General features: G+C 31.4%; 3 protein-coding genes across 3 annotated transcripts in view; 1 reads left to right on the top strand and 2 right to left on the bottom strand.

Annotated features, from left to right (window-relative positions):
• Nucleotides 1-10,245, top strand: part of LOC129226645 (protein FAM133-like) — a 20,993-nt gene extending 10,748 nt beyond the window's left edge. Inside the window, exons 5-8 of the mRNA XM_054861279.1 lie at nt 558-590; nt 2,141-2,194; nt 6,490-6,570; nt 9,556-10,245. Coding sequence (XP_054717254.1) covers nt 558-590; nt 2,141-2,194; nt 6,490-6,570; nt 9,556-9,609 — 222 coding nt within the window. The 3' untranslated portion in view covers nt 9,610-10,245. The remainder of the gene's footprint in view (nt 1-557; nt 591-2,140; nt 2,195-6,489; nt 6,571-9,555) is intronic.
• Nucleotides 10,246-13,729: 3,484 nt separating this feature from the next.
• LOC129226638 (40S ribosomal protein S10b-like) lies at nt 13,730-30,543 on the bottom strand. The gene is made up of 5 exons (XM_054861271.1): nt 30,399-30,543; nt 27,285-27,610; nt 21,824-21,880; nt 16,195-16,253; nt 13,730-13,797 (listed from the first exon to the last, which is right to left on the bottom strand). Exons 2-5 carry the CDS (start codon nt 27,601-27,603, stop codon nt 13,759-13,761), a joined length of 474 nt encoding a protein of 157 aa, XP_054717246.1. The 5' UTR covers nt 27,604-27,610; nt 30,399-30,543; the 3' UTR covers nt 13,730-13,758.
• A 6,560-nt stretch (nt 30,544-37,103) lies between these two features.
• LOC129226626 (cell division cycle protein 27 homolog) lies at nt 37,104-65,662 on the bottom strand. The gene is made up of 17 exons (XM_054861260.1): nt 65,507-65,662; nt 63,812-63,887; nt 63,085-63,232; nt 61,231-61,395; nt 61,075-61,133; nt 60,824-60,987; nt 59,305-59,540; nt 58,928-59,009; nt 57,056-57,168; nt 51,247-51,536; nt 48,639-48,811; nt 48,353-48,505; nt 48,025-48,233; nt 45,055-45,172; nt 44,769-44,972; nt 40,923-41,064; nt 37,104-37,710 (listed from the first exon to the last, which is right to left on the bottom strand). The coding sequence occupies exons 1-17, from the start codon at nt 65,528-65,530 to the stop codon at nt 37,601-37,603; spliced, it is 2,466 nt and encodes an 821-aa protein (XP_054717235.1). The 5' UTR covers nt 65,531-65,662; the 3' UTR covers nt 37,104-37,600.
• Nucleotides 65,663-72,089: the final 6,427 nt, after the last annotated feature.

Below are 72,089 nucleotides of genomic sequence, written 5' to 3'. Positions count from 1 at the left end.
TACGAACAAATTAAGAAAATTAAATGAAAATGACGGACACACTTTGAATCCTCAAGTTGTAATATTTTGCAATTACACAAACATCTTAATACAGCAATTCACAATGAATAAAAATAAACTTACCTCTCTAAATGGCATTTAAAAATAATTTATGAAGAAAGTTATTAATGAATCAAAATTGCCATAATTGTTCATTGGCACATAACAGAATCCATAATTAATGACCTGCATTGAGAACAAACACATATTTATTTTATCTCGTTTCTTGTTCAATTTTTTTTTTTTTTTTATTCTTTCCAAAAAAGAAAAAAAAGTTTCTTCAGTTGATTTTTTTTTTTTTTTTTTTTTTTTTTTGTGCAAAATGAGCCACAAATTACTCGGCATGCCAGAAAATTCAAGTTGATGGGGGGGGGGACTTCCCTGGACTAGTGATCTTTTGGTTATTATAAGCAATGTGTTGTGACAAGCAGTATCATTGTAAATCAACCCCATTGTGTATTTTATTAATTACTGTTTTATGTTTTAATTAAAAATTTTTTTTTATCTGCATTCTTTAGAGGAAGAAGCATAAGAAAAGGAAAAAGAAGAGGGTGAGTTATGGTTTTTTTTTTTCGTATTCATTTTAAAGACTTCCAAACTTTTCCAATTCATGACACCCTTTGAAGTTTTATAATTTTATCATGATACCCTAACCTGTATCAATTACATGTAGAGTAGATCTCGAATAAAAAGTAGAATCTTAATTACAAAAACTTTATAATTTCATAACAACAAAAATTATTTTTGATAAACCACAAAATTATCCAATGTGTATCATATTTTGAAAATTACTTACATTATTATTTTCCTTGATGTTTAGAGCTGTTTATTTTCTGACTGGAGTGAACTACAGTCAATTCGCAATAACTCGAATTTTTTATCAAGTCCCCGACCCCTTTGTCTTTAATTCCATGCCATTATTCTCAATATCTCAAAGTTAACTTCCTTTAACTCAAAGTTTTTTCAAAGATGACCCTAAATTTATTTCGAAGGAATGAAAAAAAAAGAAAGAAGTGACTATAGGAGAAAAATTAATTCACCTTCACTTGCAATTCCTGCACAATAGACCTATAGAGCAGGAAGAGCACCTGTTGAGCCAATGAGCGATAAAGGAGTTACACATGCGGAAATGAATTAGCTTGTTTTCTTTTGTTGTACTGTACTGTTTACACTTTGAAATATTGCTGGAGTAGGAATTTGCTTTTAAGCTGTCAAGTTATCAAGTCAACTCAACTGGTTGTACCTTTATGTAAAGGTTGACCTAAGTTAAGATGCATTCCCCATCATTCTTTAGTTCGATCATTTGCTGATAAGTTCCTGAGAGACAGAGTGAGTTTTCTTTACTATTAAAGATGTCTAAGCAAATACAGTCTATCAATGATATTAAAGAAAAAGAGAAACTTCTAAAGTGGTAGAACCATGAATCGAAATTTGAAACGAATGAAGACCTGCTCCTTTCCTGAAGTAGAATCAGCTCCATTCGGGTGGATCCAGCAATATCAAAATCAAAACCATGCTTTTGATTTTTTTTCTCTCAATATTTTTAATTAAACTGTGCATATTTTACTTAAAAACGTTTTAGTTCTGTAATTTTCTCTGTTATATGTACATATTAATTAAAATATTCAATGAGTTTAATATTAAAATGTCAAATGCCGAAACTAGCAGTAAGTCGAACTTCCGATAAGTCGAAAATTTTCCTAGTCCCTTTAGATTCAAGTTATTGCAAATTGACTGTATATGTTTAAGAATTTAGTTAAAAAATTGTTAAGTGATAAGTGGCATTTTACTATTTTTAACCGCTATTTAATTTTGCCCCAACATTAGAATTTTCTGTTTCTGAGCTACGAAATTTTTTGAAAAATGTCTAAAAATATATTGGTAGTTTGTTAGTGGTTTTCACTTAAGAGGGGGGGGGGGAATATACTCTGTTGTAGATTTCTGAATCTCCATTTTCTATTTAATTGGTAAATGCATTATATATATATATATATATATATATATATATATATATATATATATATATATAAAACTTTAAAGACTATCTATTCCTGCATAAATCTTTTCAGTATCAGTTAGTAACACATTTATTTCTTTTAAGTCTTCAAGCTCATCTTCATCTTCATCTAGGTTACCTGATTCTTCAAATTCTGAGGTAGGTTTAAATCTTACTTATTAATGTTTTTTTTTTCTTATGTCTTTCTGTACATCGCATTTGCACAATATTTTCTCTCTTGTAATCTATTTGACTTGGAAGTTTTACTTATTGAAAGGTGGTGGGGGGCGGGTTGCATTTTATGTGCTTATAATAAAATCCAAAACCCCTTTTCTGGGTCTCAAACTCTGACTCAGGCCTCAGTGTAGCTTTAACTGAAGTCATGAAGACTAACCAGTTTAAAAAAACTTATTTGCAATGTGTGATTTGAAAATTGCTTATCTGTGAGCAGAGTCTGTTGTAAAAAATATTATACAGTTGACTCTCTGTTTAACCATTTTCAAGGGACCACAAAAAATCGTCCTTAACTAGAAATCGTCCTTAAATAGAATGCTTTTAACACTATAGTGTACGATCTGGGACTGTGGAAAGCCGTCATTAAATAGAGGAAGTCGTTAAATAGAGCAACGTTAAACAGAGAGCCAATTGTATTTTTAGTACCATAACTGCTAAAAAGCCATTTTGTTCCATATAATGGCTTTTGTAGAGTATAGAGCTCTTAAAATAATGCATAAATGGCAGCGAATCATAAATGATTTCAACTATTTAAATAGCTTAAGTAAATGTTCTTTTTTTCTTTTTTTTGTGAAATTTGATATTCTTGATGTTAAAAAAATGTTTAACAAACTGGTAAACTTTATTTTGGAACAAAGTTTACTTTAAAAATTGCTTTATTTTCCGTGAAGCACTATTCTTTAATTTAAGAATTTTGTAATCATAAATTTTCCCTCAGAACTAATCAAGTATCTTATGATATTGACTGAACATGTGATCTTACTTATTTTACCAATTATGTAAAGTTATGTATATGTAAAATTGGTAAAGTTACATAATCAATCACTCTCAATTCTGCAGGTAAAATAATTGATTTTATTTCAAAAGAGAAAACTCAAAACATGCATTTATAGGAAGTAGTGTAGTCCGTTTTGTTGAGTGTTTTGAAAATCTTGTCCACCAAGTCCTTTTCTTTTTTTCCTTGGTCCATTAGTTTACTATGTCTGAATTCTTTTCTAAGCTTTCTTTCAATTTTCAAACATTTTTGACTATGCTTTTGAATTCTTCTGTTACATTAAAACATCTAAAATTAAGATGTTGTTTTATGATTATTATGTAAATTGAGGAAAGCCAATGTAAAACAGAAGATTTGCAATCAAAATTGCATGTGCATATTTTGAAATTACATGACATCTTTAAGTGAAAAAATACATTGACATATATAGACAAACTCCAGAAAGGTGCAAATTCTTGCTTCAAAATAGTAGCAACCATAAAAAGCATTTTCTAATCAGTCTTGATCAGTATTTGTAAGTTTTCAGAATTTAGTCAGTAAAGCCAATATTTTTCTGCAAATTTAGATAATAATTGACTTAAAATGAAAATAAAAAAAAGAATCAGCATCAGTATTTTCCCCTTTCTTTATAAGCTGTGGAAAATACCAAAAAATAAATAAAGAGAGAAATCGCCAATCTTGCGGCTTAATTTTGCCATCCCGGTAAAGTTTCCATTATTTGATAAGGGTCATTTCCTGCCATTTTATTAAATGGGAAAAAAAATCTGTTCTGTAGCAAAGTTAGATTCTTTTTACTCTATTTCCACACTAGTTTTTGAAAGAAAGGAGTAAATATATGCTTAGTATATTGTAAAAATCCTTTTGAAAAAAAAAAGCAAATAATTAAGTAATTAGTAAGTAAATACAGAAAAATAAAATTTTTGAAACTAAGCTAAGATGGAGAAATGTGGCTGTCAGGTGCAGTTTTTCGTCTCAGGCTCATAGAAACCTTAGAAAATCATTTATCCATTTCTTTTTATTATTATTATTTATTTGTCACCACCAAATTTAAAAAATAAATAATAATAATAATAAAAACAAGCATTTAACAGTACTAAATAATACTTACAGTGAAGCACCGTTTATAAGTTTCTCTTTTATACGTTTTTATCAATTATTCCTTTTTTTAAATTGGTCCCTTCAAAGTCTGATACACATTAAGCTATACCTATTATACTTTTTTTCATTTGTATACTTTTTTCATACAGTCCCTTCAAAAACGTATAAACGGTGCTTCACTGCATTTATATGGAGGCGAAATACGAGTAAATCAAGTCATATTACATTGTCCCTAGTAGTCTGAATTTGGCTTTAATGGTGTTGCAAGACAGCGAAGAAATAAACAACGAAAAAACAACAACATATCTTTTAATTATATTTGTCATCCAAAGTTAAAAATATAACCTAAAAAAAGTCATGCATCTAAAATATTAGAAATAATGCACTTAGGTAGTTATCATTTTATCTGCAGTCGATCATTACCAACCTCACTTTTTTCACTTTTGAGCTGGACAGTAATGACAATTTTGCATATTTCACTTGAAAAGACATAAAATATGGCTACCTTCGTTAAACTTTAACATGTTTCGTACAAAGACTCAATGTAAACATAAAGTTTAAAATTGCACAAAAATGTTGGAAGTAATTCATTAGGTGTAAGGATGGTAATTACATTTTTTTTTTTTTTCAATTTATACATTAGACATTATTAGGTGTAAAACATGAAAATAACCTTATAAATACACAAAAATTTCAATTCACAAAATTCATATTTTGTTAACAAAATGATGATGGCTGCTATGAAACTGAAAGTTTTTTGAGCTGCCAGTTGCACCTAAGGGTCATGAAAACCTGTTAAAAAAAGTAGATGGTAATGTTGCAAAATGCTGGAGACAAGTTTTAACTATATGCAAGAAACATGATATTGATCTGTGCAATAAAGCAAAAAAGAAACTTGATTTCAAATCTGAAAGGTGGCTACCAAGAAATCTTATTCAGCCAGTGGCGAACGAGGGGCGGGGGGTACCCCCTCATGAGGCATTGGTTTTAACATAAATGCAAATTCTAATAGTATATGCATATGAAAGGGCTGTTTTGATTTTTTTTAACCTTTCAGAAGGTAATTTTGAGAAAAAAAAAAAAAAAAAAACCCTCCGGATGGTATTTTAGATTAAAACATTTCCTCCAGGAGTTATTATTACGCAAAAAACCTCTACAGGTATTTTAGATCAAAAAGACTATTAAAGGAGGTATCTTTGATCAAAAACCCAATCCAGAAGGTATTTCTGGCTGCAGTAGTGCTTTCAGCAGCTTCTGTTCACCTCCACTGGTTTTCATAACATTTTTTCGACCACACATGCTATCAAATGAACCAATCATACGTTATGTTAGTTATTTTGCTAGATATTAATGCATTTAAAATGGAGGGGGTAGAAGTTCATCATGAAAGTGACAGAAATTCGGAAGTGCATACAACATAGCTGCCGCCAACTCTTCCAATTTGTTCGAGAGACTCCCAAATTTTGATTCTTCTGTGGAACTTCTCAATAAGGAAAATATCTCTTGAATTTTCACCAAAACAGCAGGATTCCCTGGAGAGGGATTTTTTAATTATTAAAATTTTGAAAAAAATCCCCACAGTAAAATGGTCTCACTTTGCAGAAGTAATTGTAAGGGATTTCAATATGTCTTAACATTATTGAAATATTTTCCTTCTTTTTAAAACTTTTATTTCCAAAACATTGTGGTAAAAACGTCTTCGATTTTCCCCCCAAACTTCTCAAATGTTTACCTGCTACACAGAATGTTCATTATCATGTTTAAGAGAAAACAAACTGGTGCTTGAAGAACATTTTTTTATCTATAAGTTGTTGATTTCAAGTGCTGTACCAGGTTAATATTAATGAAATCTCTACTTAAATTTTTAAAACTTGTGTCGGGAATTTTATTCATGTGAAATCTCCAGTATGTTATACATCAGTTTCCTTAATTTTCATCTTTCAGTGTTGGCAGCTATAATATAATCTTGTTTTACTTAATCTGATAAATTTATTTCTTCATTTTTCTTTGAGGATTCTCATGCTTATGCACACAGGGGATCACCACTGGTTAAGAAGTTTGATAAAAACTGTCAAACTTATGTTATTATTTAAAGTATAGTAAAAGAAATGGAAAATTGCCTTGTATTAAAGTAGGGGATTATATACTTGAAAAATTGCTTTCATTTGACAACATTTGAGAAGTATTGATTGAGTAAACACTTTATTTGAAACTTGTTACTGCATAAAAAAAAACCTGTTGTCAATATTTAAAATTTTTCCCATTCTATAAATACCTGATTGCCTTTTATTTACTCTTCCATGCAAACATTACATGGCCATTGCAATTTATCTGCAATTGCAATTAGGATGAAGCTGGCTCAAAGCATAAGCACAAGAAATCTAAGAAAAGGAAGCATATCAAGCATGTGGACCATAGAACATCTGATGTAAGTTATATTTTTAGAATATAATTGCTTTGTTTCAGTAGAAGATTAAAGTGGGCAATTATTTTGGCTATCATAACAAGTTATTTACATTGATGGCAGTTTAAAAACTAAAGCTAAAAATGGTAAAATTGCAAGTATTATATTACTTCCTTTTACAAAAAAGGAAGTATTGTATTCGCAAAAAAAATTTCACTCAAAAATCGGCCTTAATTTACATTTTGCTCACCCCTGAAGTTTTCTTGTGACGTCCGTATGTATGTAATTTGTCAAACACTTGACGATAAGCTTTTAATAATTTGGCGATTTTTTTTAAATTTTTAAGTCTGGTTTTCATTTGGCCAATGTTAGTGATATTTAAACAGTTCACCACTGACTTACATTAAGATTGCCAGTAATGGGGAAATAAATCTGTGTAAAACGTTTCTTTGCTTCGGTTTGCAAGAAACTAGAGGTTAAAATATTTAGTGTTTCCTTGCTTACTCCAAGGCACTATTTTCATTAAATTGGCGTAAAAGGAAGTCATATGATGCACACATCAGCTCATTTTTTATGCCATTTTAGCTACTTGATTACACTAGGTATACTGCAATTCAAATTATTACAGGAACCCTCGTTTATCCGAACTAACTGGCAATCCGAATAAACGAAAATCTTGGTAATGAGTAAAACAAATTCATATATGAGCCGACTTTTTACTACAGCAAAAAACAATGTTCTGTACCAAAATAAAAAAAGGATTGTTTTCCACAAACACTTTTATCATTTATAATGCAGCTGCAGTTGTGTCAAATTGATGCTCCAAGTATGCCATGGTGTTTGTTATATTACTATAGGGTCATTCTGCAGTGTTTGGCTGTGAAATGTCCCATATATGTAACCCTCAACACCGAAATATTTATCAGGGGTGATTGTGGTCCGGTATTTTACCGAACTTCCGGACGTATTTCCGGTATGTTCATGTCTGAAAATACCGGAATTATGTTCTTTTTTTCGTGATGCTTTTATCTCCCTACCTCCGCAATTTATTTTAAATTATATAATACTCATCAAATATACCTGCAAGAGCCTTAAGATGGACAATTATCCCTTAAGATGGACAAATGTCAAGATAATTTGTATAACACCAGCTCAAAATTAACTTTGTAATTCATTAAAAATTTAATTAAATGTGCACGCAATATTTTGACTCAGAACTATTTAAAACTATGGCAAAATTTCACTTAAGTAATAGGGGCCAAAGATTGCCCCCCCCCCCCCCGTTCTCGCTTTGAAACTTTCAGGTATTTTTTGATGAACTCACAATAACCCCTGATTTATGTTTGTCTTTTAAAAATAAAAATAAGTCTTTAAAAATGGAAAACTTTGGTATTTGTATTACGATGAAAAAATAGTGATATTTTGAGATTTAATGTTCCACGCGAGACATTTCACAGCCAAATAATGTGGAATGACCCTATAATTAATTGCACAATCTGTACAGGAGTTATACATACCCAAAATGAAAAGTGAATGTTTGGTGTACTTATAGTTGTATATGAATTTGTTGAAAGGATACCCCGCTTAAAAAGTCTCTTTTACTAAGTCTCAAAGAGTGACCTTATAACAAGGTCCGACTGTATACCTGTATATGTATGTGTTAATAAGTGAAACTCTAACCACCATCAAAAATATGCTTTGCACCACTGGCGTGAAGTGGTGCTATATAGTCAAACATGTGTGGGAAAAAGGCCATATAAAGGCCCTATTTTTTAATCTATTGGAAGAGTGGAAACCTTGTTGCATATAATGTATGCTGCATTGCCAAGATTGGAGCCAAAACTTTCATTTCAGCGTGTACAGGGCCAGATTTAGGGGAGGACAGGCAGGGCTACTGCCCCGAAGCCTCCACAATAAAATTTTTGCAAAATATCCTAACTTTCACGGGCCAAAAATATCAGGCTTCACTCACTCTCTCTACGTTTTATCTTTCTCAATTGACATAACACAGTGGGAAATTTCATTACAAAAAGCAGAGCTGGCTTTCTGATTGTCCTTTGGCAATGGGTTAAATATTTATTTCAGTTCTCGCTCAACAGTAGGTTAAAATAAATATTAATCATTTGGGAGATGTAACCATCCAATGTTTAAATTAATTAATTAACAAAAACGTTTCCGATTCGATCCATCGCGCTTCGAAACCATGCTTGCTACAACTTAATTTCACAAAAAATTTGATCAAAATCGGTCTAGCCGTTTAAAAGCCTTATGGTGATGAACGTACGCAGATTTTTATATATTAAGATTTATATGTGTAAATGTATGTGTATATAATGTAATATGTATAATACAAGTTTAAATTTCAAGTTATATGTAAACTTATATTAAAAACTTAGCGTATCTATCTGTGTCAAGGACGAGGTGATAGCCGAATCCGGCTAGTATTTAGATTTGTAGTTAGATTTTTTTGTCGGGATTCTGGCTTGTCGAGATTTTGACTATGTCGGGATTCTGGCTTATCGGGAATTGGACCATGTCAGGATTCTGGACATTCGGGCTTTCGGCCCTGACGTGATATCGGGCAGTTGGGATACCGTCTGTCAGAATTTCAACCCAGACAATGCATAACCACCATAGTTTATTGAATAGCATATGTTTTACCCAGGTCTAGTTAGTTCGGATTGTTGATATCTTACTATATATTTTTTGCATCCAAAAATTATATTTTCGTAAAAAATATTTCCCTAAAGTCATGGCGATATCAAGTGTTTTGATTTTTAAAATTGTTCATTTTATTCTTAAGGTTTGTATGGTATTTCAAATAATTTCACTTTCAGAAAGGTAAATTTGTTTTGAGAAGGAAATTTCTTAGCAAAACAGCATAGAACTGAAAATTGTAACATGTCTCAACTACTTTTTTAAGTGGCATGTGTACACTGATTGTCATTCTGTAATTTTTTTTTTCAATAAATATTTTGTTTTATGTTGATGATTTTTTTTTCTCCATAGAGTGAATCTGGCAGTCATGTAAAGAAGAAAAAGAAGCACGTGAAGGATAAATAGTGCATTATCATGTTCTGACAATATATTATATCACTATCATGTATAGAGAATGTGTTTGATTTGTACAAAAATAAAGCTTTAGAAAACTTTATGCCACACTTATATCCAATAGGAAAGACCTTATTGAGAATTCTTATATCAAAAAATTGTTTTCAAGTGTTAGAGAAACTTGTTTGGATGTATTGAGGTTGAATAATAAGTGTATGAATTCCTTTTTTTAAAAACTATTTTGTGCACTTCCTTGTGCAATTTGTATAAAAGTTATATTTATGACAATCAATTCTGTTTGTGATCATATATTATCTTAGTTATGTACTAAAATGCTTGCTATATTGCATTCTTTAATAATAATTTGAAAATAAAAATAAAACATTATGAAGAAATTAAAAAGTTGAATAAAAAGTTACCATAAAAAATCCTTTCAATGTCAATAATTTTTGTCTATAAAATTTTCTTTAGAAGGAAATTTCCTTATTTTGCAGCTCCCGACACAATAAGGAAGGTGCTCGCCTCAAAGCAACAAAGATATCCTACTGTTGCTCTGAAGCGACGATATATGCAAGTCAGCAGTGTAGTATATTCAAAAATGTATGTTATAGTTTAACTACAAATAAAAATGTTTCCATTTTAAAGTCATCTGCCATCTCTCTGTGGTCTAGCTTTAACAATTTTATTGTTAAATGAGAGAGCTTAGGGATTGAAAATATGTTTCTATTGCCATTTTGTACTTGTTAACAAATACCTAGCTGCCAACTAAATAATCTTACAATGTATGCAGTGGCTATTTCTATTCTTTTTTGACCATTATAAAGAAAATTATTAAAATTTAAAGTATTATACCATTTTTAAATCTTTACCTTTACTTGATCTGTGCTTTTATAAGCAAAAAGTAAAAAAAAAAATTAAAAATAAGTAAATAAATAAACTTTTATTTCTTTGAACTTAAACTTTTAAAAGTTGATGACTTTGCGGCTTTCAAAAATTGTCAATCAACACACAACTTGTTTGAAACAATAGTTTTTCTGTAAGTTCCTACAGATTAAAATCTGCACTGTTGAAACAAAATAAAAGTTTTGCAGTAATCTGTGAAATGTAGGAAATTCCACACAAATAGCCTTTTATTTAATTTTTTAATGTAGAATCATGCTGTTATCTCCATGCTGTTATCCGATAAAAAAAAGCGCGCAGTTCTCGTACAAATTGGCCTTATGACCGTACAAAACATCCGAAAATCTTACAATGTACGGCTAAATCGTACAAGTTGGAAACTATGCAAATAAAACAGTCATTTGCAAATTATAAAACTAGCTGTGATTACCTTTCCTTTTCTGTGATTTCCCATGCTGACTAGAAAAAAATTAATGTATGGAAAATTATCTTCAATCCCGCAAGGTTTAATTTTAACCTAGAAGAGGCAGTCGAGGTGGGGGCTATTTTTAATTTAACATCAACGTAATGTCCTTGCCTAACATTCAATCAGGACTACTTGTTATTTTGCAGCAGCCATTTCATCAAATATCATTAAACTAAGATTACTTTGCAATCTTATACACTGCTCAAAAAGCAATGAATTATCAATTAAATATCTTGCTATCAGATGCCACTTTCAACTATCACACCTGACCAGGGTGATTGTTTTTAGAACCGTTACTTTGATCTTCTAGCTTTGTAATAAATAATGAGTGACAATTTTCAGGTGAAAAAAATTCATGACACAATCTGGGTTTTCAAGGAAAATTGCAAAATCCTCAGAATTTTATATTTGGATTTTTAAAATCCCCGTAGCATGAATGTGCATCAATTGATTGTAGAAACAATGCAGATTTCAATGTTTTGTATTTGCATTATGTAAACAATTACACTCAAATATATTTTCAAACTACATAGGGTTGCAAAAATCCTCAAGCCAGAAAGTTAAAAAAAAGTCCCTAATTTTGATTTTTATTAAAAAGGTCTAAATATAAACAAACACTGAAGAATGGATATTTAAGAAACAAAATTCAAATTATCTCACTTAATTCAAAATTAATTTTTATTATTAGGCAATTAAGGAGTTGTTTTTCTCCAATGATTCTACATTATAAATTAAATAAAAGGCTATTTGTGTGGAATTTCCTACATTTCACAGATTACTGCAAAACTTTTGTTTCAACAAAAATTTATTTTTAAGAAACGGAAAAGGATCTAGAAAAGCAATGTCTAGGAGGTTAAAAACTTAATCAACAGTGCAGACCTTTCAATGCAAGACATTTAACATAAAATGAAAAAAAAAAAAGTTCATGAAGAGGTTTTTTCCAGAGCAACATGTACTGTATATTGTTTCACTTTGTTTACAGGCAGCTTTTTCTTTCTTCTCTGCTAATACTACTATTCCATATATATATACAGGTGGTGCCAACTTTTTTTTTTTTTTTGGGGGGGGGGGGGGGGCACGACGCAGACTAAGACATTGACATTTTTAAAGGTGTTTTTCATTTTTGGGGGATCATTGCAATATCTAGGGGGGGGCACCCCTGTGTATATATATATACAGTCTAACCTCGTTATCACGACACCTTTGGGACTGTCAACAAAGTGTCGTCATAGCCGGAGCGACGTTATAACCGGAATAGTTTAAAAATTCATAATTAAACATTAGATAACAGCAAAATTAGATTTATTGAAGAAATTAATAGCGTTTATATATATGTTTTTGTAATTAGATTAAACTAATGCAAATTTGAGTTATTGGTAGATATAACAAAAATTTAAAAAAAAAACTTAACTTTTCCCCCTCACCCCTCAATTTTCAAATACTTTCCAATAAGTGTTTACTAAACTTTTGAATTACATTTTTAACACTCCTCTTTTCCACAAAATTATCAGTAAGAAAAAAAACAATTCAAGACTTTTCACTTTTGTCCGCAATTTGATTAGATTTTTGACGGCTAAGCCTCACCTTTCGAATGTGAAAAAACCCTTTGTAATTCTTGTATCCACTTTGGAGTTGTGTGTCCCTTTTTAATCTAATGAAGAGCTCTTATCTCTTTTTTTCTCATGGGAGAAGCTTGCAGTGACCACCGACAGCTTCAGGTAGCTATGGTCTTTCTTTCTTCTTTTGTTTCCCTCGTCCAGTATTACAATCCACCTGCTTTGAATTCCTTTCTATTGTCCTTCATCTTGTCAAAATCTGAAACCCGTACTTTTCAGAATTTTTCTACTCGCCCCGTCCGCCATTCTTAAAGTGTTGTCATGCCTGGTCAAATCTCTTGGCAGAGTCCGAAGGTCTTACAACAAACATTTCCAGGTGTTTTCATTATTTTACTGAAAATTTTTCAGTTGAAAAGAAATATTTGATCCAGTCTGCGTAGCTCGAAGTGTCGTCGTAACCGGAGTTGCACTAAAAAAACTGTCGTAAAATCCGGAGCCACTTAATATTAAAATAATATGGCATAAGTTCGGGACTTTGAAAAAGTGACGTGACATCCGGAGTGTCGTGAAATCCGGGTGTCGCGATAATGAGGTTTGACTGTATATACAGTTAAGCACCTTTTATACATTTCTCTTTGATATGGTTTTTATCAATTATACGTTTTTAAAATTGGTCCTTGCAAAGTCTAATACACATTAACCTATACCTATTATACATTTTTTCGTTTGTACGCTTTTTTCATACAGTCCCATCAAAAGTGTATAAAAGGTGCTTCACTGTATATATTTTTTCAACAATCAATTCATTTACTAAATTAATACTTTTCACTAAATATTGTGATTCTGCCATCATATTCTCGGCCCTTTTGATAAAATCGAGATTTTTTCATTCGTTAGCATGGTGCCAACGATATACATGTATATACATTTTTATATTAATTATAATTATTTAACAAAAATAGCTAGACAAATTTTTAAAAAGTAGGAAATATTTTTTTTTTTCTTTTATAGTACTTGTTACAAAACAACTTTAATAATACTTAAATTAGTTAACTTGTAAAAACCCTACAGTGATTTTGCATTTAAAGGCAAGCTCAGGATTAATACAATAGGTTATTTTTGTTTCAGAAAAGGAGGTTACTGAAATTGTTTTCTTAAAAAGTGAGTGTATATTTAATGTAGAAAAGAAAATAAATGAAAATGCACTCAATTTTAAAGAAACATTTATTTTAAAGTCTGTCACTGAGGCGGCTGTCGTCCACGGCCAAATCCTCCTTTCTGTAAGGGGGGAAAAAAGAAACAGATTAGAGAAACAAGTGCAACACAGAACAAAGAAAACAGGATCATTCCACGTCAAATCGCCTAAATTAAATAGTCGGCTGTGCTGTCATGTCTCCGATTTTTTCCATTATTTTTTTTACGAACATATCTATGAGAAAAGTCAAAATTATTTTTTTAAGATTTTTTGAATGAAAATTACGCTCCGGAGATTTTTTTCAAAAATTCGATTTTTGTTCGGTGACTCCGAAAAATGATAAAAATTGAATTCTTGAAAAAATACTCCAAAGCATAATTTTCATACAAAAAATCTAAAAAAAATAAATAAATAAATAAAATAATTTGGGCTTTTCTCATAGATATCTGTTCATAAAAAATAATGGACAAAATCCGAGACATGATAGGTGATTTGAGGTGAAATGACCCAACACTGAATTGAATACCTACAGCTTCTTAATAAAAACCAAATGTTTACCATCATGCTTAAATGTACATTAAGCATTACAAACTGATTTATCTTACAGTATATGATCAAAGGAGCAATACTTTGAAAGCAGTATAAGTGCTGACAAAAATTAAGATTTTTTCAAAAAAAAAAAAAAATTAACACCTGCACTCATCACTAGCATAGTCCTAGTTTTTTGATCATATGCTACAGTACTAAAATAATGAACAGTATATCATTCATAACTTATGTGTTCTTGTCTTTATATGTGTCTTTTCAATGACCAAGTTTCTGCCGGGTTTCCTCTCAAACAATGGTCAGAAGTAGCGCGAACTCGCACTGGATTTTAGGTTTATTTTTTCAGTTAACATTTCATATCACAATTTTAAAAAACTATTTACTTGTTAGTAAAATCAAAGTGTTGTTATTTTTAGGGTGTAGCTTTAAGAGATGTAGAGGTATTTAATTTCCAAGATGGTGGTATGAGTTCCTCTATTCTCCAGCTCTATTTTGATTTGCTCCCAGCAAAAACATTCCTGTGATCATTATTATTAGGCTGGAGCTTAAAAGTCCCCCCCCCCCCCAAAAAAAAATCCATACTTTTACATCTCGCACAGTTTCATTTGAAATAAAAATGATACATAAAACACTTTAACAATGCATTAAAATATTTAGAAGTAGTTGTTAAACAATTTATTTACCATATTGCACTAATACCGCATTGATTTTTGGTGGTAAGAACTTGTAACTGTAATAGCAACTTAGTTTCATCATGATTTATTTTCCCACCCTATTCTCTAATAAGAACAATGGCATTCAGCATCATCATTTACAACTCATAAGCCTATAATTATCTCATTCTTATAGTCATCTATCTCTTAGCACCCACAATTCTAGATTACATCCCAGATATTTCACCAGAAGATTCTACAACTGAAATAATATCATCAACAGATTTACAAGCAATCTCTACCCCTTTTTAGTCGGAACTTAATTCTGTATAGCAGTCACGTTCACTAAATTAGTCCTGACAAATACCACAAATGGTTAGAAAATTAAGAGATGCAAATTCTGAAATGGTGGAAAATGTTAAAATAATTCAGCAACAAGCCACTGTAAGGACTGCAGGAAACTTGTGGTGAAACCTAAGTTTTCATTCATATAAGAACACCGTGTGCATGTAGTCCTTGTTCTTCTTTCGAAGTTAGTTTATACTGAGATTCGAACTCCATCAAACGGCTTATTTTGACCGTGATATTCAGCAAGCAATGATTTTCATTTACAGTATTGAGATTTTGGTCGAATACCATTAAACTACATAGAGTTATGAAAAGTACATAGCACATAATGTGCTAATTTAATGTTTTGCATGAAATTTCTGTTAGATTAATTGAAAACTTTTTTCTAAAACTAGCTTTTCTCTCACTTTCAACATACACACAGTAATTGATTAAAATAGACCTCTTTGTGTTTTGTAAAAGTTCAAATATCAGACTGATTATCTAGAGCTACCTAATTTTTGAAAATCAAAATTAGTAGCAGAAGATTGTCCCAGGTGAGTGGAGAGAAACAGCATATTTTATGGCAAATCTAGCAGACACAATGAATAATGTATGTTTAATGTACAATGATACAAATTAAGCTTATTTTGAAAAATTATTTAATTTCCTATGTTTTATTGTTCCCTATAATTTAATGTGACAAATTCATTTTGTTGGCTTTTAAACAAAGTTCAAAAGAAATATTATCAAAATGAGATCAGAACAAAGGGGAAAAAAATAGAAAGAAGTTTTGGGAGTTTTTGTAGCAGTTAGCAGCTTGATTATCTGAATGGGGCCTGGTGCCAATTGAATCTGGTATTTGGAATGCACTTGTCTTTTTTTTTTAAACAATAAAAACTTTCCCCTTTGTACAATTTCATTCTTAAAATTTTTAAATACAGATGAACTTACAAATTCGAATTTTGGTTCAGCGCCTCCAAGGCCAACATCTCCTCTCTTGTCAGGACCACCTATTAAAACAAAAATTAACATGAGCTGTGATTTGGTCCACACCAATTTACAACATAAAATCTGATAAATCTTGTACTAATGTTTGTTTTCAGGGTTGATAAAAATCATATTTCTTTTTAAATAAATAAAAAAAAACATCTTTTTTAATTTAAATCAGATTTTTGAAATTTAAATATATTTGATACTAACAATTCTGTTAAGTTAAACTGTTTAAGTTAATTTTATAATTTTAGCCACATCTAGCAACCATGAATTGCGGGTGCCGAGTTTGACGGAAACTTGCTACAATATAAAGTTTATATCCCCAGATAGGTCTATTTCCCAAACATTTTTTCTTAACAACAAAAATAAACAACACCTCCTTCCCCTCTTCTACTAATAAATAAATATTTTTTAAAATAAAATAGAATTATACTCACTGTGGAAATGAAGAATAAAATAGAATTATATTCACTGTGGAAATGAAGAATAAAAATAATACCAAGTAGTGAGTTATTTTCCTTCAATAAGGAAATTTTTTTGGAAAAAGAACCCTGAAACAAAATGTATGATAAAAAGGAAAACGCTTTAAATCTTTACTAATAATTAAGCTGAAAGTCTGTCTGTCAGGATCTCTGTGACGCGCAGGGCCGGATTTATAGTCCATTTAGCGAGAGCTGATAGTGGACGTAAACAAAACAACGTGGCAATTGGCGTTACCGCTGTCTGCTTGGCGCTGGGATGATTGAAAACAGAGCCAATCAGATAAGCGAAATGTCCGCGCTTTCAACGCGAACAGCATTGCCAAGCAGGCGAGTAAGTCATGGAAGTAGTAACCTTCTTTGTTTACTTCCTCTATCAGCTCTCGCTGAATTGAGTATAGGGTAGGGTTTTTAAGTAAAAACTGAAGGAAAGTCGTCGAATTTCTTCCCGTCCCGACCTCTGTCTCGGAAATTTTCTCTAAGACTGAAATCCATCCCGAGACGGAAGGTCTTGCACCCATGATCTCCGAAAAATGGAATCCAAAATGAGGGATCAGCTTTTTATACCAAAACTGCCAAGTTTAGACTAAGTTTACAGAAAATTTGATCACACTGGAAGCCTTAGGGGCTTAAAGTACAAGTAGTTGTTAATACATTCAAGTTTTTTTGGAAATTTGAGATCATTAGATTTTCTCTAGCACGTGTGTGAAAAAAGCACGGAGGGGAAATTTTTTCCTGGATTTTACGTTGTCATAAAATTTGAACTAAAATAATTCAAAGGCTCGAACTTCGTGCTTATATAGTAAAAATGCTTATTTTTAATGGGTTACAGTTGCAGAGCTTAAATATCTATATTCTAAAAGATATTGTCATCCAAAGTGGCTATTAAAACCGTTCAAGTGAAAAATAGCCCATTTTCAAAGCACTGTATCTCAAGTTTGTCACCTCGCATCTTCTTTTCATTAATACAATAAAACCTCTCTCATGCAGACACTAACAGGACAAATTTTTTTGTACGCAATAGAAGGGTGTCCACAGCACAGAGGTTAATGCTACTTGTCTTGGAATCGGAGGAATTAATTACTGTAACATTAAAAAGAACAGATTTTTTCCTTTCAAAATAAGTTTTTCCTTCGATGTTGTTCTTTCGTTTACAGATTAAAAAATTTGCTTAAAATTATGTCTGTCGTAGCGAATTGTAATGTTTTAAGTTCAGATTACAGGAAATTTTATCACACTGGAAGCTTGAAATTTTAGGAGCTCAAAATACTTTTGGTTGTCAATACTTTCTAGTTTTTTAATGAATTTGAGTTCATTAACTTTTGTGTAGCACGAGTGCAAATTTGCAAGAAAAACACAATGGAGAAACTTTTTCTTGGATTTTAGAATGTCATTAGTTCTGAACAACAATGATTCAAAAGCTCTTACTTTATAATTTTACTGTCAATATACACACTTTTAATGAGTTATAAATGCAGAGCATAAATATTGATTTTCTAAAAGATATGTGCATCCAAAGCACCTGTCAAAATCATTCACATGAAAAATAGCCTATTTTTAATGCACTGTAGCTCAAGTTTATCCCATTGCATCTTTTCGTTGGTACCAATAAAAAAAAAATATTATTTCACACAGAAATATTTTATTCTTTTGTAATATTTTAGCGGCCCCTTAACTTAAAAATACTTTAGTGACCCTGTGCGGCCGCACAGTTTGCCACCCCCTAAACACGGCCCTGGGTGTTGGTAATGATTCAATTTGCAGAGGTTACCTCTTTAAGGAGAAAACTACTACTCACACCCTGTGTGTGTGTGATGATGTGTTTTCTATGAAGTGTTTTCTGCCCATAGGTTTCAACACCTAGGTCATCATTTGCTTGAACCATGCAAATTAGGTGTTTGCTAAATTCTGCTTCAGCTACTGGTCTGTTTTAAGATTTCTGTTTGGGGACTAGTACAATAGACTGCAGGGTTCATACCCTTTAGGCAGAAAAAAATTCAAGCACTTTTCAAGTACTTTTCAAGGTAAAAAATTTTGTTTTCAAGGCAATATCATAAATTTGTACTAAAAATATTGTATGCAGATTTCATTTACTACAAACACATAGAAATAAGACAATAATACAAAAAGTATAGGAAAACAAAACTGTTTTTTCTACAACAAGAGACGCTTTGATGAAAGATCTACTGCGTTGAAAGTCTTTCTGAAAATGTTTGAAAAGTTCGGTCATAAAGAGAAGCAGATACCAAGAGGTTTAATTTTGAGGTTTTTCAAAGGTTGCAGCAGTCAGAGGTTTGTATATTTTCTAGAATCAGCAAATTAATACTTAAAAAAAAAAACCCTTTCATAAGTGCTTTTAACTTTAATGGGAAGAAACTAAAATACCCAAGTTCAATGGCATTGCCAGAGAGGAGTTTTTTAAGTCACTCCCCCCCCCCCCCGGTTTCAACATTTATTTCCAGTACCATACAGTGGTTTATTACAATATAAGGGTGGTTAGGACAAAAACACTACCCAGAAAGTTATTTCAGTTTGCACTATTAAGTTCTAAAAATATTAGGTTTGCAAATCATTTATAAGTATGCAAATCAATTATTCGTATGTATTTATTAGCTGTTCAGCCAATAAGGCAGTTCAACTGTCCTCGAGTAAATTTAAAAATTAGGAAGTAAGAAAAGTTTATGAAAGTACACAGTCCAGTCTCTACACCTCAAAATATACAAAAGCAGCTTAAGCAGTGATAAATACTCTGAATGCAAACTTGAGCATATTCAGCTTTCATTGATTAACTTGCAATAGACAATAAATGTGCAAGTTCAGATTTATAGAGCCATATTTCGGAATCGAAAAGATTTAAAAGAAGTTGACATGTATTATGACAAAAGTAGTTTTATTTTGGGAAAAAATGGGTTATTGTTGAAATTAGAATTTAAATTTAGAAAGGCAATAATATTCAGGTGTAATTGTGATTTGTGAGTTCATAAAAAATTACCTGAAAGTTTCAAAGAGCAAAATGGGGCGGGGGAGGGGGGGGGGAATAATATTTAAAACTAAGACCCCTATTACTTGAATATACATATGTACAACAATAACTTTTGCTATGCATACAATTCATAAAATAGTTTATTAAGTCAAAATATTCTGCATAGAAATACCATGCCCAGTGCCTGTTGATAACCAGCAACAGGCACTGGGCCTAGCTAGGCTGGTACTGGTCAATTCATTAGATCCAAATGAAGATGAAAGACCCTCCTTAAGCTATCTACCCCTTTGCTGATTAAAGCCTCTTTCAGTAAGCTCCAAGTACCCGCAGTAAAGTAGTAATTTTGAACATTTGAGGAAAAGGGGAAAATTGGAGATATAAGGAGGTAAAAGCATAAAAACGAACACTACTGGATTTCAAGTGAATAATCATAACACAACCACCCCTGTTATACACCTTATTTATTTTAGCAGACATAAAAAAATGATGTACTTATAAATAAAATTATATAAATCAACTTTATATTTAAAATACAAACTTTAAGTTAATTTGTTAGGTGCTCAACTGCTGAAATTTAAATTAAAAAAAAAATCTGTTATGACCAAAAATTAGGTAAAGATAATCATTCAAAATTGCAAAAATAAATAAGCAAATAATTAAACAAGACCAAGGTAATAAATTCTTTAACTCTTTAGTTATTAAAATAAAAAAATAAAATAAGCTAATCTGATGTAGCAGTGTCAAAATAACTACTAATTGCCAAAAATATAAAAATATTTACAAAATGCAAAAGGATTGAAATCTCAAACAAGGGAAGCAAATTTTCGCGAATTAAGTTTAATGTTGTCATGTTTCCCATAAAATAAACTTATATTTTACTGAAATTAAACATAAAATATGCTAATCTACGGTAGCAAATATGAAAATAACATCCGATTAGTGAATATATTTAAATATTTGCAAGATGCAAAAAGATTGAAATTTCAAACACGAGAAGCAATTTTTCGCAAAGTCTGAGTTCGTTCGACGTGGCATGTTTCCCATGAAATAAATTTATTTGTTTTTCATTAAAATTAAACAAAAAATATACTAATCTAAGGTAGCATATGCGAAACTAACATTTGATTAGCCAAAATATTTAAATATTTGCAGGATGCAAAAAGATTGAAATTTCAAACACAAGAGCAATTTTCCGCGAAACCCGAGTAAGTTCAATGTTGTCATGGTTTCGAAATTAATTTCTTTGTTAATTATTGAAATTAAACAAAAAATAAACTAATCTAAGGTACCATATGTCAAAATATCTTTCGGTTGTAAAAAACATCAAAATATTTACAAGATGCAAAAGGATTGAAATCCCAAACACGAAAGCAATTTTTCGCGATGTTGCATACTGAACACATGTTCAGAAAATTGCATTGGTGAAATACTTTTTTAAAACTTCTAAGCACAATTCGTTGATTTTTGAGAGAATTTAAGCACTAAGAAACTTTTTCAAGGTTTTAAAACTTTTTCAAGGTTTTCAAGCACTTGAAAATGAACTTTCTTTTTTCAAGCACTTTTCAAGGTTTTTCAAGGGCGTACGAACCCTGAGACTTCTGATTGCAGTGCTTAGTTCGGTTGAGCTCCCCCTTTCATTCGTTTCATTTCAACCCGGAGTATCAGTAATCAAATCATATACCAGGAAAACACTAATTATCCACTTAGTCCAAAAAACCAAATATGCTCTTCACTATATTAATTTGTTTTTGCGTTCGAAATATTATTTTCTTTAAATTTGTTATAATTTAATAATAATAATACTTAATGTAGATAATTTTTAAAAGGTTAAATGGAAATACATTCACAATTTAAGAAATAAAATCATTTTATATTTTAAACGGACAAAGATTTTTTAAAACTAAATATTCAGCATTTGGCTGAATATTTGGTTTGAATTTTAACGGAATATTCGACATTGGATGCATTTTTACTAAAAATTCTTCTAATCTAGATAAGAATTAGAGGGTGAAAAAACATTGAACGGCCTTTAAAAAATCATTTTGAGTTTAAGTTGAAATTACAAAACATTTACACTATAATAAACAAAAAAAATATAACTAAGAACTACTATTGGTTAACTTACCAGGAGCCCATCGATATCCTTCTCTGTCACTAGCTGTTTTTGGTGCAGCATCTGGAGCTGAAAAATAAAAACCTCAAAGTAAGAATCTTCTTAATGATGAATCATAACTATTTACAGCACAAATTGTTCATACAAAAGTGGAAATATCTTTCTGTCGGGCATTTGAGGCAGAGAGAGAGAGCAGACTGCCTAAAATATTCAGTCTACAAGCAGTGGTGTTCCCATAAGACATACCATGTACGCGAAATATTCTCAAAGATTTTTTAGACGATTATGTCTAAAAAGTGTGCCCTTCAAACTTCAAAAATTTTCATATATTGACATATTATATGATGGCATCCTACATCACACACATATTGTGCATTGATTACTGGGAGTATAGCCTCAGAAAATTTGATGGAAACATCTCTGTCTACAATACAAGAATTATGAACACTTGACTTGAACATTGTGGCTTTGTGAAAATCACAAAATTGCGTAACAAGAATGCTTAGTTGCAAAAATATATATTATAAATAGAAATTTTAGCAATACAGATATAAAAGATTTTTTAAATTGTGATAAATAAATGCATTCATACTTTGGATGAAAAATGAAAATTCTAATTCAACATTTAATCATTACTAGATAAAACAGATTCATGTGATACATTCTCCAATTACATTAGAGATGAGACGGCTAGAGCTTGAAATAGGATCTGGCCTCAGGCTCATGGTAAGATTTTTAATCTTTGATCTCTATTAGAGACGTACCGAGTACTCGGTAACTACTCGGTACTCGGCATACTCGGCCAATTTTCCGAGTACTCGGCCAATTTTCCGAGTACTCGGTACTCGGCCAAATTTTGATCAGATACTCGGCCAATACCAAGTAGTTGCAAAAAATTGAATATTGTCCAAGACAGATGTTAAAATTTATAAAAAAGCGCAAGCATATTTAATATTCTGCAATCATTTTACAAGTCAATTTTAAATTTTGAGAATAATGAAGTTTTTAATGCTTTAATGGAATAAATCTTTATTTTAATGTCCCCAAAGTTAATAAAACTTATTTATTAAAAATTGTGCAAAAAAAGGTAAGTATAGAAAATATGAAATTTTTACATAAAAAATAGATTTTTGCTACAAACAAAAATTAGTTATAAGAAATATAAAAATTCCTTTGCTTAAAAAAAGGGAAATAAAACAACGTTAAAAGCATAGTGCAGGAACATTGCAGACACATGTTTTGGCGTTACAGGAAATTCCTTTTCCAATGCACAAAATGTGAGCTTGTAGATTTAAAGGCATCCGACAAAAGTCGGACCTTTTTGTCGAATGTCTTAACATTCTTTAGCTCAAATTTTATGCACTGATAAAGACGTTCCTTCTAACGCAGAAACACATGTGTGCAGTGTTCCTGCACATTTGCTTTATTTACTTTTAAAAATTATTTATGTTTGGCGGATAACTAAATAGAACTAAAATAGATTGGTATAGTTTGTCTTAATTCCAACTTGATCAATCATACCTTTTATTTATTTATATTTAATTTAAAAAATATTTTTTCTAAAATTTTTGACGTAAACAAAATTTTTTTAAATAATACGAAATTAAATTTCAGCAGGAATTTAGTTTTAAAAACTTTTATATGGACAAAGAGGTCTATACTACTATTCCAATAAGTTCAAAATTGATTACGTGTGTGTCAGTGGTTCTTCTTAAAACATAATTGGTACTTGTTAACTCGGCCGAGTGGTGAAATGCCGAGTACTCGGTAACTCGGTACTCGGGGCCAAAGTGCTACTCGGTACGTCTCTTATCTCTATACAAATCCCTTTTCATTGAAAATGGATTTTTTTCTTTTAATTTTACTCTGCTCTAGTGCAAAAATGCATGAAACTGAAACAATGGGATAAAATATTTCAATTTTTATTTTAGAATTTCTTTTTTGGACAATAAACTTATACTATTTTTTTTCAAAAAAAAAAAAAAGACATTTGAATTAATATTCGCCTCTCATGAAAATTTAAAAAAAAATAAGAAAAAAAATTAAGTTTTTTATAACATGTTTGTTTGCGATTACTATTACAAGACATAATATACTAATTCATCTGAAATAGAGCATTTTGAAAAAAGGTTTAATAAACTGATCTTTATTAATATAGATTTATAAAAAATGTTCTGAACCAATCGCCGTTAAAATATAAGAACCCATTTTTGGTTGACTTAACAGCTTGGTCACAGGGCCCAGTTCCCCTCATAAAACTTGTCTAATTTCTTTTACTACAGTGGTCGTTGCCTATATGAATCACGTTTGTTCTAAACAGTTTTGATTCTATAAAGCAGCTAAGCTACAGATGTGATATACCCCCCCCCCCCACCCCATTTGTTGACATCTGATTTTTTTGCACAAAATTGAAATATTTTTCTCGCCAATGAGGTGATAATTTTCTAAGCATGGCATCCCTGGCAAAACTAACCTGTGTTTGGCAACCCGAAAGCAATCTTGGTTAGATCTGTTCAAACTTTTTTACTTGTAATTGGTTTCACGTTGGATAGATTCTTGTTTTTTCGTGCAATATACTTTATAGAAAATCTTATTTTGTGTTGTTGTGTTTTGATGAATAAATATTAGAAAATGCCAGTTTCTTGAAACTTGACCGGTAAGAGTAAAATCCCAACTTGGGGTGTGTCTCAGTAAGGCGCCATCTTTTTATGTGTTGTGTGTCAGACTGAGTGTGAGGATTAATACAATAAAAAAATTAGTTTTTTTAGAATAGAAAAAAAACTCACTTCCGAAATTTTTTATGTTTTTACAAAATCTCAAGGGTTTCTTGCAGTCTTTAACTTTATATTTACTGCATGTAAAATTATTTTACAAAAATAGCACAGTTACTTTATACTAAAAGTTAATTCTTATAGATGCCAAGAACTATTCAAGCATATTCTGTAAATGTGCCTCCTTTAAGTACTGAAGTTCTGAAAATAAGTTTACTCTAGCATTTTATAAAAATATGAGGTGTTATTTTATGTAAAATATAGTAGATATTTTTGGTAGGTATTCTGAAAGCATTTCTAGATAGCAAATTAATGTATGGCATTTTTGTATTGTTTATGTTTGATATGTTCTGTTGAGACATTTTTACTTTTCATACATCGAAATTTGAATAACTTAACTTTTTTTTGGCTAAAATAGTTATTTGGATTTAGTTGTTTTCCGCTTCAAACATCGCATATTGAATCGCTTTGCTCTTTTTTAGTAGAGTATTAGATTTTGGTGAGCTGTGATCGTAATTTGTTAATTTAAGCATTTTAAATACCTTCTAGTAATTTTTCTTCGTGTACAAAAACTTACTAGTTTCTGGTATTTTTGAAGCAAATATTCACGATGTTTTTTGTTGCGTTTTGTATATATTGTGTTCTGAAGTGCTTTGATCATGTTTTTTTATCTGAATTTTTCTTGTTGATGCTAAAAAGGCATCGCTAAGAACGATGCATGACATATGTCGTCATACATTGTCTTCTTGGTGCCAACATGAAAAAGTCGCCAAGGGTGTGGTATATGACATTAGTTCCGCGGCTAATTCAATAAATCTGAATTTTTTTGTTTTTTGATAATTATATTCATTAAAGTGGTTGATTCAATAAAACGGCATACACTGTACCCAGATTCCTTTTCAAAGTTTGGTGATAAATTAATGAACTAAGTTTATCTGTTTCTTTTTTTTAGACACATTAGAAACAAAGGGATATAACTGGCAAAATTAAAAATTTGGATATTACCAGAACAAATGGTAGGTGAGCCTGTTTTCTTTTTGGGGCAAGAGATAGTACTAGTAAAAGCCCAGGTAAGTGCTGCTGTTTAGAAGGATTTTAGGAAAAAAGTTCAATGAAAGCCTTCCTAGAATGCTATCTTTAAACGTGTTTTACCCAAAACTTGAAAATGTCCACTTACATCCCTTTGCTTCTCATTCTCACTGCCTCATATGATTGCAAGAAATGATTTTTTTTTTCGTCTTTTGAAAGCAAAAGACAAACCCTTATTAAAAATTTAATCCGCAAGTTTTAAAAATTTCGAATAATTTTAGTTTTCAGGGCCCAATACAGGCTGATTTTTGTACCGTTTTTCGGTACCTTCACAAAAATCCTATTTTGAAATCGGTACTTTCACAAAAATCAAGTAATAAAACCAGTAGCTTCACAAAAACATCAAAAATTTCACAAAAATTTGCATTTTAAAATATAAAATTTGTTTCTCTGTTTGAAACAAAATATACTCATAAAATAAAATTATAAGCAGGTTTATATGAACAATCGCTTAAATAGAAATATTTTTGTAGTATTTTAACTAATTTTTAGCTGTTTCACACCAATATTATCGCAATCTTTAAACATCTGTTTTGAGGAACCGTTTTTTTCATATTATATCCTATATTGTACACAGTACACAGACCATTAAGCTGAAATTACGATAGTATTTTTCGTACTTCTTAGGTTTTCAGCCCTCCCTCCCCCCCCCCCCAAAAAACGAAACCTGTTTAACACTAGAAAGACGGAGGGGCCTGTGTGGCCCCTCGCGTAGTTTGTTGTTTAATAACTTGGATAATATCTAACGGAACTTAATGGAATTTTCAGACTTTTCATTATATGACACTATTTGAATGCTTGTTTAATCATTTAATCATTCGCCTCATAATACTGTTAATATTGATCCTTATACCTAGAAAGATGGGAGGGGCCACAGTGGCCCCTAAGCATTTTGACAATTAAAAAATTTATTTTTTTTTTCCTTTCTGCTAATTGTTGTAGCATAAAAAAATGTCATTCACTCTAGTTTAACCTGTAACTTCCTCTTTATGCAGCCGGTTGTATATCCAAATGCTATAAACAATACCGACTGCTTACCATCCTAACGGTGGCCATTGCTCTTAGAAAGGAAAACTAATTCAACCTTTTGCCCAGTATAAAGAGAAAAACTAAAAATAATTAAGTACTAAGTTTTCATTTAGTCATGAAAGAAGGTGTATCAGGCATGTGGACTCCCTCAGGAAGAATATTTAAAAGAATTCACTCCAAAAATTGGTAGGGGCCACACTGGCCCCTTCAGTCTTTCTAGGTATACAGAAAATGTCAGTCGTTCTAGTGTTAAAATAATACTAGATGACATTTACACTTTTAGAACTAAAATTTCACTTGTTCCACTACTTCTTTTACAAAAATTAGGATGCGTCTAAAATTTCACCAAACAATGCTGATAAAAAAAAAATTCACAAAAATAGAATGATGCAATACTTTCACAAAAATAGGTAGCGAGAAAAAAAAAACCTGGATTGGCTCCTGGTTTTATTATTTGCTAATCCTTAAACAACTTGCAGTTTACAAACATTGGAACTGTTTTAAAAAGGTTTTCGCAAGATAAAACTATGTTGAGAAATGCTGAAAATATTAATTTTGCTTTGATAATTTATAACATATCTTACCTCTAGGTCTTTGCCGGGTAGTTTCAGAACGAACTTGTCTCTTCAAAGTTGAGGGAACAATTTCTGGTGGCAAATTCAACACAGTACGGAGATATTGAATGCCTTCATTTGTTAAATACCAATAATAGTGTCTCCAAGCAAATTGTTCTTTAACTAAACCTTTAGACTTTAAACTTTGTAGTGCTTTAATTACATGTAAATTTGGTACATTTTCCAATTCAGGATGTTTAGGAGCATTGAAATCTTTTTTTGCAACAAGAACACCTTCCTTAAAAAGGTATTCATATATTGCAATCCGATGAGCTTTTGGCATCAACATATTGAACCTATAATAAAAGGTAAAAAATAATGTAACCTTTCAATTACGAATATGAATTTACTGAAATTACATTTTAAAGAATCTCACCGGGGAACCACACAAATTGAGTGATAACATAAAAATTTTTAATTAGTAACAATCAAAAGAACATATTGGAGAGATTTTTGACGAAAAATTAATTTTCGTCGTCCCCCATTATTGAGACATTTATCTTGCCATAACTCAAATAGTCCTTTAACTCTGAACTTTTCATTGTGTCCAAAACTAAAATATGCTGTGGAAAATTCCATAACCGAAAAAGCTTCAGTTGGTCCTTTGGAACTTCCTGTTAGAGTTGAACATATTAAGTCTTAAAGAGACTCATTTTGTCACTGAAATTAATTATTATTTTTTTATTTGGACTTACACCCTTTCTGCAATAAATATCCCGAAGGGCTTGTTTACAGTGATGAAAATTTAAATCAAATCAATCATAAAACTATATTAATATTTAAATTCATCAAACACATCCTCCATGGAAATCTTTTTTTCTATCCTTTTCTTGTCTAGTTTTGTGTACCAAGTTTGATGTACTAATTAGCATGACTATGTTCAAAATTGCATTGAATAATCATCTTGATATTTGTTATTTCTTTCAAACAATATGAAAATTTTGCCTTTATACCCAATACTGGCAATAGTAGTTCAGCCGACAAGCGTTACTTTGCAATATTCTCTTGAAAACAGTATACAAAATAGCTAGCCTGAAACCGCTCTGATAAGATAAATAAATATCTTTGTGCTGAACAGTAAAGTAAGAAAAAAAAAATGTCAGAAAAGCACAAATTTGCAGCACAAATCTGCGAATTTGTGCTTCTCGGATGTTGTTTTTTCTTACTTTGCTCCTTTGATATTCTATCGAATATTTAAGCACCATGAATGTTGATAATTGAAAACATTTGTCCCCAATTAGAATCTTTTTCTGAAACATCAATTTGGGAGATAAGTTGTCAAAAAATGAAGGACACCTATTTAAGCAGTTACAGATTTTATTGTTTTCAAGAGATTTGAAGGTGAATCAATATTTCAAGATTTCACTTATAAGAGATTGGATTTCACATGGTTATAATCTGTCAGATCTGTTGAAATTTTTGTCCCAAGACCCCGGACGCAAAGAACAAACGAAGGTCCCCTTAAGAAAAGTCATCAGCAATCTTGTTAAATTTCTTCTGTGGTTTTTCTAGAAAGTCTCCTGCAGTATTGTTCTTATTTTGACCAGCGTACATCTCACTGAAAGCATAGTTTTTTTGAAGTTCCTAGAGTAATAATAAAATCCCTAAGAAATTAGCAAATTTCATTCAGATTCTGCGATTCTGAATCAACACCGAGCTGAATAACCTACCATTACCAAAACTATGTTAGATCAAAGGAGTTATTTGGTTTTCATTCATTACGTCAAAAAATCTTACTATTTCTTCCTTCACTTTTAGAGCAGAAAGGGCATAAGTCCGGGACTTGCGCCCTTTCCGACCTAAACGAAAAATGTTACCCCTAAATCAAGTGCTTTGTTGTACAAGAATAGACTTCCCTGCTAGACTAGTCAATGTCTCTACATACAAGCATGGGAAAACCACTGCTAACTCAATTTTGGAAAAAATGTGACTTATGCCCTTTCTGCCAATAACCGATTAATTTGTGGTTTAACCAGTTGGATGGGACCCAGAAGACGGCCAATTTTTTGATCAAGACCAGAAACCGACTAATCCCTGGTCTAGCACCCCCAGAGGTATCGTTTCACTTGAAGGATTTTGTGGCCACGGGCATATTTATCCCCCCCCCCCCCCCCAGTCACCATGACTGAAGGCGGAGGATCTTCGACTGGCTAGGATCGAACTACGCGATTTCACTATATGCACATGGAAGGACAAAGTAACCAAAGACCCTTTCTTCCTATTTCAGCCTATTAACTTTAGAACTTCATATATTGATAACAAGGGTAAACATTGTTGTAATTATACTCTTTTGATTGTTTCTTATTCAGATTTTTTCATCATTACATTTTATATAGTTTCTTTTGTCAGAATATTTTTTTGGAATTTTACCATGTGAAGCAGAAAAAATTAGTACGACTATATTGCCTTTGCCTGCTCCACATCATTTGCAACAGGGATGGGGGGGGGGGACAGAAACAATTTCTTGATAAATCTACTGTGTTCCAAATTATCAGTTTATTAGGTTTTACCTTTATAGCAAATGTCTCTGCCGTTTGCTAAAGGTCAAAGGGTTTGTATAATCCTAAACAACAGGCCCGTGGGAACCCTGTACCCCACTTACACGTAAAAACTTTAATTTCTCAAAGCTGGAGGGGGGGGAGACAAACTGACCCCCCTTATGTCGGGCCTGATCTTTCACTCTGGGAATATGGCAATATTTAAAGTAAATATTAACACAGAAAGTCCTGGTTGAAAAAATGTTCCAGCACAAAAAAATAGACAATAACTGATATTACAATGAAAAAAGACCGCTTTTGCTACAAACTTACTACTAAGCCTAATGATATCTTACCCTTTCAAAACGCATTACCTTAACGAATTTTTTAAGATCAAAAGCCGTCTAAGAAATTTAACATAATGAAGGCAACAGAAATCACTACGAATTAGTTTTCTTTAAGATACAAAACCAGTTAACACAATAAACACGTAGGCGATATGCAAAGCTTTGAAAAAATTGTTCTTGTTTATTACCCTACACAAAAAGGCAATCATATGATATTGAACAGATTTTTTTCTCTCATTAAAACGAAAATTCATAAATACCTTCGAAAGATAGAAAATTTTCCAATTCAGAGGATTATTAAACGAATTAGATCTTGTCTAAGCTCCCACAACTTTCTAAAATTTTCGACCGCATGCCACGAGCAACAGTTAAAAATGCAGTGAAAGAAACGTGACGTTATCCAGCAAGGCTTAATTATTGGTTATAGTTGAGGCTCATGTATGACGACCCTCATCATTACCAATGCATATTGCAGAAACCATAATCAGGTAGCAGGAAACCTTTACTTCCCCGTTTTTTTTTTGAAAAAAAAAATAAATAAATAAAGACCAGATAATTAGTAGTCTATTTGTACGGGGTGTAAAATTGGGCTTTAGAAAAGAAATTTTGAAAATTCCCTCGAATTTTCACGCTGTGTTATAAATGTAAGAGGGTTTTGGACTCATTTGGGGAAGGGAGATACTCTGTATCAGTTGAGGGAGTGCACCATCGTCCTACGGGGATATGGGATCCCCCCTGCGACAGTAACGCTCAATCTCGTAAACTAAAATTTCTAGTTAACAGCCTCCCGAGTTAGGCCCGAATCTATACATTTTGGGCCCCCTCCCCTGCAGCAAAATCTGTAAGTCCCTCCGTATATATTTTCAGCGTTTTTAAGTCTTGGTGCTAGTTTTTTATATTCTCTTTAAATTTCTTGGACCGTTGAACTCCTTAAGGACGTTCCCCCCTCCCCCCGGAACGTAGATCCGAGCCTGCTCCGAAGTAACGCGCCCTCTTATATCTTTGGAGCTTCAATTTTGGAAAAGCCTCAAAAGTTACTAAAAAAAATTTCCTTCTTTTCGGCCAAAATTTAGTCTGACGTTTCAGTAAATTTGGGGCTTAAAAGTTCAATTGTGAATGTTCCTTTTCATTCGATGTACTTATATGTGCATATAAAAATGTTTTACATTCGGCAAAATTTAGAGATCCATTGAGATTTTTTGCCCTTCCAAAATTTTTAATTTATCCCCTGTGATCATCAATGGAAATTTTACCCGTGAAAGGAAAGATATTTTTTTCTCTTTAAGCAAACAAGACGATCTCGACTTATTTTCCTCATAGAAAGTTTTAAACACGCTTAAAACAGTAATTTTAGTGTGTTATGTTTATTTTTTTAAAAGAAATTTTGTGTTTGAATAGTAGGCTTTGCCAGTTTTCAAATGATCTCATCTTGTCCATGGCTATGATCAGCTGTTGCTTCAATATAAAAAAAAACTTATAAATAAATCAATAAGCACAAAAAAAGTTCAATAGTAAAAAAGACGAAAATAAGGGTGAAAAAACCAAAAAAAAAAAAAAAATGCAATTTTTGAAAATTGGTACACACGTACAGAAATGGTTCCTCCTGATTAACATACTAGAAGCCCCCGGTGGAAGGGGGCTCGGGCGGCTATCTTGGATTTTAAGTGCTTTTTTCCAGTTTTTGTCTCATAGCTAAAAAACTATTTACTTTCGAGCAAAAATGTCAATTAGTAAATTACAAAGCGTAAACTTATATTCAAAAAGCTTTTTTTGTAGCTATAATAGGTGCCGAACATTTGATTTCAAAGTTCGTGATCTTTTGAAAATACCCCCCCCCCCTCTCCTATTTAGGAAGACTCCTCAAAGATTGACTCGATCTGATTCTTTCTTCTTTTTTATTTGAAATAGTATGGGTCATTAGAGAGATTTGATTTCTTGAAACTGGAATGCAGGTGGTGGTAGAAGGGGGCGAGAAATGAAGAAAGACAAAAATATGTGCAGGAGTTCATCAGATCTGTATCCAAAAGGAGGGTTGTTAAACCCCTACCAGTGAGGAAAAAATAATATAAAGTTAACTGAAGAAAAACGCATATTTGACTTAAAATTAATTTAAATTTTAAAATTTGTGTGCAGCATTTTTTAAAAATTCCCTTTGAATCGGTATAATTTACAATTGTCCACTCTTAATCAAATAAAATCTTATTTTGGAAAAACAGCAATGGAGGAACCGCTGAATGCGCTGTAAATACAAAGCATTCACTTCATTTAATAGTGCTTCTTAAAAGAAGGTTATGACTTCAGCGTTTCACAAAAAGAGAAAAATATTGCATGTCTATGAAGAGATTGTGTTTGGTAATGTAATTTGTATCTGCAACGAACCCCTTCCAATTTAATTTTGTTTTCTACACATTATCTTAGAATGCAAAATCTGAAGACATATATCCTAAAATTAGTAAACAGAGAATATGGTTCGGTTTGAATCTAAACAAGCAGTAGAATGAATAAATATTGAGCTAACTAGCGAATTCAGAATTTACCTTCTGGGAGGTGAAGTTTCACAACGATCCTGACATAGTACAATTAACTTAGTAACATTACTTAAAACCAAGACTTCTGGGAATTCCGAACACCCCCCCCCACAAAGGAAAGCCCCTCATCTGATCATTAAACAGAAATTAACGATTTTGCATGCTGTTGTATTTTCCTGACAATGCAGGTAAAAATGAAAAAAACATTGACACCAAAACCCTTCCTTTATGAAACATTGGGAACTGGCCTCAGCATTCTTTTTTTCCTTCCACCATAGTCCAGCAAACGAAGACCCAAAATGAGGGTAAAAAATAACCGTAAAATTGGTACACATGGACAAAAAGGTCTCCTAATGAACATACTTTAAGTCCCCGGACTTTGCTAAAGACACATTAATCACTTATTTTTAAATAAAATGACTCTGTTACGTCATTTAAGTCAACTAAGGCCCAAAAAGGCCTTAACGCATGTAAGAAATAAAACATATACCCTTTTGAGGTAAGGATTACTGATAAAAAATTCAAACATGCAAAAAGGTCATCTTTTTCCTCAGATTGTTTAGGCGGTGTTATTTAGTGATAAACCGTTAAAAAAAGGACAGTTTTTATTTTATAATCCCGCAGTTTATGCAAGCAATGCTACAGTTTACACTTCACTTCTGCCGCCTCATTTTATGACCAGGGGCGTGCACAGGGGAGGGAGGATACCTGTTGGCCCGGGCCTGCATGGGGCCCAATATTTTTGAAATGAGGAGTGAAATATACAAATAAACAATATGGAGGGGGGGGGGCGTAAAAGTCATTTGTGACAGGTTGCAAAATTTCTGTGCACGCTTCTGCTTGTGACACATTCATTCATTATGAACAATACTGCCATGGGCAAGTAAATGGCAGTATCTGCAGAAATAAGTTTGAGATATTTGAAAAAAAAAAAAAACGCGGTTTGGATTCAATGCTAACGATGGGAAAATGCTGGAATTAGACGTTTTTTCGTGCTTTTTTTTTCAACAGAAAGGAAATAAGCAAGCTTGTGCAATAAAACTAACATATAATAGATGACAAAAAAAAAAAAGGTTGCTGCCCTTTACCTGCCCACGGCAGAATATATCCAGAGAGAATGGAATCAGGAGTAGAACGACCCAAAGTTGATTAATGAATTGTAAAAAGGCTACTGATACCATTTAGATTTTATTCATTAAGTGTTTGAAGACAATGTGAATGGATACTATTGCTGTTGGTTTAGAGAGGGGGTCATGCCCTCCCCATGTATCCACTCCCGGCTAAAACCGTGTTACAAAAGCATACAATGGTTTCTCCACAATATCAATTGCCCACACAAACTCATCCAAAAAAAAAAGCTCTATTTTGCATGAACTTTACACATTCAAGAGTTGATTTAAATCAAATGTACATTTTCTTCATTTTGTTTTTTCTCAATTTTTATTCCAATACTAGAAGTTTAACCCTTAAAATCCTCCCTTAGGCAGTCTTGTATATGCAAGATTTTGATGAAAAATGGAGCAGAATTTTTTTTCTCTGATATATCAAGTGTTTTCAGTTAAGCAGGTTTTTATTATCAACCTGGAAAAAAGAGGAGTTAGCATTGCAAGCCAATGAAACTCTTAATGGACAGAACAAGTTGTTCATATTTGTTGCATCCTTACATTTACAGCCAGAAGTCGAGAACTATGAATAAAGGTCATAATGTATTTTGTTTGAAAATACACATTTGTTACACATTGAATTAATTTTTTATTTATGCAAAAACTAAGCTATTTCCCGAAATCATTTTTTCTCTATTTAGCGTAGATTAAAAAGTTTTAAAACAGCCAAAATATGATTTAATATTGTATAAATGATTTTTGTTTGAATAAACCACCAGTCTGACAACTTTTTGCACATAAGAAACATTTTTTTATTTAAACACAAGATTAAATCAAAATCTTCGGGGGAAAATTCTATTTTAGAAATGAAATCAACATTTGTAAGTAAACATTTATTTTAGCCATTCTTTTAAAGAGCAAAACGTTTGTGTTATGATAAAAATGAGCAAGATATTTTATTCAATAATTAAGTACAGATTTTTATGGTATTGCAAAACAATATTAAACTTAGAGCAATTTACTTTATAACATTTATCAAGTTCTATTTTCTTACCTTAAAACTTTTGAGTTGAAGATCCTGTTACATTCTGAAATGGTTGAATGTTGAAAAACAAAAAAGTATTTTTATATTGAAAATCAAAATGCTTAAAAAACACCTAAATGCAATTAAAAAAAAAAAGGATAGTGGAATTGTAAAACTAAATAAAGAAAATATAGCAGCTACATGAAATTTAAGAAAATTATGCAACCAAAGAATTTAGGCATTTCAGCTTTAGGCTAAGCAAACAACTTTATGTAGAGTGTTTTGATAATTATGAGCATTTCGTTAAAACCTATTTTAGAAGGATGGCAAACCCTCTAAGCACAGATCCTGAATTAAATCAAGAAACACTGTTAAAACTTTATTTCGAGAAAAAATAAAAATGTCAAAGTTGTATATTTTAGATTTCATATAATAAGTTAAACTGCAGTTTCATGAATACATAAATTATTGAAAATATTTCTAAGCATAAAATTATTGCAAGTTTGATTCTTTTTGCATACTTGCCAACCTTCGAAAGAGAAAAAACAGGAGATTTTACTAGAGGTATATAGGTGATTCACCATCGACATATCCTCGATACAGAATTATTAAATTATGCTTTTAATTAACATGAATACTAAATTTAAAGTGAAATGGGGATTTTTTGCAGATGTAAGCAAATTGGTAGCAGCAAGAAAAATATACTGCAAAGGAAAAACTAAATAATAAGGAGTGAATTTGCTTAAAGTTTCGTACATTCTTCAGTCTCTACCAGAAAAGTAACTATAAAAATCTAATTACTAAAATCCGAAAAAAAAAAGGAAATCAATATATAATGAAAATATAATATAAAATAAGTAGGTATAGGGTAGCACATGTTAAAATAACTTCAAACATTCAAAATAATTGAAATAATTTCAAGATGCAAAAAGATTGAAATCTGCTGCAATTTTCGGCAAAGCACGTGCTTCGTTGAACATGAAAGCTTCTAAAAAATTAATTTTTATTAAATGAGTTATTAATTGCAAAAATTCTTATTCCCTAACATGGTAGACTACAAAAGGGCGCCATCTATTGAGAAGAAAGTGAAACTTTTTGATGATTGACTGAAAAAATGGCAAAAACAGGAGAAAATTGTAAAAAACGGGAAATCGGGAGATGGAGGCAAAAAATGAGAGTCTCCCGTTAAAAACAGTAGGGTTGGCAAGTATGCTTTTGGGGCAGAATTAAAAAAAAAAAAACGAAGAAGCGCTGGAGATTATACTTTTGTTTCAACGGTAAAATTTTTTGCACATTAAATAATGAGCATACACATCAATAAACTAGTAAGGTTAAAGAAACATCAAATATATAACATTGAAGTTATTTGAAAAGTGTAAAAACCACATTTGAAAAACAAAGCTAAATATTAAAAAAAAAAAAAGAAGTAAATAATTTTATCATAAGTCATGATTAATTAATACGAACAGTGGGGAAAGAAAAAAAGGGGTGGAATTTGAAGGGAGATTTAAAAACTAGCATAAAAAAAATCTCTACATTTTTCAGAAATCCCCAGAAAGGATGATAAGTGTAATACAAATGAAAAATAAAGCCATGAATAAGAAAACCGAACCAAAAGTTAAACATTGATGTTAAAATACCTCAAAATGCATATGCAATAGGTTTGAGGTCAATTTTGAACCAATGAAATAATGACAATACTATCTAATTTGTAAATTACAAAACAGATTTTCTCCCTTATTATTTTTACTATTGTTCATATACTTTTCAGAAAGTTTTTCATTTGAAAGCAATTTAATTAAAATATAAAATTTAAGAGATTAATTTTCAAATAGAGAGGCATTAAAATGCATATGATATGGTCATTGAAAATTTAGAATGCAAATACGTAATTTTTAAAATTTATTGAATAATTCTACTTTTAGCTACATAAAGCGCTAATTTGTAGGCAGCTTGCATTTACATCGAATCTGATCAAGTAAAAATATTTTATTTATCAAGTAAACAAAAGAATTATTTTAGAACAAAAGAAATGAATGTCAACGTCAAATGGTGGTAAAAATGCAGCTTATTTGTAAAGATAAAGTAAAAGCATTATCTTTTGGGAATAAATAAGTTATCCCACACTCGAAAATGAGAATTCAGAAGGTTAAATTCAAGGAAATTAAAATAAATAAATAAAAATAAAAAATAACAAAATGAATATTTCTGCTCACAAAGAAATTCCAAATCTGTGTTAAAATAATCTGTATAAAAGGATTTCAGAAGAAGGTTTAATGTATTCTTTTTATATTATGTACAGCCAAAACATTAGAAGTAAGTTTTTGATTTATTGAATGAAATTAAGTTACAGTAAAATTATGTAAACAACATTTGAACACACATAAGTTTTAAATTTTTATCTCATGTTTGATTAAAACCATAAAAACACAATTTTTGTGCTGAATTTATTTTTTGCACAATGAACTATAAAATAAAAGAGCTGTTAAGTGAAACAAAAATAACAGATGCTGTACAAAAAAGTATTACTACAACGTATCTTACACTCTAAGCAACTTCTTTTATATCACAACATATATATGAACCTAGTCAAAAGAAATAAAATTTATGCATAATTCAACAATAAAACATTACAAAATGGTAGCGTTGCCAGTCTTTAATAACTAATATTTGCATTTCTCCCTTTTTTATAAGCAAAACAATGCTTTATTCCTCTCAACCAGGTTCTTTTCAAAGCAGACCACAACATTTCTGACAAAAGGTAACAAATAACCAATACATTTAATAAATGAATATATTATTTAATATCAAAAGCTCTCATCACTGATGTCTTCAAATTCAGGGCCATCAACCATAGGACTGTCGTGAGAAGATTCATGATCGACTACGCCAGAGCTGACACTTGCTCTATCATCTCCTTCAAAAGAAACAGGAAGAGTTAAATTTCTGCTAAAAGTGAGACATTTTCATGTACATGTTATTAAAATCAGTTCTTGCTGCTCTGTACAATGTCCAGTCAGGGGGTGAAGGTTGCTAAAATTCCTAAGACGGAAATTCTTAAAACAAAGCAGGGGTGTCACAAACTCAATTATCTTTACTAATAATAAAGTTGAAAGTCTCTCTGTCTGTCAGGATCTCTGTGACGCGCATACGCCTAGGCCGCTCGGCATGAAATTTCATTTTCATGAAATTTGGCACAGAATTAGCCTGTAGCAGGGGGTTGTGCACCCTGAAGTGTTTTTTTTTTGATAATTCAATTTTGTTTTATTTCTATTCTAATTTTAAGAACATTTTCCCAAGAAAAATTACCATAAGATGGAAGAGTAAATTACCAAGTTATCATAATGTGGAACCGTAACATGGGCAAGCCAATTCGCAAGAAATTCATCATATATTATTTGTAAATAAACAGGCAAACCAAAAGACCTTTTAATTTTCTACTACGGGCAAAGTCGTGCGGGTGCCACTAGTGTTGTATAAACTGTTTGTTTGGATGTGCGGGTGCCACTAGTTAAGTACATAAAAGGATTGAATATGGAGTTGCACACTAAAAAATTAAGTACCATATTTTCAGGCATAAGAGCTGCAGCACTTACTAGGGAAAAGTCTATAATTACAGCAGCTGCAACGGGTGCGACACATACAATGTTTTTTTAGTCTACAATATATTTAAGAAAATATAAAGAGAAGGAAAACAAGCTGAAACGAACTTGTTTAAAAATGCTTGGAAATGTGCTCTATTTTTAATATTATTTTTGGAACATTCTTTTTTTTTTTTTTTGAAAATTCAAATTCTGAAAGGGATTATTTTCAGTAATTTGTTTTTATATGTTTATTGCTTTTAATTGAATTAAAATCAACAAAATTTTCCATTGTATTTCTTGTAGCATTATTTCTGACACACTTTTTTAACTAGTTAATTTCTAAGGGATGAACTATGCAAAAAACTATGCATTTTTCACAGTTGAGCTTCTACTGTAATAAAAGTCTTTCATTAACGTTCTGACACTATAAAATTTTGCCAGAATGTGTTAGTATTAATTTCTTTAATGTTTAGTAGAAAAGGTCTACTAAGCATCTAACTAGAGTTAACTAAACTCTAAACTAACAAGGTTCAACTAAAATCGGGAAAGTATCCAGATTCTTGAGTGTAGTTAAGGAAAACGTTTTAGAACTTTCATCTCCCGAAAAAGTAGAATTCATCAGCTTTAAAAATTTTTTGGCTAAAGCTGCTGCTTCAATTTAAGAGAGTATACACAGTATTTATATCAATGAAAGTTTCTAACTTTTTTAAACATCCACCAAAGAGATTGATCAACGCTTTTACATTGGCAATGTCAAAAGTTTCGGCAGCAATCCAAAATCCGTGGTTGGCGGATTAAGGGGCAGGCTCCACATAAGCAGAAAATCAACCAAAACCAAAGCCAGAAACACAAAAAAATTACCTACATCTGGGTCTTTCTATTTTCGTAGAGCGGAAATGCAGGGTTTAGGGTTAATACACTGGAGTTAGGGTTAAAATTTCAACTATCAAAATATCATCCAACTGGCAATGGCTTCGTTTAAAATGTAGAAGCAATTTTCACCTGTCTTGCCTTGACAGGCGATTTTCTAGTTTCTCATAGTCAGATAGAAAATTAAAAACAGTAAAAAACCGACTGCGAAAAAAGAAATATAGTTTCCAAAACTGTATGTAATAAGACTACAAAAAATTAAAAAGCAAAATTTTGTTGCCATTCATTTAGAATACAAACAACAGTTAATAAAAATAGTGGTAGCAGAAACAAACCTTTTTGCAAAAATCACTCTCGCAAAAACTAACTTTTTACAAAAACTCTAATCGCAACATGTGAATTTTTCATGCAAAAATATGAATATTACATTTTTGATTGTGAATATGTGATAACATTTCTGTTTCCTACTTTTTAAAATATAAATGCAGTAAAAGATTCAATATTATTTATTTATTTTTGTAAAGTAGGAAGTAAACTTGTAGGCAAATTTTAATTTTTTAAAACAGTTTTTTCACCCTAGCAAAAAAGAAGCTTTTAAGCATTTTAGTCCTTTTTTTATCTAAAATAATCACCCTTTTATACATTTGATTAGAAATTAGTTGTTTCGGGCTATATTTTGGGCAAAATAACTGCTTTTGCTGGTAAAAAATAATAGTAGTCTCATTTTTAGTCGTCAGGGACAGCCCTAAATTTTATAAAATGTTGGAGCTACAGGTAATATTATGAAGCAACTGCTTTTAGACCTAATAAAACCTTATTAAAAGTCTTGTTTTCTTGCTGCCACTAAAATTCCCTTCACTTAAAATTTTAAATTTTTGGGAGGGTGGAATTCATAATTTACAGAATTAAACTCATGAATTTTACAGAATTTTAAAATATGAAAAAGTTAGGCAATAATTTATGTTCAAAAAAAGCAAAAAAAAAAAAAAGCAAAAAGCACTTCTGGTACTGCAATTCAATTTTGAAATTTGCGGAATAGTCAGAATTTTTTTTTTTTTGACCTAATACCAGGGTGCCCATGGGTACTATTCTAATAAAAAGTAAAAATAAATAATTTTGGGCACCAAAGTCACGATTTTTCACTAAGATAAGGTACTTTACTGCATAATAATATCTTGCCCTTTGCCTTCTTATCAAATGTTTTGTGGAGTTGAGTGAGGACTGCTAGACATTTTAAAATGAAAAGTAAAGATTTTATTAGTTTGAAAGAAGTGTTTTCCCAAAGATAAACTATAGTTGGAGTAAATCTAACCTAGTAGCGTTGTAATGCTGTAATTAGCATCTACACAGCCTTCTCAACGCTGCCAGGTTTGGCTTGTCCCAACTATAGTTACCATTTTCTAACACCATAAACAGTCATCAAGGGAAGTAGAACAAACAGTAAGAAATACTAAAACATAAATTTTTAGTTAAAAATTCCCCACTTCCAGCCTAATTTTTCAGGGGCTGAGTTATTTAAAGCTTAATATTTAATGCTGCAAAAAAACTGAAAGTTCCTACCTTGATCAACCACACATTGTCACCTCAGATCAACAGCGAAATATCTTACTGTTGCTCTGAGGCGACTCACATAGTTAAAATACTTTTATGCATAATACTATACTTTGTTCATTACTTCCAATTATGTCTTCTTCATCATTTGTGTACTGTTTATCTATAGCACCTTTAATTTGATTATTAGCACCTCGAGGATCAAGATCAGTGGCCCAAGAGAAATTCATAAGAGTCAAGTGCGTATTTCCTAATTTTTTATGAACCTGAATAAAAGAGAAAGAAACATGTTTGAATAAAACTTATGATTTAAAAATTTGAAGTAATTCAGATATTTATTACATTTGGGAAAAAAGATGGACATTTTTTACCCATTCAAACTTGCAAAATTTGAGTGGAAAAGATTGATAACATAAAATCTGAAAACCCCTCAATTGATAGTACATTGATGCGGAAAAAGGCTGTTTAACTTCCTGCCTGTAACAACATTTTCTCACTAGGAAAGCTCCATGCTATATAAAGCCTGCATGTTCTAATATTTAAATAATAATAAATGCACTGTTTTGCTTTACACAGATGTATTGCAGAAACTTGAGGTTAAAATTAGACAAATTCATTGAATTTGCAAAACAAGAAGCATATTCAATACTACTGAATCTTCATTAAAAAATTCATAAAAATCTATAGACAAAAAATGTTTAAGGAAAACTGAACCTTTTCAGTTCTGCATGTCAAAAAGAAAAAAAAAAAACTTAAATCTGGAGCCATGTCACACAGAAATCTCCTAAATGTTTTTATATTTGAGTCATTCCACGTCAAATCAACACTGATTTTACCTCACCCTCTCAGATTTTGATGAAATTTGGTACAGAGGTAATGTTTATATAGACATATGACCCAATTTTAAAAGTAGAATCTTTTTAAATTAAGATAAAGAGCTGAAACAAATGCCAGTTAACAGCCTTTTGAAGGACCTTTCCTATGATATGCAACATGATTAGTTCTAAAAAAATAATTTTAGTTAAATTAAAATTTTAAATTTCTCAAAATGCACCACCTTAATTTCTTCAAATTTTTTTTGAAAAATGTTTATACGTTGCTTTAAAATGGCTGTATAAGTTTCAAGATGGGATCACAATGGGTTCATGTTGAAATATTTCATTGAATATAGCATCGTGGGCAATAAAACACTAACATCACATAATATAGCATGTTTTAGGTAGAGAAAGACATTTATCCAAGGCAAGAAATTAATTTTCGATTCTAGGGTTGGATAGCGTCAAGTAACTGATAGTGTTTCCTTGTTTGGAGTTCTTCTGTATGTTTGTGAAAGGGGTGGGGGAGGGGGGGTATTTTATTTTCCTGCTGCCTTGTGTGTAACACAAGGCACGTTATGCTTAAATAAACATTTTGATATAATTATGCAGCATCCTTTAACATCTGTTTTCAGTTAAAGATTACTTTTTGAAAATCTTCTCTTAAGTATGCAATACAAAGCCTAATGAGCGAAAATACATTTTTTTTTCTGTAAAAAATATGATTTATTTATCGCATCAATAGCCCCATTGCATAATAACAAAAGGCAACATCGGCATACTAGACGCTGCTGCAAATTGTCTCTGACTTTTGTTTCAGCATAATAAAGTACACTTTCATTTAGATTTATCAAAAAATTAAAGAAAAGTTGCACAAACATTAGCAAAACCAGGAAAAAAATGTCAGGAGAGTTTTCAGTTTTTTGAGTCAGAATCTCAAATGCGGAAAATTCCGAAATCTGGAACGGTTGCGGTCTTCAGTATTCTGGATTTAGGGTCCCATACTGCATTTTGCCATTAAGAAATATGGTGGTTTCCAGATACAATTAATGATTTTTCTTGAATTTTTTGATCACAAAAAAATCACTTGATGATTCCAGGTTTTCCCTGACCCATGGAAACTCTCTCATAAATCTTTATGCTCATGTGATTTAATTCTGAACCAGATTGCAATCTTGATTGCAATTTGCTTAAATTAAAATACCGTTTAGACTAGTCTTTACTAATACTAAAACTGAAAGTCTGTCTGGATCTCTCTCTGTTAGGATCTCTATGACACGCACAGCGCTTAGACCTTTCGGCCAATTTTCATAAATTTGGTACAAAATTAGTTTGTAGCATGAGGGCATGCACCTCAAAGCAATTTTTTGAAAATTCAGTTTTGTTCTTTTTTTATTCCAATTTTAAGAAAATTTTACCGAGCAAATTAACACAACGTGGACGAATAAATTACGAAATTATCATGACGTGTAACTGTAACATGGGCAAGCAAATGAATATAGCAAATTGGGGAGAAATTCATCATCCATTATATGTAAGTTCACAGGTGAACAAAATGACCTTTTAATTTTCAACTACGGGCAAAGCCATGCGGGTACCACTAGTGGATGTATGAAACACAAATCAAATAATTTAGGGATTAATAAATTTAAAAAAATAAATACTTCAAGACATGAATTTACCATTAAACTAACACTAGAGTTATTAAACAGTTTAATTTCATATAAAACATATTAAGCTGTTAACAGTTCAATTCAATAACTCTTGGGAACTAAACCCTATCAGTTCTATGTTCCACTGACCACCTAACCGAAACAACTGCCTTGCACCCCAAAGCCCTTTGATCAGGAAAACTGAGAAGGGCATAGTAGACCTTGGCCTTCATTGGCTGTTGTGGAATTGGGTTTGGTTTGGTTGATAACTCAGTTACTTGTTTTGATGTTCACTTAATGCAAATGTAATATAGTAAATTTTTTTTTTTTTTTAAAGCTAATTTATTTAATTTCACTCAATATTAAAATTATCAGAAATAATTTCTCCTCATCAAGAAATAAACTGTTAATGTGAATATCATTAAGTTTTTTTTTTAAATATAAATCAATGAGGGTTTTGAGCAAGGTTCGTTGATTTAAATCAATTGACTTGAACTAAGTGATTTTTTTAACAAAGTCATTAATTAAAATCAGTTGATTTTACTTTTATAAATTAATTTTGCATTTTTAGAATATATTGCTCTAAATTTAACTACACTGCATTATACCTTTGTGCTGAACAGTAAAGTAAGAAAAAACAACATTAAAAAAGCACAAATTGCAGATCACAGCAGACATGTGTTTTGGCGTTTCAGGAAACGCCTTTTTCAATGCAGAAAGGCGTTCCTTTTGGAGCTTATGGATGAAAAGATGTGGATGGATGAAATTTTTAGGATGTCTTTTCATCCATAAGCTCATTACTTTTTCCATTGAAAACGGCGTTCCCCGAAAGGCCGAAACACGTGTCTGCTGTAATCGGCAATTTTTGCTTTTTGACGTTTTTTCTTACTTTACACTGCATTTTACTATCTTAACTTCAACAGGCAAAACTACATAGATCCCTCTTCCTGTGTGTGTAACAGATTTTCACTCTATTGCTTTTACTCCAAAATTAGTTTAGAACAAATAAAAATTTAGAGTTTTTCTTATACACTATGACTAACTAATAAAGTTCAGAAAAGTAATTGTTCAACACACAAAACATACATTTACACAAAAAACATACATGATAATGGAAACCTTATCTTTAAGCAACGCATAAAACAAAATCACATCTTATCTAAGCATTATAATGTATTTATTAATTCTAAAATATTATTGAATTGTTAGAGAACTTATCTTAATTTCAAAAGTAAGTTGAATGGATTCACCTATTGTATGAAATATATTATGTTTATAAATGCAAAGTAATTAACATCTACAAATTTTTGAAAAAAATCTGATTTAAATTAAAAAAATCAGACTTTTTTATTAAAAAAAAAAAAAAAAAAAAAAAAAAAAAAAACACGAACCCTGGTTTTGAGTTAGTGTAGTTATAATGCGAAAAGGTATTTAAATTTAATATTATTGCGAAAAGGAGTGTTTACATGACATGCTCTAAATACACTAAAAGAAAATTCGTACCTTTCCAATCAGGAAGTAGACTAAGGATTCTTTGGGAACAATTTCTTTTAGTTCTTCTAAATCTTTCAATGCTTCTTCATGTTTATCAATAGAGAAATATACTGAAGCTCGATGAAATTTACATAAAGGATTTTTAGGATCCATTTCAATTGCTTCATTTAATGTTTTTAAAGCTTCTTGCATTCGTTTCTGGGAATGCAAAACCTAAGCAATTAAGAAACAAACAATGTAAAAATTTACAATGAAATATAGTTATTAATGCAAAAAGGTAAATTCAACTTCTTACCACTCCTATATGGCACTTAAGTACAGAGCTCTGAGGATTTATTTTAGCTGCTTGTCTATAATGCGCTTCTGCTAGCTGAAATTTTTCTTGCTTGTAATAGATCATACCAACTCCATACCTGCATAGTAAATAGTTTCTATACTTGTTCATTCATTACAAGATATTTAAAAAAAGTAAATTAATTAATTTTAATTTTGACTTCTTACAAATTACGTTTTGTGCAATCACGAGTTTGTGCAGGCATGAATGTGTGAGTGTATAGGTATGTGTATGTACGCGTGTGTCTGTGTGCAGGCATGAGTGTGTGTGTTTGTGTGCATGCATGAGTATGTGTGTGTGTAGGTATGCATGAGTATGTATGTGTGTGTGTGTAGGTGTGTGTGTATGTGTTCATGCATGAGTGTGTGCATGTATGCATATGTATTAGAGACCTACCGAGTAGCACTTTGGCTAAGTAGCCCAGAACCGAGTACTCGGCCTTTCACTACTTGGACGAGTACCGAGTATTCGCCTTTCACTACTCGGCCGAGTTCCTGAGTACTAATTATGTTTTAAGAAGAACCACCGACACACATGTGATGAATTTTGAACTTATTGGACTAGTAGTATAGACCTCCTTGTCCATATAATAGTTTTTAAAACTTAATTCCAGCTGAAATTTAATTAACGCATTACTTAAAAAATTTTGTTTGTCAAAAATTTTACAAAAAAAAAAAAAAATATTTTTAAAATCAAAAATAAATAAATAAAAGGTATGATTAATCAAGTGTGAATTAAAACAAATTATACCAATCTATTAAAGTTCTAGTCTGCCAAACATAAATAATTTTTAAAAGGAAATAAAACAAATGTGGAGGAACACTGCAGACACGTGTTTCTGTGTTACAAGGAACGTCTTTTTCAGTGCATAAAATGTGAGCTAAAGAATGCAAAGACATTTGACAAAAAAATCCGACTTTTGTCAGATGCCTTTAAATCCACGAGCTCACATTTTGTGCATTGAAAAAGGAATTCCTTGTAACGCTAAAACATGTGTCTGCATTGTTAATGCACTGTGCTTTTAACGTTGTTTTATTTCCTTTTATTCTTTAAGAGTAAATGTATTTTTATATTTCTCATAACTAATTTTTGTTTGTGGCAAAAATCCATTTTTAATATAAAAATTTTTGCACAATTTTTAATAAATAAGTTTTATTAACTTTCGGGACATTAAAATAAAGATTTATTCTATTGAAGCATTACAAACTTCATTATTCTCAAAATTTAAATTTGACTTGTAAATTTGAATTGTAAATGATTGCAGAATATTATATATGCTTGAGTTTTTTTTATAAATTTTAATATCCGTCTTGGACAATATTCAATTTTTTGCAACTACTCGATATTGGCCGAGTATCTTATCAAAATTTGGTCTAGTACCGAGTACTCGGCAAATTGGCCGAGTAGTTATCAAGTACTCGGTACGTCTCTAGTATGTATGTGTGTGTTTGTGTCGGTGTGCATGCATGAGTGTGTGTGTATGTATGCGTGTGTGTGTATGTATGCATGTAGGATATGGACGCAACCTGGAGACTGTTTTTGCTAGAGGAGCAGCATTGGGAGGGGCCGGTCAAGGGTGGTGCTGCAGAGGGAGGCGGGGGGATAGGAACATCAAAACCATCAAGTGAGAACAATAAGCAATGTGATTGCTCAAAAAACCCTAAAGTAGCAGTAAAGAGTAAAGTAACAGTCTAAAATACTGCAGTGACATTTTGAAATACCTATTCTTCAGTTTCAAACTTAGGCACAAATTCATGGATGTAAAAATATATTTCTAAAATTGTTTCTTTAAACAAGGAGAGGTTGAAGGCTTGAAGTGACAAAATACATCATTGCCATTCAGCCTCATATTTAGCCTTTTAAATAACGGCAATGGCAAAGATTTTTAGTTATACAGTGAAACCTGTGTGTAACAATACTGTCTATAACGATAACCTGTCTATAACAATATATATATATATTTTTTGGCCCCAGCAAAATGTCAGCGTGAATAATCAAACTGTCTATAATGATAAACTGTCTATTACGATATTGTTTTAGGTCCCAACAGTATCGCTGTAGACAGGTTTTACTGTATCACAACTTAATTGTTCTTCTGAGCTCTAAAAAAAAAGAAAATGAATGCGCTGAAAGTGAGACGAATATCTAAATGAACGTTCCTGGGGAGTACCTGAGGCGTGGCCTCGCACCTCCCAAGTCTTGCCATTGGTGGGATGGATCCTCCGGAGAGGAATAAGCTTATTGGTCGGCGAGTTAAGCCGATGTCGTAGGAGCATTCCCTGGCGGTCAAAAATTTGACTTAAGACGCTGAAAGTGATCCAGGTCCATCATTCAATGAAGCTTTCAAATGCTTGGTAAGAGCTATGGACAGGATGCAGCTACCAGAAAACACTCATTTTACTTGGCTAACACATTTAAGAAGAATTTATAAGATAATGCCATAGGAAAGAATGTCGTCTCTGATGAAAAGGAAATTGATAAAAAGGGGAAAGAAAGAAAAACAAGCCAGCACTAACAGCTGCCACCTCTGAGTCTGGATAAAATCTAAAAGTGAATATACACTATTTAAAATACTATTTATCCATTGCTTAATACAATAAAAACATATTTGCTATTCCAGAAAATACATAAATAAAAATTAAAAAAAAAAAAATGCCAAGAGTATCTCAAATTGATCCAGGCTATTGCTTAACCAACAGGTTCAGGTAATTGATGCTCCACTGCAATTTATTAAGCACAGATACATAATAATGACTAAATTGATAGACCTTTGACAATGCTTAAAAGCAAAATGTTGCTTTCTGTAAAAATTCATAGAATCAATTTTAACAAAAGTAAAAACAAATTTTTGTTTACAAACACTTAAAAAATAGTACAACATAGCTAGGAATAGAAGCATAAAATTAAAAGGAAAAAAAAAACCCTTCTTACAATGCATTATAATGTCTAGGATCTATCCTTATAGCATTTCGAAAACAAGTCATGGCTTTGTCCATTTCTTCAGTCATAACATACTCATGTCCCAAGAGAGTATAAGCATATGCAAAACTGTCATCAACTTGAACAGCTCGCTGGAGATATTTAATGGCAGTTTCATGTTCTTTTTGAAGACTGAAACAATTTCCAGCAGCACACCATGTCTACATTAGAAAAAAAAAGTGTGAAAACTAATATTTTTGCCTTACACTGAGTCAAATACTGAACTTAATAGCCTTTTATGTTTCAAATGGAAAATAAAATACATGAAACAAGTATTTACTTGTGGACTTTTGATATCAAATTCAGTCAATTCTTGGGCCAATGCAGATAAAGGAACCTCTTTTTGAAGATGCCATAGAGCTGTGCTGTAATATTCCATTCCTTGGATTCTATGAGGTTCCAAACGCCTGACTTCTTCAAACATTGAAATTGCCTGAATAAATGAAAAAAAAAAAAAAAGAAAGAAAATATTTTCACTATTCCTTGCATATATGAACCACAATTGATAATTTTATTGAGAAAACAGTTTTAGTATCGAAACGAGTGGTTTGAAAACAATGATATACCTCACTGTACTCGGCTAGTTCAAAATGAGCTCTTCCTGAAGTAGTAAGAACCCATCCTGTATCAAAATGACGGGGAGGAAGACTGTTCAAAATTTCAATTGCTTCTTTGCATCGATACTGGCTCAAATAATACTGGGCTTTACCCATTTCTTGAAGCAACTGCATCAAACCTTCTGCAAAAAACATGAGAAAAAATATATATTGATGGCCAAATTTAAATACATAAAAAAATGAACAGTAAACAACTATATGGCGACTAAATACTTTTACGCTTGAAAATTAAATAAATGAATTATCAACGATTAGTTAAATGATTAATTTAAGTTTTATCATCAATTTTAGTAGTAGTTATCATTCAAATACATATGTAATTTATTGTGCATTTGAAGATTAAAAAAAAAAAATGTAAAGTAGATTTTGATGAATTCCTTTAATGAATCCATACTATTAAAATCTCTTCAAGTCTGTCTTTCTGTCTGAGGCTTATCTTCTCGAGAATCGCTGAGAGTCCAGAGTCAAATGAGGTACTGATTGATTTGAAATTTTCCAAAGGAAACAATAAGACCAATCTCGTAACTGTACGACTTCAATTAGCGGAGATATTAATTAAAACGTCAATTAACATCACGTCCACAGAAATTTTTATTTCTTTCCTGTTGCTATTTTGCATATTTGTTAGCAAATAAAATTCTAATTATTGTTTTAAAAAGCGGAGTTTTTTTGGCTGCTATCCAAATTTTGAAACAACATTTTTGTCTAGAATTTTACTGTAAAAATTAACTTCATTTCTTTTTTATTCTGAAATATCAATCCTAAAGCTAATTTTTAAAGCATCTTTTTTCTTTGTTTAAAAAATCCTATTTTAAAAATTAGCTTTGTTTATCTTTTATTCTAAGCAATGATTTTCATTTCTTTCTGTTGCCTCTCTATATATGTGTTGGCAAATAACATTTAAATACAGTAAAATTGCTCAAATGCGGATGCTAAGGGGACAATTTTTTTTTGTTCACAATAGAGGGGTGTCTGCAGGATAGGGGTTTAATAATGTTATTTGCCTTGGAATCAGGGATTAAAAAATTGTACGCATAAGAGGAGTGTCTGTTAGGAGGGGTTTTACTGTAATTGTTTCAGTAGTGATGACGTCATCAAAACAACCAATGAATTTTACCAGTTACTCTATTCCAGCATAACCTTTATTTATCGTCAGCCTTTTTCATTTTTGATTGCCAAGTTTCTCTTAAAAAAATGAAATTAAAGTTTATCATAACCAGCCTCATATCTTGGTTAATTTGGGATGTTTGACCCATCATGTTTATTTTGTTCAGCTTTTCCCTTCACATGGGTGAGTTTTCGAATTATAATAACTCTGTTTTTCTTTCCTCTTTTTTACTATTGAAAGACATTTTGTTGTTTAAAGAACACATTAAACTAATATTGTTTAGATTTCATTAAATGGAAAAAAAAATGCTTTTAATGATTAAGCTTAATTGGAAACTGATGACTAGATATTAAAGAAATGCAATTATTGGTACTTAATAGGTCCAGATGCTTTAACTTCATATATAATCAACCAACAATATGTGTCATTTTATGTAGAAGCTATAAATATTATGGATACATGCAGTCTATTTAATGTAATTCATTTTCACAGGTTATAGTTGATAATGCATATAATTTTATATGTTGTGTTAAATGAAAATACTCATGGTTTGTGTGACAACTATATTAACGTTAATGAGATTTTTGCCAAAAATATGCTTTACTGATGTTCAACAAACCCTGCATCACACTCATTTATTTAGTCCTTAGTGCTATAGCAACTGATGTCACAGTATTACAAAAACATCCATTTTTAAGTTAGCCCGTGCAATGCTGGGCAACGCAGCTAGTACCATTTCAATAAAATATGAGGGTGACGACTATTGCAGTTGTATTGTTGAAGGATCTATGACTATTGACTACAAATCAAATATTTAGATATTTACTTATTCAGGCAGATACTGAGGCAATTAATTTCACTATATACTGAACATTTCACTTGCAAACTAATAAGGTGTAACATAAAATTAATAAATTGAGGCATTATAAAAGCAATAAATTTTAATTGCCTTAGTTTGAACTGATAGCACTGAAAGCTGATGATTTGTTTCTAGTGTAAGCCCTTTTGATTACTCAAATATATAGACTTATTCTGGTGCCAGCACAGAATCATGTTGCTTTGGATAGATGTAATAACTCCTTCCTCAAACTGTTTTTGCATAGAAATTTCGCAAATGGTTTGACAGAGAAGGAAAAGGGCCCTATTTCAAAATGATCCAGTATCAATTAGAATGAAAAATTTTAAAGTAATGTTCATTTATAATATGTCTGGGGAGAAATTTGGAATTTTCTACTTGTTTCTCATTCAAACAATGTGGGACACACATTGCAGTATGAAACAAAATTTAATGTTAGAAACATGGAACCCCCCCTCCCCCCAGCAAAACGAAAATTTGAATACAGCAAAAAAAAAAAAGGTGCTGTATTCAACAAGTATTTTATATTCAAGCATTTAAAATTTGTAACGACAGAGAACAATGCACACAATTATCTTAAACTTATACTCTACCTGCTGAGGCTTTTTGCATGCTCAAAGCTGCTTGCATTATAGATACAGAATTAGATAACTTATTTTCGCACTGAATATCAGACTTATTAATTTCATTCAGTTCACTTTCTTTCGGTTCACACATAGATGTTCGTGTTGAATGCGCTTTAGTTTTTTTAGAAGGAGTTTTTGTTGATATTAGTCTGTTTCTGGAAGAACTTTTATTATTTTCCTTGACAGAATTAGAATGGCTGAAGATTCGTTTACTTCTTCTTACAACTGAATCAAATTGTGGAGCCACTTGAGACAAACTAAAAACAAAAAAATATAAAATAAATATCACTCATGAATGTAATAGATGAAAATCATGTTTTTTGTTGTTGTTGAAAAAAAAAAGTTTATACAATTAATATTAGTTTAAGAAGATGCGTGATTAAAGTGTGTTGCATTTTCTTGCTAATTCCACCACTATTAAGATAATAAACCAGGGCCGGATTTGGAAATGTGGAGGCCCCTAATCAGGGTTCGAAAAGATCATCATATTTTCGAAAATATCCGATACTTTGATATATATTCGAATATTTTAATATATATGTATATATCTGATATTTACGACCCTTGAAAGTAAGGATATTTTGTAAAAATTTTATTGTGGGGGCCCCTTTGTTGTGGAGGCCCCGGGGCAGTAGCCCCACCTGCCCTCCCCTAAATCTGGCCCTGTAATAAACAACAAAGTTTCAAGTGCTATAATACTTACTTTTAGCTCCAAAAGTAGTTTTTAAAAAATCTTTTATTATTTCAGTGATTAAATTGATAAAAATAACAATCAAACCTTTTCAAGAAAAATAACTTTAATCACAAACATAATTTCTACAACTACTCTAAGCTACATTAATTTTTCCCTGGGATTTTTATATTAATAAAATAATTCCAGTTTTTTACTTTTTCTTAACATTTGCAACATAATTTGATTTATTAAACCTGATTGTTTTGACTCAATTACAAAAATAAAAACTAAGAAACGCTACCATCATTAGTAAGTACAGTGACAGATCACTAGTAAGTACTCTCACCAGTATGAGGCCCTATTAAAAGGTTTTTGTTACATTTTGCAATGTAACTTCTATATATAATATAAGCAAGTGTAACACATAAATTGAAGTTTGAGACTTTAATGAAGGGAAAATAGTATTTTACTTAATTATTGTTTAAATTTTTTGAAGAAAGGATACCATTTGTGACTTAAGTTTTTACTCTCCAGCAATTGTTTTCAAAGTCATTTTTCGATTTAGGATGTTAATTTCAAACCTTGCACCCAAATTTCGAATTTGCATCGACTTTATCTATTATCTTTAAAATCACTTCAGTTGAAAACTTAACTTGCTGATGAATACAAGACGTATTGGTAAATTGATCGTCCAAGTTCGAACTAGTGACTGAAATGCACAAAAATTTTTTTGTTCTTAAAATGTTAATAATGCACACAGCCAGCTGATTTGTTAATTTAAATTAAACTTTAATTGATTTAGATTTGACTGAAAAATGCTTATTTTTGCAGACTCATTAACCAGACTCATTAACTTTTCTCTCAGTTGGAAATGTAATTATCAAAGCACTCCACTGCTCTTTTGTCTGGAAAGAATTTTTCATGCTACCCTTGCTAATTTTCCATGCAAATATTGCTCAGCACCTCAATACGTTCTTCGAGATTCATAAAAATGATCTTTGAGACTGTTGTTTCCAACCCAGATCGATCACACACACGCACTGTTCAACTAATAAAATAAATGAGACTGACAATTTTACCTCAAACTCACTGGATTTTGTTAACAGCCATTAAGACTTCTCCTCCTTAAACTGAAAGGCTGTAGGTTAGAAACAGAAAGTGAATAGATTTTCCTGAAAAATGGGATGGAGGCACCGACTCAAAGGCCATTTAATGGGGTTGTTTTTAACATGAAGTCTAATGGCTAAAAAAACTGTGCCATAGAAAATTAGCCATTAAGAGGGGATGGCAGCTCGAAGAGGTTTAACTGTGTTATGGTTTTGTATAGATGTTTTGTAATCTGCTATTGTAAATACAGTTGAAATCGTAGTGACAACTCTGTTTTAACATCAAATAAATTTCAGTCGCTCAAAAACAGTAATGAAGATTCTCCGTAAAGTCACTTGACTATAGAGTTATAAATATTTTGGGCCTTTAGATGACATTACAAGTTTCACTAGACAAATCATCAGGGTTTCCACTCTCATTCAAGGACTTTTCAAGGACCTTTTCTAAAAATTCAAGGACTGTAAGTTTATATATTTTAGGCATGAGAAAGCATTTTTTAATTAAATAATCCCAGTGAACCTTTAAATGCAGGGCCATTTCCTTGCTTACAACTTCAAGATGGTGAACAACTGGGAAAATCTGCAAAATTGGGGAAAAATCACTAAACTACCAGATTCTAGATAAGTTGTGCCAATTTCTTGAACATTTCAACCTATTGATCATTTACATGGTGTTAAATGCAAAATTATGTCCAGAAAATGACATTTAGAATTAAATTTAAGAGAACTTTCATGAGCGTGAGAGGCAGACTTAGATAAAATGAAAAGCTTTCTGCGAACACAAATCCTAACTGGAAAATTTTCTGCAAATAATTATTTTGCCTCACTCACCCTTGAATAAAAAATTAAATTTATATTCAAATATGAAAGAGACAAAAAAAAAGTGCTTTAAATCATTACATCATTTAATTTTTTTTTACAATAACATATAGTTTGCTTATTTTTCACCAACTGAACCACTGCCAAAACCATTATTTTTTTTACACATGTGCTTTAAAATGCTTTTGGAGAAAGGCTTTAACAGAAATAAATTCTGGGATTTTCTTAAAAATTCCCTTTAAAAAAAATAAAATATATATACATATATTTTTTTAAATCAACGGTAGCAGTTTGAAAAAAAATTTCTGCAGAGCCAAAAATTTTCTGCGAACGCCGTTCGCGCGTTCGTCTATATTATGTAAGACTGGTGAGAGGGTAAAAGAGAAAGAAAAATAATCAAAAAATGTTTTCTGGTTGGTTTTTGCAGTCCCTCGGCTCAATTCACAAACCAAAAACGACCTACGAAAGGGTAAGACTGGCGGCACTCTCTGCTACTCTTCTGCTGGAACATCACTGTTCAATAATTACATTCAGATAAGAATTGCTTCAAATTGCTTTTAGGAAAAAGTGCATATGTTTAAATATCAAGTCAATTTTTAAATCTATAAATATGAAATTTCACTTTAACGCAAATAAATATTTAATCACACCAAATTTTTTTCTGTTTCACACTTTTTATTATTCAGTGTTTGCGCTCAACTATCCGTAACCTGAGTCCCAGGGACCCATTAATGAAACAGATTTGGGTTCTTTGGTGGAAAAAATGAGTCCCTTAAATTTTAAACAGAAAATCTTACCATAAAAATGAATAATATAAAAAGGTTAATACTTGGGAAAAAAACTATCCACATAGTGATTTAAAAAAGTTATGAAATAAACTAAATTGGTTTTATTTTTTATGATTATCATTGTAAAATTATTTTCAAATAATACACTTGCAAGACTTAGTTATGTGAGAAACTATTTGATCAGTTACAATGAGATAATCACACTCAAAATTTACTTTAAAAAAAATTAAAGTTGGATTTTACCAGAAAATACTAAACAAGTCCTCTGATTGATCAAGCAGAAAGCACTTCCTTTACCTTTATTTTCCTGGAATTTTTTCTAGATGAAAATACCAAAAAGCCCCCTTCCCCCTATCCAGCATGAACTATCATCAAGTATCATTGGGAATTACATAGAAATAGAAGAAAAAAAATCGCAAGCGAATGAACCCAACGCAAAAATCGCGATCGCAAAAACCGAACCATTCTCTCACAGGAGTGTGAAAACTGCTCATCTTAAATCAGTACATTTGACTTAATTTTGACTCTTTCAAAATATCTGTTTTGGCTTCCGTGCTATTTTTAAAATCGATTAATACCTGACTTTTGCAAGTCCAAGTAAAAAAAACCCATCAGAAAGAGATGAATTACTAGAAAGAGGACAAGCTTAAAGTGCTTTTGTATAAAGTTCAAGTATTCATAAGCAATTTAAGAAGAAAAATGTGTGAAGTTCAGAACTTTGTGTTCAGCGCGATCGGGAAAATGTTCGCCATTTTTTTTTCTCCTATCCTGTTATTGGGGATGCATGATTTTCAAAAAATAATTCTGGTTACATGAGTGCCAAATAGATATATGCTTTTACTGTACAGTTGTCTTGTATTAATCCTGAAGGTTACATTGAAACCACACTCTTACTTTTAGTCTTCATTGCTGTTTTCAGGAAAGATAAAAGTTGAGGGAGAGCTTGTACAGTTTACAGTACAATGGACTATTTATGAATCTGCAATATTTTGCTCCCTGAGCTCAGTCCAGGAGGTCACTGTAAGTTCCAGTCTTATCACTAATAAAACTCCATTGACTGGTCAACAATAGGGGTTTGTTTGAATAGCTGATAAAGAGATAGGGTCATTTTAATTCCTTTCTGTTGATTCTCCTGGTTATTGAAGCTTAAAAGCAATTACTAAATGGATCTTCAGCATTTTCCACAATTTTTTTTTCTTATCTTTTGGGTTTTCTGGGTCCCTAGGACCCGAATTTTCGCGGAAGTTGCGTCCCCTTTCCGCGAATTTGCGTAAAAAACCCGCTATAGCGCGTAAACGCGAACCCTGTTATTAATTGAAAATAATCTTTATTGATAACATTTTAAACTATTTGATTAAAATATAGTAATTGTTCATCCTTTAGAAATTACTAAGGAAATACTACATAAATAGTGCCATTCACAAAAATTTCTTACTCCTGTAATTTTTCATGGTCAAACATCTATATTTTTCAATTGATATGCTTGAAACCATCTGTTCAGTTTTCATGTTTCGAAACATTACTTTTGCTTGATTTTTTCCGTACTTTAACACAAAGAGTTCATAATTTTAGCACAATGTTGTAAAAGTGGAATAAATAGACTTGTCAACTTTTGGAAATGGCCGATGGCCACCAATAAAACTTTTACATGAACACTACTATTTCATCTGATTAAAAAAGTTAGCTTAAATCAAATTAAGATTGCACAAAAGAGAGAACAATGCCTAAGTACAAGTGCAAAAGGTGAAGAGGTTATGTATTTATTAAATTAAATAATATCATCATAGATTTAAAAAAAAAGAAAGAAAAAAGACGAAATAGGGGGGGGGGGAATCTGCATTATTTTGCTATTAAGACACTGTCAATATTCTCTCCTAATCCCAGTCATCTTTCATATTTTTAACTAATTTTGTTCTCTAAAATCACTATAATTTTAAGTTAAACACATGATTGAAAGTTTCTAGTGGGTGCGACAAAATGACAAGTGTGCAAGTCCTCTACTACAGAACATAAAATAAAAAGATTGGGGAGGGGGGAGCCAAAAAATTAGTGATGAACAATGAGTAGAATCACATATAAAAGAAAAACGGAGAGTTTTACAGAAGCAGATACAATCAAATTTCAAAATGCAAAAATAAATTGGGACTACCACATAAAAAACCGCAACATTTCATATTTTCAAGGGCTCATGGGGAAATCAATACTTTTTCAGGGTCCCTAGTTAGCAAAATAAAATTCAAGGACTTTTCAAGGATTGGGAACTCTGACCATCTATTTCATGAATAATCAATTCCATATTTAAATTATTTACTAATGGCATTAATGTTTAAGCCTGTGTATATCTGTTTAGCTACAAATTTTAAATATTTGGCTCTAAAAATTGAACTTACCTGGCTTGAGGTGTTTGAGGTATAGTTGTATTGCTGTTGTTATTGTTTCCAGATTGACTAAAAATTTGAAATTTTGGTGGATTTCCTTCTTGACTTCTCCTAGTCATTGGTGTCTATAAATACAAAAGAAAAAATTAGTATCTTTTTATAGTAAATAAAAGTAAGGTTTCAAAGAAATTCTGGAAGGAAGTCTGTGGCGGACCTACGTCCAGGAGACCCCATAGCACCTACAGCCTTGAAATTTTGCACAAAATTATTTTGAGCACCGAGGGTGTGCACCTGGGGTTTTATTTTTTTAAATTTAAATGTTTTTTTTTTGTAATTAATTTTTTAAGCTCAAATTTCACGTAAATTACCTATTATTGCTTTTTAAAGGGGTGAAAAATAACTTACACATATTATTATATATCGTTGGAGAGGGTAGAATTGTCCGCGCAATCTACGTGATTTATTTCAATGCCCTAACTTAAATACAGCGAGAGTTATTTGCGTTTTTAGCTCGAACTGCTTTAGGTTTACCTAAAATTTAAGCACTACTTTCTTTATTAAATCTATCAGTAAAAAGCGAAGGAATTGTCCCACAGTTTTCATTTTGACACCACTGAAAAGAGCGGCTTTTTTTACTCCAGATCCTACTCGACTTATGGTCGAAAAACTTGGCTTCCATCTCCAAAGGAAAAAAAGTTACAAGCAGTTAAAAATCAAGTTTGAATAATATTATCTCCATTAAAATTACTGATGTTTTATTTGGCGTTGCCATAGTTACGTCTTTTCGATTCGCATGTTTCCTCTTTCTTATTCAAACTTTAAGGGTTTCGATTCTTACGGAAAATCTTAGGATCAACTTAATTCAAGCCCCAAGCTAAAGAGCAAAATATATTACTAGAGACCACGAACATGAAAGCTACTTTTCAAATGTACAAAACAGCAGTTTTGCGATGCTCAGGAGTTCCTTAGCCTCAGCAAGTCGGTGCAAGTTATTTTGAAACCCGGGGAAGGGGTGCTTTTTGATTTAAATGGAGTTTCTTTCTAACTGACGATTTAAATTTTTGCGAATCAAATAAGATTGTGAAGCAATCTTCGGGGGTTGGTGAGCATTAGCGAGCAGGGGGCAGAGCCCCTTAGTGTTAAAAAAAAAAGAAAGTAAAAAGATATTAGTAAGAAACATTTCCATTAACTGAAAAATATAGGAATAAAACTCTCTTGAAAGAGTTTTCAAATGTTTTATGGGAAGAGAAATTTCACTATTTATAGCACACTATTGGTTTTAAAATAAACTAACTACAGTCGAGCCCGCTTAATGGAATAGGCAATTTGCCAGGAAAAATTATTCTAATAAGCGGGATATTCTATTACCCGGGATAAAAATAACACATATCAACGGTGTAGTAAACGGGAATTTTATTACATTGAGTGGGATATTCTATTATCTGATATTCCATTAAGTGGGCTCGACGGTACTAATAAAAAACAAATATGCACCAAAATTATACATGATTGGTTTCCATGTAGAAGAGGAATAGAGTATAAAGTTTTCCAAAACATACGTTGCAGTACATGAAATCTGAAATTTGGATAAGCTGTGCTTATCAAATCTAGATGATGATTTATATGCAGGTTCAGATCTAAAACTTATTCAAAAAAACAAATGAATTGGAAAAGATAATTATGTTCACAAAAGTTTAAATTTTGAGTTTAAAATAGTTGATAAAAGTATTATTTAGCACTAAGCAAAGAAAAAAGAAAGCTAATAAATTAATGAAATACAATATGAGAGCTTTCTGCTCGAATTTTTCATTCCCCAAATATTATTTAAAGCTTAGTGTTAAATTTGAGTGAATTGAAATTAATAAGGTAAAAAAGATCAAATACCTTTTTCAAACAGGATTTATCAGAACCTGGAACTTCATGGTCTTGATTTGAAGTTGGAGTTGACAGGGGTAAGATGCCAAAACTATAAAACATTTTAACAAGAATTTTGAATAAAAGTATTTTAACAATAAAATCACATTTTAACTCACTATACTTAGATTAAAAGCCAATTAGTCAAACTTTTATTTTAATAGCTTTATTTTTAAACACTGAAAAAACATTTAAAATTATTTTTAAAAGTTTATTATCACAGCATCAATTATAAAATAAATTTATGTATACATATTTTAAAAATCTAAGTTGCATCAGTTTCTAAAGATGATTCTAGCTGCCAATAACAATGTAATAGCTATTAAATGAAACACTAATGTACTCACCAGGGTGTGATAGGGGAATGTGAAGCTTGAGTACCAAATAAATTTCTACAATTTTTTGAAATCTTTTTCTTAGCTAACGTAGGAAAAGGAACCCAAGAGTTATTTTCAGGTGTATAAACTTCGATAGCAACATCTGGAGTTGATCTGATGAACGCTAAAGGAGACTGACTGCTGTAGATTGATGGAATTGGTGACACAGGAACAATTTGTATTTTACTAGAAAGTTGACTAGATTCCTAAAACAAAAATTTTTTCAACATTTGAAAATTGACGATAAACCAATTTTTTATTTTTTATAATCTATAGCAAGTATTTAAAGAGTTGAATAATACATAGGAAATGAATTGATATTTTAGATCTTCCATTTACGCTTCACACTTTGCTAATTTATTAGCTTTGATTATTCATTGCAAAACTTGGGCTATTACTATTCATTTGATATACTGGAGAATTATAGCCCATCAAGTAGCAAATTAAAACATTTGCTTGAAATTCCTGCTACTGCACTGTTGTCATGAATATACAATTTTACTTCAGGGATGCCTTTGCCATATTGAAGTATTATCACATTTTTTGAGCTTTTGGCAGTGATTGCGTACTAAAATTTAAGAGAGGAAATTCCTACAGTGTATTTTAACACATTGACTGCGTCGTCGACAGCCTATATATGGACTCCCTGCGCTAAGCTAATTATTTGAAACAATTTGAAGGAAAAGTTTTATTGGACTTTTTCATGAATAATACAGCATACAAAACAAATTCTATATATTTTTTTTCTAGAGATTTTCCACACTGTGATATTTTTCAAAGCAAGGGACAACACATAAGGTATCTCGTTTGATCGCACGCACGCCTGCTTGCATCAGAAAATGTTTTCAAAGCAAACACAGTAGTGGGGCCGGAGGAAGAGTTATCTCGTCCCTAGCGCATACAGTGTAATTCTGGAGGACGAGTTATCTCGTCCCTAGCAGTTGATGCGTTAAACAGCAATGGGATTTCACAACTTAGCTTGTGTTTCGCACAATCCCATGCCTTATTTCAAATCCTGCATATGTACGCACACACACACATGATATGAAAATATATTAATATTGTAACTAAAACATATCCACTAATTTGTGTTATTGATATTATTCTGCCCTGTGTATACATTTAGTTTTAGGGAGAAAAGCAAGACAGGGAAATTAAATTATCTTGCATCATAGTGCTTTCACCTGGGGTACTGAACATTAAAAAAAATATTAAAAGTAAAAGAATAAAAAAGGCATTGGAATGTAAACATTGTAAATCAAAACACTTTTTTTGCAAGAAATTTCAAACATTTTCTGAGTGGAAATAACCCTATCCAGAAAAAAAAAAAAAAAGGTTTTCCCCTCAAAATTTCCAGTTTTTTTCTCTGACCATTCCCATCTCTACTCCGTGCCTGACATTAAATTTATGCTTGGTAATATTTTTATTTGATACTAAACACTAATTCAAGTAAAACAGTTTTAAAAACATTTAAAGAAAAAAATCTTACCTGCATGATATCATTGCATACAACAGGAGTTTCTTTGATATAATTTACATTATTTGGCACAGAAGTTTTATTTACTAAATTTACTAAAGGGTTAGTGCCATGACATAGTGATAGGTGATCAACATTGCTGATATTAAATATCTGTCTAGGATCTGGCTTTTCACCTATTTAAGGAAAAAAAATACAAAGTTTTATAATCAATCAAACATTTGACTTTTCCACTAGAATGAGTTATAAAAAACATTTTGTACCTAAACTTAAAAGAGATTCATACGAAGACCACAGAAACGGATTTAACTTCAAGCTTTTCCTGAAAATATCAATAATTAATGGTGAGGAAAATGGCTATTTACTTTAAAAAATAAACAATTTTATTTTCATTTTCAAATTAAAAAACATGCACTAACCTGTAAGCTTCTGCAGCTTTGGTATCTCTTGAAGTTTTATGACACACATGGCCTAAGAGTTGAATTGCAAAAGAAGAGAAATCACCAAATTCAGTTACAATTTCATCCAGACTTCTAGGTTTTGCAACAGCATTCCCAGTAATGGAGAATTCAGCTTCTGAAAATCTGGAATAGCCAGAAATAATAACTTAAGAGCTTTTGAAACTAAACTGACAATTATAAATTTATAGTCTGAACTCTCGAGATATGAATTTTAGAATTCTCCAGAGAACAATGTTATTCAATATTGTTTGTTCTCATGAAAAAAAAAAAATATCTTGTAGAAAACAAAAGCCATAGTTTATTGAAACACTTCAAAATCAACATGCCCATGAATATGTCTCCTGGTCAACATGTGTGTGTGTGTGTGTGGCTTTCCTTTTCTCTTCTATCTCTTCAATAATGAAGTAAAAAAGTAAACAATAAAAGCTTGGACTACACTAGATGTAGAAACATAGTAGATACGAACAGGGTTACTGAAAGGTCATGTCAGCCTAGTTGGAAACTAGGGGACTAATCCTTTGGGGTCCCGGCTAAGAATAGGATTAGTGAATGTGGTGGTGGTGATGGGGATCCAGTGACCAAACTGACAAGAGCCCTGTACACAAATTATATCAATTTGATGTAAAAATATCCACACATAGAAGAATTTATTTAAATTGTATTTTTGAACAGAAATTGTAAACTACACACACATAATGCAAGCTTGTCCAAGAAAATAAAGAAAAAAAAAATCATTTTATTTGCTGAAAATTATGGCAAGCATTATTCTTCAAGTTATCAGCTATTTTTTATAAGATGTTTTAGATACATTATATTATCAAGGACAGTGGCGCACACAGGAATTTTGCAAGGAGAGGGTCCAAGATCGAAAGCCTCAGTCTTATATCATATCCCCATTACGCCGTCAAACATATTGATTTGTTTTTTTCGATTCTCAAGAACGAAAAACAGTAAAAAATAAACTATTGAATGAACAGTTTGTGTTATTTAATAAAATATACTTAAATAAATTACCAAACAGCAAAATAATATACGCATTAACTTTTCTCATAATTAAAAAATGGGTTCAACAAATCAAATTGATCGTTGTAGAAGCAGCATATGATTTAGAAGTTCATAGAATCTCATTTGGTGTAATCTGTAATTACAAAACTAAAACATGGTTTTTTAGTGTATTCATTTATAATCACCATTCTGCTTGTAATAGGCAATTCGTTATAGGAAAAGTGCACAATATTTAACAAAAATCTTTTATCATGAGGATTTTTTTCACTTATTAGAACTGAAATTAATGTTTCCTTTGTTTGAATTTATTTTACGTACAAAATACACAGAATCGTAATCAAGCGGGAAAAAAAGCAAGACCTTTGGGAGGGCTCCGGACCCCCTGGACCCCTCCCTTGTGTGCGCCACTGATCAAGGACTTATTTTTAGGTCTCTGTCTGCTAAAAAATGACTGAAAGATCACACTAAACCTAGTAAACATCTATTTGTATAATAAAGGATTAGTTATTGGAGCAAATATTTTCATTTTAAAACTTTGTATATCTTAGACATATGTTTACAAGGTTTTGCATGATTTAAATATCAAATCATTATTCAGCTAGTCATAACTAAATTAATGAAATTAATTTAAATCAAAGATTCAAAAAATCAACTAGTTTTATTAAAAACTGTTTTCCCACTATAGGATGCCAGTCAAGAAAAAATTAACTAAATAAATGTAAGTTATACAGTTCAATTTTTCTCAGAAATCTTACAGTTGTCAAAACACTACTAACATTGTACAGCATCGACTGAAAATGAACTTACTTTTTCAAATCAAAACAGCATTTCGCAAATAAAAAACGACATTGAGGACTTCGACATCCTTTACGTTTTAAAAGGGAATATGCAGCAGCAGTCCTTCCTGCACGATAATAACAAGTAGCTAAAAGGTGCAACGTGTCATCTGAATCCACTAAAGGTTTAAAAAAAAGAAGATTAAAATTAAAGTATGAAAAAATATATCAAAAACTTAGTCCAGCAACAAAAACACAACGTAATAAATATAGCACAATATAAGAATCTTAACTATGCAGGGGTGAAAGTTGCAGATTCTCAAGACTGATTTTTTAAAGGGAAAGAGTCTCAAATTTTGGTTTTAAGTAACAAAAAAAAGAAGGAACTTTATACTGAAAACATTTTTATGAAAACATTTGCGGAAAAACTATGGTTTAAACCAAACAGCCCTATTACAAATTATAATTTATTCCAAGTGATTTTCTGATATTTTAGTCTCTTCAGTGGTGATAAATAATTTTATCGTAATTAAAATTCAGAAGCAAAATTCAAACATTCTAAATGTGTAAACTTTCAGAATTTATTATTTACAGTCAAATTTTATGCATAAAAACATAGGTGACCTAAAAACTTGAATAGAAGAGCTGCGGTGTGTCTGAATAAAATAAATACTTAAACTATTAAAAATCTGAATCGAAAATTTAGTAAAGGGATCAAGATAAATACACTTTCGGGAAATAATGAACATGATACAAACCTTCAGCAAATAGTCTCTCGCCAATGAAAATTGCATCTTCAAACGCATAGTGATTTAAAGCATGCCAAACAGCTGCCTAAAAAGTAAAATTAAAAAAAGAAAAAATGTAATACTGAGCACCGCAGTAAGATAAAAATATAAAGTGTTTGCGCAAGCGCATACAACTAAATGCAAGTATAAAAATAAAACAGGCAACATTTTTAGGAAGACTTCTTTTTTGCTACATGCATTATATTAGGTTTGCCAGAATTCTGAAATGTTCAACCGGGACCCCTCCCCCCCTCGTCGTGAGTATTCAAAAGGAAACCAGAGAAATTTTCCGAAACAACGAAGAACTCAACCCCTCCCCTGCCCCCTGTAAAACTTTTTGAAATATGCAAACAAAATTAAAAAGAAACATCTTGAAAGTTTTTTTTTGAAACAGTTTCTCAGCTTTAGAATGTGTTGCCAGTCCAATTTATTTTGGAAATTTCGGATCCCAAACACACTTGAAGGGAACACACCCTTGCCTGGTTTTGGTTTTTAGCGTGTTTTAGAGAGTAGTTCCTTCTGAATGCTATGAATAATGACTAATTATGAGCCTAAACCAGGGGTAACAATGAATGACCCAAGCAGATAAATTTAAACTTTTTACTCCTTAGCTGTAAAATTAATATAATAAAGATTAACAAGTCCATGTTTCAAATGACAAAATAATTTTTCAAAATAATCTTTAACAATTAATTATTTTTAGACTTTTTTGGTCATCTAATCAAATTTATCTTTTTCCGGGACATGAAACAAACTAGCCGGGACGCTGGGATTTTGGCTGAAAACCGGGATGTCTGGCAAGCCTAATTATATTGTCAGTCAGATTATGACATCCAATATTCAGTAAACAAGCCGAAGACTTGTCTTCTCGTTGTAGCCCAGATTCATTACCTACAAACTAGTGAATAAAATTAATTTATGACTCCAGTGAGAGAATGTAAGCAAGGGAAGTATTTAGCTCATAAGTTAAGGTAATAAGCAGCAAGTTACCGCTCTTAAGACTGGGGCTAAGGTAGAACTACACACGCAACATGCCAACAGCCTGGTTATGACACTCAGAGACCGAGACTGCAGTTTCGTAATTCTAATGAACTCATCAGCCTAGAACAGTCAATAACCGAGCCAGCCTTTCATTGCAGCTGAGATTCATTACCTCCAAACTATTGTTTGAAGGTAAGGAGTGTTGTAATATCAAGTGTGCTTGGAACTTCAAATATTGCCATAATGTTATTAATGCTCCCTGACCAAAAAGAATTAAGAACTGATGACTAGCACTAAATCATTTTATTACACCAGCACAAAGAAATGTTAAATTACTCATCTGGTTACACAAAGACACTTCATGTAAAATATGCATATGTCACTGGAATAAGATTAACAAAGTAACAACGTTTCGGCACTAACAACAATTTTAAAAGCTACATTTTGTTTGGTTTCAAAATTTTTAAGGAAAGAAGTTCATTTACTCAACATAAACAAAAACACTGTCACTAAATCAATCTGTAGTTAAGTTTCTCTAATAGTCGACTTAAATTTTTTTTTCAAAAACTTAAAGCATAATAATGAAAAATACAGTGTAAAAGTGCATCTGCTGCAGTAAAATTACATTTGGAATATAGACAACACGGTCATAATACAAGAAATGTAATGAAAACTATGATATACCTGAACTGGTTCTTGAATAATCATTTTAAAGCTTTATATATTCCCATTCACTGAGGTACTATTACATAAACAAGCAAGACAAACATAAAGAGGAATGGCATATCATTCATAATTTGCACACTTCATTAAAACAGTAAATTTCTATCATATTTTTGATGAAAGAAACTTTAAAAAAAAATACGTTTATGGCTATAGGTGGCGCTGCGCTTCATATATGGAGTCAACTCTTCACTTCAGCTCAGTACACGAGTTCGAATGTACTGAGGCCTTTTTTTTTTTAAATCATTATTTAAACAAAAGATTGAGAGCTTATCTTTGTAAATCAATTTTTAAAGCATTTACATCTATTGCTTTCATAAAGGAACGGTTTTACATTTTCCCTATAATTCTTTTGCTTTCGTTATGAATTTACTTTTAGGAAAATGGCGAACGACAGCACTACAAACGAGCGATAGGAAAACAAAATAGTGTTCTGGGGGAGCTGAGAACACAGATGCTGACGGATTTGGTGTTTATCATGGTGTTAATTTTTCATTTTCATTGAAATTGTGGTGATTTATTTCAGCGTGCGACCTTTATTTTAGCTTGTCCTCAAGGAACCTGGTATTTTTTATCGATCGGTTTCTCACTCGTGGTCTCTTATTTACTTTTCAAGATGTTCCTGCTTTTCTGGCTCTATTCTGTATGTTTTTAAAATGTCGTATGCGATTCTTTCTCACGTTTTTTACGGAACCTGAATTTAGTCAATCAGCTGTCTGGAAATGGGAGTGTTCCATGTAAATGAACAAATTAGTTACGTTATACATTTTCACGTTTCCCAATAGGTAGGAGAAAAGGGACATTAACAGGGGACTTGAGGTCTCAGATCGCGCTACATTCCTGTTATTTCCCTTAGATGTTCTTTGACCTTTTATTTGTGGATTTTTTTTTCGACTTTTTAACTGAAATAACCTTTTCCGAGGAATTTTACTAGAGCCTTAAAATTTTTCGAGGAAAATCATATGCCGAAGAAAAAATATTACTATTCGTAATAAAAAAAAAGAATCTTTTATTAATTATTTTATTTTAGTTATTTAATCTGTACAGAGCATATTAATACTGGAAAAATGACTATATCACATTACCGGAAGAGATTCACAGCAGCTTAACTGTTAGTATCTCACATAGTATTTCAAGGAATAATTCAGTTAATCATGTTAAATCACACATCTTGATGTTGAAAAAGTATTTTAGAGAAGTAAAAACAAATTTGGAGTGTTACAAGGAAAAAAATATTGATATTATTTCTGTTTCATCAGTCAGTACGCTGTTTTGATTTTATGAATTTTAGCTGTTTGCACAGAAAAAGGAACATTACCCGAAGATTCTAAGGCACCATAAAAAAAGGAAACTTTTCTCTACAGTTGCAATATCTGACTGTGATGGCCAAACATATTGATTTGGTATTGTTTCTCTTTAAAAAAAAACCAGTAGATTCAGCAGGATTCAAATCAATAGTACAACCCGTATAATATTGTTGCTGCAAAAATATCAGAAGAGTAACTAGTAACACGTTGCAAAACACTTTTTAGTGACTATTGGCACATGGGGCCGATTACTGGAGACTAGCAAAACTGAAGCACCACTAAATGGTATCTGTCATACTTCAAAAATCTAAAAAAAAGGCAAAAATATACTACTACCCACATAATAACATTTTTCACCTAAACAAAATTTTTGACAACCAGAATTTTAAATATATTTTAAGTCTGATTTTAGTGGATTGATGTAAATGCTTCCCTTAAGCTAGAGAAGAAGCTTTTGTAACAAAAATGTCTGATTTAACAAAAGCCACAATTCTGTTTCCTATGCACTGAGATTTAGTAACATGAAGTTATAATCTTTAAAGTAAATGTATATTCAGTTGGTATATAGCCTTCTACTTTTAAAAGATTGGATATGAATTAAGGATGCATCGGATAGTAATTTTGCCGGATTCCGGATATCCTGCATCTCTTCATTTGCTGGATTCAAATATTCAGCTTTACAGTTGTTTTTAGTTTGATTGCTTTTTCATACTTTTATGTAATGCTGCATCAAAATAATAAATCAAACTTGATTCACAGATCATTTCTTTAAAAAGCATATTATTATTGAATGATTTTATTATTCACATTTATCTTTACAATAAGTCATAATTGCAATTAGACTTGCATGACGTAGAAAGAAAATAGTAGGAACAAAATAACCCTGTTATAAAGTTATACCTTTTCTTGTTTCCAGTTTTTTAATGACATAAACAAAATTTTGCTTTGAAATCCTTTTTATTCAGAAAAGTACAGATGTAAAATTTTTTTAACATACAATTAGAAAAAGAAGATATTAAAGCAGGCCATCTGCACTTTTTTAAAAAAATTTTCATAAACTTATACTTAAATAATCAACTTAATATTTTACTTTTGCTCCAAAAAATAGTTATGTATTCTGAAAGATGTGAAATAACATCTGAAACATATTATTAATGCTAAACACTTTTCTTTTTTTAAAACAAATTAGTAAACTTGCACTTAAATAATAAACTTACAAATTTTCTTTAATTCCAAAAAATCTGGTACACAGTCTTAAAAGATCCAAATTAACAAATAAATACAATTTAAAATTATGCTAAACAAGTTCATTTTTTTAGAAACAGATTATTGAACTTATATCTTGATAATCATCTAAAAGCTTAATTCAAAAAAATAAAGATAAATATTTTAAAAAGAAGCAAAATTAACCTTAAATATAAATTCTAACAAATACAGGTACATAGCCTTCAAAGATGATAATTAACATATTAAATATATTATCAAGGGTTATGCCGAACATGTTTACTTTTTGAAACAAATTAATTAACTTAAACAGTAAACTTAAAATGTTATTTTAATTTCAGGAAATAAAGTGCCAACAAATGGGTAGCTACTATTTTGATGGAATTCTCCTCCAGCTCTGTTATTCACTAATTCAGACTGATGAGCCCATAATGAGGATGAACTGCAATTCCTGGATGCGATAACCAGTTTGTCAGTATATTGCATGTATCGCTACTGCTATTCAGCATTAGCGAATTGTCAGTGAGCTCAAGTTAGGATCAAAATCAAATATAGTGGTTAGAGTTTCATGAAATACATGCTTAATAAGCTTATTAATTAATGCAGGACTTCTGTTGGTCCATGAATTTCAGATTTTTCATTAGAAACACAAGTTTTTCTGCATTTTATTTTTTCATCATTTCAAAATCTGTTTGCAATTGCAACTTTAAAAGGTTATCATTTGTATTCCCTCAACTTTTTGTCTTTTCGACAAATGTGAGTTGAGGGTAGCCACAGCTGGTATCACAAAGGACATAACTTCTTCATCCTTCCTTGCTTATTTGTCTCTTCAAAAGGTTGAAGGATTCTTTCAATCATAGCCCATTGGCTGTATATGTGGGAATGCAAATGTCCATTTCTGCAGAATAAGCAGTCAAAGCTTGCCTTTTCTCATGCAATCTTTGCAGCATATAATACGTGGCATTCCAACTCCTGGAAACATCTTGTATTAGTTTACGAACAGGCAATTTTAATTTTTGCTGTTCACCTTTTTTTCAAGAGTTAGCTGCAGATGAGTGAGAAATATGGCCAACAATTTCTCAGGATTTTGCAAAAATGTCGACTATTAACTACTGTGCTCTTTGTGATAGAATGGCATTATTTATAACAAGCTGTAACGATTGTATAAAACATCTCACACTATTTATTGTAAGAAGCCTTTTTAAACAAAAAAGTTCTTTTTAAACATATTTACCACATGTGATCCATAAAGATTTGTAGTTCTTTTTCTGTACAACATTTTAACGAATTTTTTTTAATCTTTTTTTTAAGCTGAAGAAAATCAGATTTTAATTGGGAATTGTGAAAAATCAAAATGTGCAGAAAGCTTCCATGTCCAGTACAAAATTGATAGCATAAACTAATTTTGCTTTAGAAGCAGAAATTAATGAAGGAAACATGAAAAGTTATTACATCATTCAAAAGGTTTCCCAAAAATTTTAAATTAAACTCCCTTCATATACACCGGATAATCATCACCTGATATCCTGTCCGGAGGGGAGAGGTCGGATTGAATATTGTTGGATACCGGATAGTAAAAAAACCAGCCGGATAGCTACCGGTTATCTGGTGCATCCCTAATATGAATCTTATTTTAGGACATTTTTGTTGGAAGTGCCTATCACTGGTGACCTGCCAATTACTAGGGGTGGTTAGATGAACTTTTGAGTGTGTGGTTTGTGAGATCACACGTTTCCTGTTACGGGTTAAACAAAATATGGGGAGAATGTGCGAAAATTATTTAACTCCCCATAGGGGCACATCTGATTTGTTTGTAAGAATACTGTGCAACTTCTTGTAAGTTGTTACTACTGATAATTGCATGGCAAGAGGCCACACCATATTTACTGTACTGTAATAACCATATTTACTGTACTTTTTTCTCACATGATGATGGATTTTGGATTATATTACTTTATGAGCTTAAGTTTGATTTTCTGCTGTTTTCAACTGAAGCATAACTGAAATTGTGTTTATATAATTCTTATTTATTAGTAGCTGACAGACAACCTGTTTACATTGTGCTTTATAATCTTCCAGTTTTATTTTCCAAAGGAAGATTTTGAAGAATAAAAATGTGTCACAACTATATTCAGGGTGGCGACAAATCAGGGAAAAGTCAGGGAACTTTATTAATCAGGGAAAAGTCAGGGAATTTTGAAAAAAAAATAACAAAAAATCAGGGAAAATTGATTTTATGAAGAAAAAATTTTTTTTTTGCTTTACAAAATTAAGTACTCTAATTCCCTACGCATTTTTCGCCAATTATCTGTTCAAAAAAAAAAAAAGTGAAATTAATGAGGTGCGATTATACACTGCCGCATATTTGTGCATCTCTTTTCCTAAACGTCAAAGCAGGGGTGGCATTTCAGCATTTCATTTGGGGGGTCGAGTTTCTTAAATAGGTATTACCACAGTGCGGTCCCAAACGCAAATTAGCTAACAGGAAGTGGTCATAAAATCGGTTTAATATGAATAAAAATTAGTGTTTAGAAACTATTAAAAATTTTGATTAACTTTCTAATAAGTTATCATACAAAACATCTCGATACTAAAGTTTTTATACCTTTTGGAAAAGTTTTAATGTATGATTTTTGAAATTCGGAAGAATAGGGAATAATCGTGTTACTAATCAGTGCCCAGTGTCGTGCTGTTTTGCCAGTACAGCTAAATAGAAAAGATGGTGAAAAAGCTCATGCCTTTTAGCATATATGACTTCGCTTGAATTTTTTGCCCATTATGCTTCGAAAATAATTCTCTAACCTCCTGAGAGATAAAAAAAAATCTTTCTCCACTGGCTGAGCTGATAGGAATAGTTAAAAAATAATTGAAGTAACAAAGTTATTTATGAAAACATTTTTTACATCTAGCTCTTCAAAACCACCCAGGCAACTTCAAAAATTGTAAGGGGCTTAATTTTTCATTATTGAATAATCTAGTCTCATCGGCGCTCTCAGCTTCAAGGAGATGTCATCTGCCTCCAGCTCTGTTATTCACTATTCCAGACTGATAATGAGTCCATAACAAAGACGAAACTGCAGTCTCTGAATGTGATAACCGGTCTGTCGGTATAGTGCTTGTAATTTTTCTTGCCTTATGCTAAAAATTGAATGCTCATAATTGAAACATTTTTTTTTTCGTCTTCAAAATCCAATCCAGATAATATAGAGCCAACCATACAGAAAAATAATTATCATCAAATCTTGTGTTAATTTCATTCGAAACTGAATCTATTACTTCATACAAAATATTAAAAAATCAATGTTTGACTTGACATGATCATGTGGATTTTTTTTTTTTCACCTTTTTAAAATTGGCTCGGAGGAAGAATTTTTTTGAAAAGTTTCACGCTTGGTTGAAATATATATCTATATGTAAAATCTTATTTTCAGTTTCAATTGTCGATTGAAGTATGGTAGTATGGTGCACAGATTAATTGTTAGATTGAACTGTGACTTGAATAGTCCGAAAATTAAGGGTAACGGATTGAAGATGTTTTAATAGAGTAAAGTATTTTTCAAAAACTTTCCTCAGTACCAAAAAAATTGAATAAAAATTCAAACGAAGTCAAACATACTAAAGGGCATGAGCTTTTTCACCAATGAAATAATTGTTCTGCAATAATTCTTCCAGTCGTCAAATCGCTGCTTTGAAGTTATAGAGAAATGTATTTATAGTTTTAACTTTTGAAGACCAACTTGTGTCACTTCGAGTTTGCATAATTATAGAGCCCCAAAAAAGGTATTTGTTGATATGTTTTTTTTAATTCAATAATCACATGCATTTTTAATAAGGTTCTATGAAAACATATAATGTATTGAGCAGCTGAAACGTGTTTCTAGCAGAAGAAAGCGATGAACACTCATTAAATAAATATACACTTAAAAAATGAGCGTAAAAGTGATTGTAAAATATGAAAGAATTTTCTTCTGAAAATCATGCAGCAACACCACTTTGCACGAGCCTCTCATATT

The sequence above is a fragment of the Uloborus diversus genome, chromosome 1, assembly GCF_026930045.1.
Source record: "Uloborus diversus isolate 005 chromosome 1, Udiv.v.3.1, whole genome shotgun sequence".
Lineage (NCBI taxonomy): Eukaryota > Metazoa > Arthropoda > Arachnida > Araneae > Uloboridae > Uloborus > Uloborus diversus.
This window is presented reverse-complemented; position numbering and strand designations above follow the sequence as displayed.

What these genes read in the sequence shown, in the direction of transcription:
- LOC129226638 (XM_054861271.1), bottom strand. Translation starts at nt 27,603, where the DNA reads ATGTTGATGCCAAAAGCTCATCGGATTGCAATATATGAATACCTTTTT. An exon ending in AGGATATCGATGGGCTCCTG is followed by an intron (nt 16,254 to 21,823) that starts GTAAGTTAACCA and finishes TTGTTTTAATAG; the next exon opens with GTGGTCCTGACAAGAGAGGA. An exon ending in CTGAACCAAAATTCGAATTT is followed by an intron (nt 13,798 to 16,194) that starts GTAAGTTCATCT and finishes CCCCCCTTACAG; the next exon opens with AAAGGAGGATTTGGCCGTGG.
- LOC129226626 (XM_054861260.1), bottom strand. Translation starts at nt 65,530, where the DNA reads ATGATTATTCAAGAACCAGTTCAG. An exon ending in TGAATCTCTTTTAAGTTTAG is followed by an intron (nt 60,988 to 61,074) that starts GTACAAAATGTT and finishes TTCCTTAAATAG; the next exon opens with GTGAAAAGCCAGATCCTAGA. An exon ending in TATGCAATGATATCATGCAG is followed by an intron (nt 59,541 to 60,823) that starts GTAAGATTTTTT and finishes TTTTTGTTTTAG; the next exon opens with GAATCTAGTCAACTTTCTAG.